The sequence below is a fragment of the Sprattus sprattus genome, assembly GCF_963457725.1.
Source record: "Sprattus sprattus genome assembly, chromosome: 14".
NCBI classification, from domain to species: Eukaryota; Metazoa; Chordata; class Actinopteri; order Clupeiformes; family Clupeidae; genus Sprattus; species Sprattus sprattus.
The window spans coordinates 27,631,557-27,703,645 of NC_137912.1; the positions used below are offsets into that span (position 1 = coordinate 27,631,557).

A 72,089-nucleotide genomic window follows, 5' to 3' on the forward strand; every position below is an offset into this window, starting at 1 on the left:
TAAAAGGCTTGCAGTCAAACAATACAAATCTCTTTGAAGAACACACTGATGGTACAATATATTTAAAGATTTATTTTTTGGCTTTTTGGCCTTTAATCGATAGTTGTAGTGAAGAGTGGAACAGGAAATGAGAGGGAGCAGAGGTGGGGAGTGGCCTCCATGGGCATCAAGCCCAAATGTGGTCGGGGCTGATGGTACGATATTGAAGTAACTGTTGAACCATAGTGAATGTAATACCTTAACAACTTTTACACTTCACTAATTTTCATCAACCTTCAACATTTTCATAGATGTTACCAGTGCGTAACATCAGTCTTTAATTAACCTTCAACATTTTCATAGATGTTACCAGTGCATTACATCAGTCTTTAATTAACCAAATCATTTTTGACCTTGAGAGCTTTCTAATGTCATGAACAACTTTTGTTTAGCTGCTGATATTGTATTAGCCAAAACAGACAATTGTGGGCCTTTTAAACTTTAATACATTATCAAGGCTAAACTAAAAAGGCCTAAATGGTTAGAAAACTCTACCTGTCAAAACGTCTAACAGTTACACATAGATTGCAGCATGGTTAGACCTGACTAATGTCTTGAATTTGGATACGTGGCAACTCCTGACCAATCAGACGTCTCAGAATGAGACAACATTTATTTAAGACATTGGACGCAACTCCAAAATCGTTTACATGCATCAACCTATTCCGATTGGTTAAAGAAAACAGCGCATAGTTAGACAAACCAATGAAAGCAGTTGCGTTGGTTCATCGCTTAATAAAAACATAGGCTGCAATTGCATACCCTCGCCGACTTGCTGAAGTGGACCAATGAAAAAGCAATACAGTTCAGTCTGCAATATCATTGGATACTAGTTTCCACTCTCAAGGAAATAGAGCGATTTAGGGGTGTGCATGTATTGGGTGCTCATCTAGCCGAAGCATCGTTCTTTGAACCGAAAACAGTCACCCCGGTAAGTAAAATTATCATATTACCTACGAGAAACGCTTGATATTGCCTGGCATTTTTGCGTGTCTGGTCTCTTGTCCCGATTGGGTGGCGATGACTGGGTCATTTACAGGTCCGGCACGTTAAAATGCCCTAATATTCTGCCACATTCAAGTAGAGAACCTTGTGATGTGCAATAGGCCTAACGTCACCCTTTCATTCACAGCTGTTTGAGTTGCTAAAAGTGACCCCGGCCGGCCCATTGACTGCTGGCAGCGACGCCGACAGCTTTACTGTGTACTTTGTTGCATCACTATCGCTTTCCGGCCTCTTGCTTTGGATCGGTTGACTGTCTCATTACTTGTGGATTTAATGCGTTGTGCCTCTTTTGTTTAGAACAACCATTCTGTTAAAAAAAAAAATCGCCATGCAGCTCATGTAGCAAACCTGACGTTGGTCGAAAAAAACTCTTGGTGTTACCGTGGGATCACTTACAAGACTAATTTTCAACGTATCTCAACCTACATGACCATTTACAATGCGAAAGGTTTGTCCTCCGTGTGTGACTGGGATATTGAAACCCCAAATAAAGATGGTCCGTTGTCTGCAGAAGCATACCGTCAGCAAGCTTTAACACCTGTGTTAACTTAAGGGCACACAGGCTACAAAAATAGTCTGTGTAAAGCCAGAAGAAGCTGTGTAAAGAAAACAACCCCAACAGCACCACCACCCAGAGGGGCTCTAGAGTGCAGTCTGTGAAAAGACAATTGGCTGGTTGTAGGTTGCAACATTAAACATAGTCTATGGTGGTATTTATGAGAGCAACCGGAGGTGTATTTGATAAGCCTACAGTACAAACCAAACTCACAGTTGCAATTTTACTGTTGAAAGTTGTTAACCTTAGTTATTATACGGCTGTGTTCCAAAAAGTTCTTCTGGATCCTCTGTGAGTTTAGAATATGTTTAAACCAACAAACTAAACACCAGGAAACGGTCTCACATTTTTGATAAAGTAAAATGTGAGGACTCGTTAGACTGGAACAACTAGAACAACAAAAGTACTCCGCTGTGCGTCTGTGTACATAGATTACCCCATACTTAACAAAGATAGGATCCAAACTTGGCTCGTCAACTGGTGCAATGTCAGACCCTTATTTCCTGTACCAGCACTGAGGATTTTATGGTTTCCTGTTACATTACTGAAAATAACATTTTCCTTCCCATGTCCTTTTGTCACATTGTTGTTGTCATGTCTCAGTTGAGAAATTAGGTTGCTGAGGGTGAGAGTTTTTAATGAAAGTTCAATCAAGAGTAACTGTTTGCATTCTTAGGCCTGGGAAATTGTCTACTGGTAAACCATTAATTTAAATGTTTTGACTGGTAGGCTTTTCTAACTTTTTCACAAATGTGCCTGTTTTGATGTTGATGTTTCTGTGTGTCATGTCCAGGTCCTGAGGATGGAGATAAGGCCATTATTGATGTGTTTTGCCCTGTGTGTGGTCTACGCCACCAGCAAACCCACAGAGAAGAAGGATCGCACCCATCATGATCCCATGCTTAGCAGCAAGGAGCATGATGATGCAGATAACTTTGAGTATGACCATGATGCCTTCCTGGGAGAGGCCGAGGCCAAGACATTTGACGACCTCACTCCTGAGGAGAGCAAAGACAGGCTAGGGTAAGAAACGCATCTGTAGGACATGTATGATTTGAGCAGAATGGATGTTCATGTACAAATTCTGTCAGACATCTAAAGATCAAAATATCACTGATACAGAAAGATTTGGGATTAGCAGACCTGCATTTCTACACTTTCTGTTCAGCTTTCAAAGTTAGAGAAAGTTACTATTGCACATTTGAATGGCCTGATTCTGTATGACTAAGAACGTAACACTGAATTCCCAACACTTCTTGACCTGAATTAGTATGAAATAGAATTTTGAAATATAAATAAATTATCGTTTCACAGTGATGATAGAATGACCTAAGTGTTAGCCCAGAGAAGTAGTGCATTGTGTGGACACAAACATAGCCAACTTCCTAAATGATTTATATGCTATTCCACTGCATTTGAATGTGCATACTGCATGTGTAACCACTGTAGTTTGTGTAACACCTTTGTGAGGCATACTGAGCATATAAACTCATAATTGGTCTGGGCTTGTGGTCTTTTTGAAACTGTTGAAAGCTTTGGATGAAAGTAATCTGTGAATGTAGTTTTGTGATTTTAAGAGGTTTTTTTTCTCGTTAATCATCTTTGTTCTGATCTCTTACTCACAGCAAAATTGTGAACAAAATTGATGCTGATCAGGATGGCTTGGTAACAGAGGCAGAGCTCAAAGCCTGGATCAAGAAAGCTCAGAAAAAGTACATTTATGAAAATGTGGACAGGCAGTGGAACGACTTTGATCTCAACAATGATGGCATGATTTCCTGGGATGAGTACAAGAATGTGACTTATGGTACCTACCTAGGTGAGGAGGAGGGTTGCGAAAATATTGTGCTGAAGAGTTCATTTCATCATCATGTCAGGCACTTGACTACAGTTGTTCCAGTCTGACTTGTCCTCACATTTGGCTAATCCCAAGAATGTGGGTCTTTTTGCTGGTGTTAAGTTGGTTGGTTTAAATGTCTTCTGATCCCACAGAGGACCCGGAGCCTGATGATGGTTACGACTACAAGCACATGATGGCCAGGGATGAGAGACGCTTTCAAATGGCTGATAAGAATGGAGACCACATCGCAGATAAGGAGGAGTTCACTGCCTTCCTTCACCCGGAGGAGTATGATCATATGAAGGAGATCGTGGTGATGGTAAGGCAGAATGTTTAGTCAGTACAAATTGTATGGCATATTGCGACAGTGGTACAGGAGGTAGAGAAGTCGTTAAGTAATCAGAAGGTTGTAGTTCGATTCCCTGTCGAAGCGACCCCTTATTGCTCCTGTTGTGCAGTGTGCCATCAGTGTAAAATGTGTATACATCCTTGTAATTCGCTTTGGATAAAAGTGTCTGCTAAATGACAAAATGTAAATCTAAATGACGAAATATTGCAGAAATACTTTCTACAACTAAATGCAGTCACTGTTTTCTTAACACTAGGAAACAATGGAAGACATTGACAAAAATGGCGATGGATTCATTGATTTGGACGAGTATATTGGTAAGTAATGGGGCCAATGAATAAGATGCAGTATTTTAGAATGCAGCAATATGGAGTTCCTTCTTTGTTTGCTTACGCTTATCTGTTTCCTCATACATGAATGTGTATCTGAAACAGTACATTCATCTTACTCTATGCTTGTAAAATTCATTGGACTTCAGTTGTATTGCTGATAAAATGCTGGTGGTAGTAAGAGATGCAACCGAGACATTTGACAGTGCTGCTGTTCCTTTACAGTATTGAATATGCATCAGTGTCATGTGTCATTGTGATTTGCATTCTTGGGTGAGCTATATTCTGGCCATCAGCAAGCAAAACTTCAGCCATGTAGTACCCCTTCAACTCATAATCCTAATGAAAGTCAAACTAAATCAGGGTACTTTGTTTGTGTTGATTTGTGCCTTTTCCATTATGATTTGTGTAGTCTGGAGTATTATAGAGGCATTGTGGACCCCCCCCAAACTATTCAGTTCAATTGTAATTATTATATTATTTTATAAAACAATTGGGTTCTATCGCGTTATTTAGCTGTTTCTGATTGGACGAGAGACGTTCCATGAGTTGGATTATCCGTCAACATACCAACAGTTTGGGACTTTTCACAGCTAATAATAAATCACTCCGCGAAATCACTCCGCGATCAGCCTGCGGCCTCGGTGGCTACGGCCGAACACCACCCGTGGGATTATCCCTTACCTACCCCACTCTCACTCGTGCTATATTGCTTAAATATATAATATAATTATTATATATAGCGCCATCAACAATTGACATTGTCTCAAGGCGTTCCACAGAGCCAACGGCCTGAATCACCCGGCAAAAGTAGCTTAATCTGGAAAGCTATCAGTCTAGAGATTTGCTTTGCAAAAACCAGTACAGTTGGCACTGATAGAGACCAGCTTGCTTGATATGTATAGTGCCGTTGTTCTGTCAGAACTGCTCCTCCATTTTTGTGGGATTCTGACATGGAGCTTAAAATGGAGAACTTAATAGCCTAGATGGCTCGTAGGATTCACAAGTGTGTTTTATTTCTCACATGGCCATAAAAGATCAATAATGAATGAATGATTAAAATAAACTAGCTCCATACTAACTTTAAAAATGGTATAAACCTACATAATGTTAACAGACAGGGTATGTTCATTAGTTATGAGAGGCCATGAGAGGAAGACATGTGAACATGGATATCCAGACACTACTTTTGTCAATGCACAAGTCTGTACTAATCTGATGGGACATCAAAGAGTGCCAGATAGTTACTATATCCACATATTTGGCTAGTGTAGGCTTGTCCGCAGTAATAACTGGAACTGTTGTGAAAGCAACAGCATTTCCTGTCTTTGCCTGGTAGGGTTCACTGAAACAAGGAAGTGACACATCAGATGGGGCAACCAATGAATGAGTCAGGTCATCAGTATCATGAACTCATCAGAGTAATACTGCAATGATACTACATTAAGTATGGCGTGTCATTGTTCAGTGTTCCGAATGAACCTATGTTGATGTTAAAATGCCTTTGAAGTTTATTGCACTTTCTCTTCAGAACGGTGGAAAAGCCAGTCAAAGATGTATTTGCGGTGTGGTAAAATTCAGGCTGCACATTAATAACAACCTATTGTAGACTACAGGCTTTTTATTTTAACTGCAACTAACATCGAACTGGCTTACTTTAGCTGAAATGTGAACTACTATAAATTCTGGTACTGCTTGGTTAATTTAAGAACACCCCGTAATGAGACTGCTGATGTGGTTTTGTTTATTAGATTTCCCATACTTGATCTTTGTCCAAAAAGTGGTTGTCCTATTTAATAGAAGGGTGGGCGTGATGCTTGTCAACTGATTAAAAATGCCCATTTAAGTGGGTATTAACCCATGTTGATTTGGTCTTATTCGAACATACTAATTGTGATAAAAAAATTGCAGACACACCAGTATCAGTGCAGTGTTTCTACTGTGTGATTATTGGAGGTTGGTTGAAAGCTTCTACCAAAAGAGGAGCTTTTTCAGCAGTACTTGTACTTCCTAGTAATCTGTGGTGACGTTTCCTTTCTTTGTCTCCTAGGTGACATGTACAATCATGAGGATGAGATGGATGAGCCAGACTGGGTGGCCACGGAGCGGGAGCAGTTTTCCGAATTCAGGGACAAAAACAAGGATGGAAAGATGGATAGGGAGGAGACAATGGACTGGATCCTTCCAGCCGACTATGACCACGCTGAGGCTGAGGCTAAACACCTTGTATATGAATCGGACTCCAACAAGGTGGGATTTCTATTGTTCTTGTAGGGATGGAAAATGTATCCTTTATTAATTTGTTTAGCTGACATAAAACAATTCTATAGTTAGCCAGTGTGGAGACAAGTTGTATTCCTGTGTGATTCTCATCGCTTTCTTTCTCTTATAGGATGGAAAACTCACCAAAGAAGAGATCCTTAACAAATATGACTTGTTTGTTGGAAGTCAAGCTACAGATTTTGGAGAAGCATTAGTAAGGCATGATGAGTTTTAATTTTTTGTTTTTGGTTTCTGTTTTGTGAATTACAAGCATTTTAAAGGTGTTTTGTTACTGAACATAATTTATTTTATATGAGGTCCTGTTACAACACTTAACAATTTTATTTAGATTGATTGTGATGGCATTTAATGTTTTTGTTGGATTTATTATTATATTACATTATGTTGTGTATTTTGTAACCTGTAACCAAGTTGACAATGGTTTAGCTTACTATTACAGGCAGTGTTACAAATCTTTAAACTCAGTGTTCATTTGAAATGTTCAGTTTTCAGTTTGTATATAGACTCTAAAGACCGTTTGTCATATGCTGAAACTCAGAAACCCTGTTTGTTTTGTTGGACTCTGTTAGGATCCTCCCACCTCCTGTATATTCTTGTGGCACCTCTTTGTTATCTTTTACTACTGTTGACACCCTTGTAAACAGCAACAACTCAATTTGATCTGAACAGTTATCAGTTGAAGTTACCACTACAATGTAGTTAGAACACTTTCCCAATGGAAACACTACACTTGAATTTACCCCGATACACAAGACTCACAATAGATAGAATATTGTATGAAACATAAAATAATCTGTATAAGGATTAAATTGAATTCTTTACAAGAACGTATTGCCAGAACTGTCACATTCTGATTAAAGTTTGTCTTTTGTTTAATGTCTGTGTGAATTTACCCATCAGTGGAGAGTTAAGCAATCATGGCATTTTGGTACTGAGAACACTGTTTTCAATAAAACAACTGCTGAAACATTTGGCTTATCCATTTGATTTGATCCTTTGTATTGAGGATTCATTATTGCAAGCTCATCTCTGTGCATCTCGTTGGTCAGTGATACTGCTGTACAGCCGTTAGATAAAACACTCATGGTCAACATTGACTGTTTATGTGGAAGATACATGCTCAGCATTCAACAAAAAAATGTGGACACTTAAAGAAAAATGTTCCACAAAAAAAATCTATTTTTATTTTATTTTCATATTGTAGTTTTACTAATATCTGTAACGAAATCGGCCTAGAAAAATGACATTGAGAGGTGGTCACGAGAGAAACCATCACTCAACATCTTAAGTCATCAAAGCATTGTATGTAGATGTACAGTATATCCAACATGATCAGGGCACCCGGTGTCTTGCCTGGGGCTTGCTGAGTTTGGGTCTTTGAATAATGTGACATCTTCCAAATCTAAAAATCTTTTATAGAACAGCCAATGCGATACAAGTTCATTGTACAACAAAGAAATCCCACTTTTGAACTTTGTAATTCAACCTCATCGGTTTCAGTGTTGTGCTAAAAGTCGGATTAAATGAACAAAATTGAATTTGCAAATTAGTTTTTTTCCAAGTGAGTGTATCAAGGGAGGTCTGAATTGTATCCTAAGCCACAGAGGAAACCTCCGTTTTGGACACCTCTGAGCCGTCCTCAATCTTCTTTCCAAACACGGTCTCCATAATGCATGCATTGAACTGAAGAAATATGAATACGGTTAAAGAAACTGACAAGATCCACTGCTTGCCCGAGATTATGACAAATGTTTGTTTGTCTGAGTGAGGGATTAACTGCTGTTGTGTATATGAATTTGCGATGGGAGAAGACTTACCTGTTTGTTCATGAAGCAGTAGATAAAGGGGTTGTAAACAGAGGAGCTCTTGGAGAAAAGAGCGGGAATGGAAACCAGACGGTAGTCCTTCTCTGACTCATGATCAAGGGTGTAGTACATTGCAGCTATTGCATAGGGCGTGTAACAAATCAGATAAGACATCACCATCATAATGATCATCTTGGACACCTCTTTCTCTGCCTTCTGGGTCGAAGCTGACTCAGCCTGTTGAGCTGCCACCTAAAATAACACAAACGGATAACCAGAGACATCATTTGAAGTGTACTAGCGATACCCATTTTATGCCTGGAAGATTGTAAAACAGTACATTCATTCATCCATGGGAATATTTCTCTTCTTAGAATATGATCAGGGGAAGAACTTACAGCTCTCAAGGCACCCAGAAGCTGTGAGTAGGAGAAGACGATGCAGAGCAGGGGGGCAAAGAAGCACGTAACCATCAGGAAATATGTGTAGCTCTCCGAGTTGTATTCTGTCCCAGTCATGTACCAGTCTGGTCCACAAGAGCAGCCCAAGCCTTCAGGGATATACCTGCAGATGGTTCGGTGAAAAATGGTGAGGTGAAAAAAGTCGTAAAGCCAGATTTGTATGTATGTAAATAACAGATAACATTTGGCTGCAAAGAGGCCTAAGAAGGATTTGCATGTCAGATGTTGGAGATTGGTATCCTTCACCACAAATGTATCTCATTTCTTTTTTTCTACTCAACCTGCTCCAGCCGAAAAAAGGTGGTGCAGCACACCCGACACCCATCACCCAGGTGAAGCCCACTCCAGCTAGGGCATGGCTCGTCCCAAACTTAAAATTCCCAAGTGGTTTGCAGATAACCAAATACCTCTCAAATGCCAGGACAGCAAGCGACCATGCTGTTACCAATGCTGGAAGGCAACACATTGTTTTTTTTTTTTTATTATTCTATATTCTAAGTTTTTGTTTCCTACCCAAAAGCTCAGTTAGGAGATGGTGATGATAGATAGCTAAATCATATTTTAGCTAGTACAATGCAAGTTAATTACAACATGGAACCAAAAAAAAACATACAAATGAAGCTCTTCTGACATACCTGCTATTGTTCCCATTGAAGATTCGAGAGCACACATCGTATGACCCAGAAAGAAATATCCTCTTAGGCTGGACAAAAACACTTGACTGACGGAGAACACATCGAAGATGAAACCTGCAACAGAGATATTTACCAAGATGAAGTTCAGAGGCGTCCGCAGTTTCTTGTATTTAGCCGTGACGAGCAGTACGGTAGCATTGAGTGGCGTTCCGCAGAAAAACACAAAGCCCATGAACACTGCCTGAAGATAAAACACCCATTTTGGAGCCAAGTGATACTGTGGGCCCTCAAAAGGGCTGACTTTTGAGATGTTCTCATATAGGTAGAAGTCCTTAGACATCTTTACGGCAGTGTGCACTTTTCACCTGCAACCATGAGAAATGCACCCGAGCAGTGGGGGAATTCTCTTTATATAGGACTATAAACCACTTAGAGAGAAATGAGGGAAAGATCTTGTAAATCCTGATCATCTTCCAGGAGCAAATGTTTGGATTAGCGAATGCTTGTAACTCTCTACCCTTAAACACTATAGTACCTGACTAATCCAATAAGTTAAGAAAGGGGAAGGAGGGGATAAGTAGTCTTTTGTCAAGGTCCTTGAGGCTCTCCTTAAAGCCTTGAATATGGTTGATAAATATGGTGTACATGCCTTATGTTTTACAGAACCTTTGTGATCCTGTGAAGCATAAAAATTTATTTGAATGGTTGGACACCTATGTATGATGGTGTACAGAAGTACAATAAAAGTCATTTTTAATCTGTAACGTGATTCCAGTTTATCACCTTTGCTCTCTGTTCGTATTTTGTGTTTAGAAAAAAAATTGAAATAAAATATAGAAAGATAACGAATAGGCTATGTTGTACTCAATGGGGCGCCAAGTGTAGCAGACTTTTTTTCGTAGACAGAATGCATTCTGTGATACGAGCGCATGAATTTATTATGAAACACCGTAATGCCTTTTGTTCACCAAAAACACAAACTCATTAGCAGTCCACCAAAATACCGAAGAGAGGGCCTTATTTTGTGTACAGAAAACAAAACAGATTATTCATGCGGCGCACTGTATTGACTGCTTTTCATTTTGTGGACAAAAGGCCAAATGCACTTGTCACTTTGTGGACAAAACAGAATTACCTCTAGAGACAAAAGTCATTCTGTCCACGTAATAGATACCCTACGCCAACATTCATACTTTTGTGGCACAAAATGCAAAATGCACTTTGACTATGAACATGCCATCCCACATTCATTTTGTTCACATAACAGTTCTGCCACATTTTGCAATGTTGCTCTGTTTCAGGGCCATTTGGCAGTTGTTTACATTTCTCTGGTAAATGCAAAAACAACATGTTGCTCTGCATGACATGAGCATAAAAACAATCCCCTAGTAAATAGACCTTTTTTTCACTCGAATTAAGGGGATGTTGATGTAAGGTTCATTTCTTGGTTTTATAAAAAAAAGAAAACGTTTCATTTTATTTCACAATTACACATATTGTTATATTTAAAGCAACATTATGAAGGACTGTTTTTTTATGGGTAGATTTACTGTATAACATCTCCTTTCACGTGAAGGAAAGGTAAACTCACCTATCATTATATCACCAAATGTATCACTCAAATATCATTTTGTCAAACTCCTAGCTTTAATCAGTGCCATGTATGCTATTGTTATACTGTTAGCTAGATAGTTTGCTACTTTCAGACAAGAATATGTCCCTTAAAGAATATCCTTAAGTGATGACAAGTGCCCCATCATCAGCATCTAGATTTGGGCTTTCAGTAGAAGTTAGTATTTACACGAACTGCAAGTTCTTTAACCACTGTGTCAATGTGATTGTATTGCTGTGTATTGCTGTGCCCTGTGCCAATGTGGTTGTATTGCTGTGTGCACTGTGTCAATGTGATTGTATTGCTGTGTGCACTGTGTCAATGTGATTGTATTGCTGTGTGCACAGTACATTTCTGGCTACCGGCATTACTTTTACATTAAAAATAGACAATTACTGTAATTTATATACAGCAAGACGATGGAATTCCACAGCTACATACTGCCAAATCACAGTAATCCAATGGCATGACAACTGTGAAATTACAATATACTGCTGTAGTTGCATTGCATTTTACTGTGAAATTTTTACAGTTCATTACTGTAAAACATGTACAGTACATTACTGTGAAATATTTACAATTAATTACTGTAAAATTACCGTGAAATCAATGCAATTAGTAGCCAGTAATTTACTGTAAAATTACGGTGAAATATTTTACAGTGCAGCCTATCAACACAGTGCTTTAGGAGCATGTAAGGGTGGGGTGTCATTTGAATGGCTGTTGAGCACAACCTTACGCGAAACTGAATCACAGACTGCATTTTTAAAGAATAACACAGATAGCTGAAACTGAGATGAAAATATTATTAAAATTGATACATTCACCAATTCACCATTCACCATTTTTAGGTGAAATCCATTGTCAGTCGAGTGCAATAGATCTTATCTTCAATCATATTGGCTTTTTAGGTCTTACTTTGACTCACAACTGATGTAATTGATTTTGTCGACAAAAATAGCATGATTCAGAGTGTGAGTAATAGAAATTGCTCTCTATTTTATAGAGTTGCCAATATGAGAGCATACAGATCCCCCTTAAAATGATTAAATCTCAGGCTTTTAATCTTGGCTCTTAAATCTGTGTATGAGCATTCCCTAACTCATCGCAGGTCTGCTCTTTCGAAGGGACTAACCAGAGTCATGTGGTACCTGCAACAGCTTCCCATGAAAACAAACATTAATTTAGACTTCAGACCTATTTTCAGATTGTTGTTGATTTTCATTTAGTTTACTTTAAGTGTCTCATAAAGCATTTGAGTCTGAGCACTCATTTTCAGTCCAATAAAACAGTTGATAGGGCTTTAAAAGCCCATATTCCTTAAATGGTTGAATATGGTAATACTACTGACAATATGGTAAACTCATCAAACTGCTTGTCCTATTGCTCATCTTCCGTGACAAATCTTTGCTTCCGTAGCCTTAGTTTAGTGTGGAGATTCACGGCAAGGGTAAATCTGATTTTTAAATTGCCCTTGGAGCAGGGATCACATATAATCTGACAAGATTTGGCTCCTCAATCCCTCAAATCCTGGAAAGCCCCAGTCGACTTTTGGATGGAGGACGTTCAAACCAGTGGTTAATCTCATTAGCAAATGCGCAGATCGTGAGTCAGATTGGATAATCTGGGTAAGGGATGAAGAAGGGGTTAAGTGTTAAGACGTGAGCCACCTTCCTCCTCCCTCCTCTTATACATGTCAGTTCCCCCTTTCATTCATCAGTCTCTCCTTCCTTTTTTCTCCTGCTTGCCATGGGCTTCTTTCTTTCCCTTTTCCTATTCTGTTTCTCAGGTGGGTTACATTTAAACCATAGAAACCTAATTATGAATTGACAGTAAATATGCAGGTCATTTAATTAGGTGATTGTGTCATTGTCATTCTCTAGCTTTCTTTATACTGTAACACTGTGTATTATATTAGTTGTAGAATTTCTGTAGCAACATTGTATTATTTAGTATCTACAAAGTCTTACATTAATGTATAATTATGTAATTTAATACAGTATGTATTGAATGTGCAGTTAACTGTCTTTCATTTCTTCAAGGTAAAGTAAATAGTGATTACTAAATTATGTTTGAAGCAGTATATGTGTTCTTAATGAATCTAAGGTAGTGAGCTAGTTAGTTATGATTTATTTGAAGATTCGTCAGTGGAGAATGACAAACAGAACAGAAGATTCATCTGTAGAGAATGAGAAACAGAACAGAAGATTCATCTGTAGAGAATGAGAAACAGAACAGAAGATTCATCTGTAGAGAATGAGAAACAGAACAGAAGATTCATCTGTAGAGAATGAGAAACAGAACAGAAGATTCATCTGTAGAGAATGAGAAACAGAACAGAAGATTCATCTGTAGAGAATGAGAAACAGAACAGAAGATTCATCTGTAGAGAATGAGAAACAGAACAGAAGATTCATCTGTAGAGAATGAGAAACAGAACAGAAGATTCATCTGTAGAGAATGAGAAACAGAACAGAAGATTCATCAGTGGAGAATGAGAAACAGAACAGAAGATTCATCAGTGGAGAATGAGAAAGAGAACAGAGGATTCATGTGAGTGCATTGCCTCTGTGATGCTTCTGTGATCCAGCTTCCAAAGACTCAGGGTTGTATCATACCCAAGCTGTGTGCTATAGTGCATGGGTATGATACGACCTGGGTTTAGGGGAGTTTAACATGTCCTGCAAGCAAAAGAAAATAAAGATCGTCTGCACTTTTGAACTGTTCTACAGCCAATTTTGAGCAAATTTAGAAAGTTTCAAAAATTAAGTTTTGGCTGGACAATCATGTTTACCCTTGCAATAACATTTTGCACAATATTTTACACCTTATCTGACATCTGACATCTGACATTTGACATCAGTAATCATTTGCTATTGTTGTTGATAATGAATTACACTAGACTGCAACATGACAGAATGATTTATGAATCAGATTATGATAGAAAGGAGGAAAAATACTTTTTAAAGTATTGTCATTTGTCATTTTCAGGTCTATTCCAAACTTATTCTTGTACAAAAATTGCTAAAGTAGTTGTTCAAAAAGAGTCAAAGTCTTTAGAACCAAAGACCTGAAAATCATGCTAACAATATGGTTGATTCATAGTGATGCAGATTGGGTAAATATTGAAGACAAGTATTGGTGCATGTAGTAATAGATAACATCGAGAGCTCTAGTAAACAAATATTATATCTCGTAAATGACATTACTTGTTCATTGTTTGAAACATTTTAAAGTTGCTGAAGTTCACAAACTTTAAAGTTGCTGAAGTTCACCAACTGCGCATGGAATTTTGTTGTGCTGGTGATTTGTAATCGCTCTATATTTCAGATGTTAGTTTCGAATAGAGCTTTAAAACAGACAACAAATAGAGTGGTTTTGATATTTAGATGCTAATTACATTAGAAAATTTGTGCTGACAAAATAAAATACCCCAACTTATTCCTGTCCATGTCATGAAAATGTCAAAACAAACAGATTTTAAGACTTTCATTAGATGGCTCAATAGTGTCCCTGAATGAAGAATCACCATCAAAATATGCATATATATTCTTTCATATACCTTGGACCATGGGACACATTTTTAATTGATCTAGCCTAGCACCCCATCTGATACATTACGCCTGCCTCATAGAAAGAAAACAATCTGAAATGCAATGGATACAATCCGTTCTCTCCCTTTACTGTCTGTTCCCTCTGACAAAAGCAGGCAGTATATGACATGTGGGGCCACTGATGGATAAGAAAATGTGTTACACTTTTGATCTTTAAAGGTAGGTAGGGCCTGGGCCCTACAAGGTCCATATAAATGTACACACACACACACACACACACACACACACACACACACACACACACACACACACACACACACACACACACACACTCACACTCACACTCACACTCACACTCACACTCACATACACACACACACACACACACACACACACAAACATACATACATACACACACACACATACATACACACACACCCACAAGCTACTTGGAAGTTTCTACTTTGCAAGCTACCAATTACCACACACTGGAACTGAATTACAGAGCAACCCTATGGAGAAATCTAGTTTGGTTAACTAAATCTTTTTTCAAACTTAGCCAGTTTCATGCCACTTGACCAAAGGATGTCAGTGTAAGAAATTGTATATCCTGTGAGTGAACATGAGATTTATGATCAAGCAGCTGCTATCCATAATGGTAATCGTATCATGGTAATAAAGGAAAGGTACCCACACTGGATTTGCTCAGACACCTGGGGTCAGGAAGCAAACTGAGGTGTGAGTGACTGTATTATAGCATGTGAATCGGATAGGCCATTTGAGAACCATCTCAGCAGCAGTCAGAGAAACCTGATTATCATACAGAACAACAAAATGTTGCCAGACCTGTTTGCATTAGAAGAGCTAATTTACATTTAAAGCCTAGGAGGTGTCTTTAACAGTATACAGTGGGGAAAATAAGTATTTGAACCCCTGCCAATTTCGCAAGTTTTGCCACTTGCAAAGAGATGTGTGATCTAATTGTAATGGTAGGTGTACTTTAACAGTGAGAAGAGAGTCGGATAGCCCCTTGACTGTGATTGGCCAGCTTACGGCATCATTTCCAAACAACATCATTTCCGGAATCACACATGTCAGGACCTCACATTTCCTGTTTTCTGTCAAAATGTTTTAGTACGAGTGGTAAACTACAAAGCCGCACCGCGCTGCTACCGTATTTTATATAAACCCTCGAAAAACCAGCTTGAACTGACATCTAACGTAATTTGCTACGGAGTAATGCTGGCAGCATTACTTTGCATCCATTAAATAGGATATGTATTTCATGTATGTGTAGAACCTATTTAGAATGCCTGACTTTACATAAAACGGCATGTGAAAGACATTTGAGGCAAACATTACTTTTGCCTCAATGAGGGTGGCGTGTGAGGGCATATCAGCACGATAACATTGTACTTGTTAGCATTATGTGTTTCAATGGGTTTTTGGTCTAAGCATTAGCAGCACACTTTTGAGAGTTATTGTGAATACGCTAACGCTTGATTTAGCGGAAAATCTAGTAAACGTACATACCACCTGCGCCTCTGTCTCCTGTTCTTGTTGTAGTTGTCGCCCCAAAAAAATTGCTACAAGCACGTCCTCTGCTATACTCAAACTAGTCCAGCTCTACCATCAACCATTGTCTGTTAGTTTCCATCGTTCGCTGTATGTGAGGAATGCCGGGAGGAGGTATTTATACAATAAACGACTACCACACACACAACGATTTCTCTAAGATCGTCTTCTTGAAAATTGGGCATTAAAGGTGTCCAGGCAGAGGATCTGTGAGTGTGCTCCTGTATGTGTTTCATCATATTCATGGTAGAAAAGGCAGTCTCACAACTGTATGTTGAGGTCAGAATCAGAATCATGTTTATTGGCATGTATGTGTATGCATGCTCTTGTTGTGTGGCTGATATAACTATAACACTGCATGTTGATTGGTTTGATGATTGCAGTGGGTTTATTTTTCTGGCCCTTTCCTCAGAGTTTGGGGGGTAATTTTGTTCGAAGTGTGCATGCTTTGCTTCATAGTGACACATTCACTTCACATTCATTGACAAGGGCAACCACCTCGTGGCCGACAATGAGTGAGTGCGTTGTCATAGTGATGTAGTGATATAAAGGGGAAAATCACGCACCATAGGCTACATATTAGGTTACCCAAAAATCATTGCAAATCTAAATGTGACAAAAATACCAAAGAAAATAAGAACGTATTCATTTATTGGATCGTTTTATAATAGTTTCTATAAGCATATCGTTTTGTTATAGATCTCTACCATGTTTTTCACAAAAAAAATTACCACCACGATGGAGATACATTTGCCTTCTCAAGTGAATATATAGCATTAGACATGCTAATTGTGACTAAGCCACATGTCCCCAAGGCCCATGTGACGACACCTGCTTGACACTTTCGGAGGTAGCCTACATGTCAGGTCAGTCACAGCTGGGAGGGGGGAGGAAAAACAATCCATGACTTCTATCAAAGAGGTATGGGGTATCTCCGGCCTCGTCAAACAGTCGTTACCCCACCCAGTGGTCCGGCGCTGAATAGGTTTCAGCACGGATAGCCGTCGGAGTAGTATGTAGGGCCGACGGGGACGTTCAAATTTTTCTGAATCCACCGCCCACCCATTTTTTTTCGAGGACGGAGAGGGATGCAGAAGTATATTGAGGCCTTTAGTACTTGGTGGAATAACCCTTGTTGGCAAGCACAGATATCAGACGTTTCTTGTAGTTGGTGACCAGGTTTACACTTCAGGAGGATTTTGGTCCACTCCTCTTTGCAGATCCTCTCCAAATCCTTAAGGTTGCGTTTTTAATGGGAGGGAATGAGGTACAAGCCCAATATTCCACGTTACATGGCCCCATCATAGTCCCCTTGATGCACAGCCCCAAATCAAAATGTTTCCACCGCCATGCTTGACGGTGGATATGGTGTTCTTGGGGTCATATTCAGCATTCTTCCCCCTTTCAAACACGGTCGAAGTTGATGCCAAAGAGCTTGATTTTGGTCTCATCTGACCACATCCTGTCTCCTCATTCAAGTGTGCATTGGCAAACTTCAGATGGCCCTGTACATGTGCTTCCTTGAGCTGGGGGACCTTCAAAAAATTACGGCATAGTGTGTTGCCAATGGTTTTCTTGGTGACTGTGGTCCCAGCTGCCTTGAGATCATTCACAAGCTCTCCCTAGCTGAGTAGTTCTGGGGTTATTCTGCACCTTTCGGATGATCACTGATACCGCACAAGGGGATATCTTGCACAGAGCCCCAGACCTAGAGCGGTTGACAGTTGTTTGGTGTTGCTTCCATTTACGAATAATCGCACATATAGTTGTTTGCTTCTCACCAAGCTGCTTGCCAATGGTTTTGTAACCCATTCCAGCCTTGTGCAGGTCTACGATCTTATCTCTGACGTCCTTGAACAACTCTTTGGTCTTGCCCATGGTGGTGAGGTTTAAGGTGTGAAATATGATTCTTTGGACAGGTTTCTTTTATAAACGTCACCAGTTGAGATCAGGTGTACCTTGTTAGACCTAATGAGAACTAATCTATGTGCTTCTTGGGCACATAACTGGTCATTGTGAGCCAGCATTCTTGCTGTTTGGTTGGGGGTTCAAATACTTATTTTCTGCATCAAATGCAAATAAAGTCATAAATGTTGTAAAATGCAGTTTTCTGGATTTTTTTGTTGATATTCTGTTTCTCACTGATAAAATTCACCTACCATTACCATTTTAGATCACACATTTCTTTGCAAGTGGCAAAACTTGTGAAATCGGCAGGGGTTCAAATATTTATTTTCCCTACTGTATATGGCTAGAGTTGGAGATGCTTGTTGTTCAGATCTGCACAGCTGAATCTGGAGTAGGTTCCACGTGCTTCGTTAATGCACTTTACTAGAATAAAGAAAGATTGCTGTTTCAACAACAAAAGAAGCTTCCTTTTTTCTTAGAGCAGAGTGAACTCACTTCCTGTTTGGCCCTTTGCCGTTGAATTCAAAAGGCTGTAATGGACGAATGGTTTTAAAAATAAAAAATCTGTCCAATAACTTTCGAGAGGCTTTGTCTGAAGATGATGTGTGCCAAATTTAGTGAAAATTCGACTTGTAGCAAGGCGCAGGACAGCGGTTCTCTAACTCCAATGACCCACAGACATTCTGGCGCACATTGGCAGACAACACACACTCTAGTATTTAAATATGAATCAGTCAAAGTTCAAAATGAGTTGGTGGTCTCCATTCATTGTGTGCAATGCCCCTTAGCGAGATTTGGGAAGAACTCAACCAGTTTATTCCTCTGAGATAGGAAGTCATGATGCTGACTATTAAAACACTGTTGATTAGTAGCCTAAAACTGCTCCACAGACATATGGAGCTGCACAATGCTAGAGACGCAACTGGCACGATTTGGTAGGCTTGGGTAGCCAATAAGCTAAAAACATGTCTACTCACAGGTTACTTGGTGTTGGGAAGTATCAATAGCCTATCATGATACAAGTACAATCTGATTTCTGCAATGTCAGATAGCAATCAAACTGTATGTAAGAATATTCTCTCAAACTAAAAATCAACGATTTCTTAGCTACCCTACATACTGTTCGGCTAGTCAACGTGTTCATACCGACAAATACAAAGACGGAGCTGTCAAAACATTGTCAGCAAAAGGCTTCCGGGAAAAAAACTTGACAGATGTCATCAGTCTTGGAATATTTTGTTACAAACAAAAAGGCAATGGAATTCAGTGGTTAGCACTGTCGCCTCACAGCAAGAAGGCCCTGAGGCATGGGTTTGTATCCCGGTCCTTCCAGGTCCTTTATGTGTGGAGTTTGCATGTTCTCCCCGTGCCTGCGTAGGTTTACTCCGGTTTCCCCCACCATCATACCATGCATCACATTGAGGACCCCCTCGAAAACGAGATGGTACATCTCAAGGGGTTAATCCAGAATTTCCCCCCAAACAAATAAATAAATACATAAATCTGCAGTGGAAGTTTATTTAGAGGAGGCACAAAGTCCCAGACTTTATATACGAACAACTTAAACATCTTAAAAGCCCCATCGTGGAGATTTCTGTGTAGATCTAGTATTAAAGGGATGCAGCCTATAATTATGGGATAGTTGTGGCATGGTTTTGTTCTTGATTTGTGTATGGGGGGGATGGTTAGGATAGCATTTCATTGTGGTTCCAAATTGGTACATTTCCTAGATGGCCTGTGAATACTGTGTGGCAATTTGAATGGCTGTAGTCCCAGGTCCCTAAATGTTGTTAATCCGGCCCTGGTTGTTGACCACTTTTCTCACCTGCCTGAAACGCCTCGTTGGAATTCAAGCCCTTTTACTTTGTTACGAGATGACACAAACTCATAACACAATTCTTAATGCCCAGATAGATGACCAATCAGAGCACAATGGGCTCATTAGAAGGGCTTAAAGACACTTACTAGACAGAGGGTGAATAGAGATGTACAGTATTAGAAAGCATTTACATTTATTGGAGTAGACCCCAAAGATAGTCATATGAAAGGTCCTCTTAAAGACATCCCTTCACAGTCTCAGTTTGCTGATAGATTTGATTGACAAGGTATCAGTACATCATTTTTTTGTAAAGGTACCATTTCCGTGTTTTTAACAACAAAATAATGTTCACATCTCCTTCATCTGTAACAAACTAGTTATACTAGTTCACCAGGTGATAAAAATGGTTGTTTGTGTGAAGTCAAACTTTTTTTAAGCATGCAGTCGGTTGAATGTGAATCAACACAACAGCGATAGGCAAATACAATTTCATAACTGACTTGTGTTGTTATCAAAATATGAAAAAGTAGAAGCACAATGGGTATATAAAATTGACCCTAAAATATAAGTCAACAACAAATGCGGCATGTGAGCTTTTTGCAAAAATGGGCCTTCTTGTACATACAATTGTACATAAACGGGGGGGAAAAAATACCCCTCTATTTATGGGAGAGTGCAAGGGCTGTAAACTGTGCTTTTGTATCTAAGGTCCATCAGTCTACCACCTGCCTTCTAAACATTTTAGTCCAGGTGGGGGTATTGGACCAAGCAGGATAACTCAGTTAGCCAGGTTACTTCTGAAATGCCAATGCCCACCCTTTTGCACATGCACTACATGCATCGCTTGGGCAGACTTCACAGTGGTCAGGATGAAGAAAAAGGGGGCGGGGCTGGCCGAAGGGTGTTCAATTACAGAGGCAATGGTAAAATCAAATGATTTTGTTTCTTTTATGGCCCAAAAAGTGTTGGTAGAATTAGTAGTGAACTACACAAAAAAATGTGTAACCACTTGAATCACTATGCAAATATGAATGTAGCTGAACTACCAACATGCTATATTTATAAAATGTGTAAGAATCACCAGTAGATGATAGGCTTAAAAATTATCAGAATACGTTATCCGTATAGGGCCATGTATTCGCTATGTCTATTTATTTAGTAACCTACATTTAGATTTTTTTTTTCTAAGGTTCAAGAAAAAAGATCATAGTTCCGCCATCCTTATTTCCACACGGTGACTTTTGCGCGACACACGGAAAGCTATGTGAGATGGCGGTCAGAGCGGACAACACACGAAGCGAATAAATATCAACCCACCTCAATTCCTCCTGTGGGACACAGCGTATGATTAACCATTAAACCCACATACTGTAATCAGTTGTAGCGAGGATAAAGATATGGATGGTAGCAAACCGTCCCTTCCAATTGTATACCAGGCCGTACAGGCTCTTTACCATGATCCAGACCCTACCGGTAAAGAGAGAGCCTCGGTATGGCTCGAGGAGCTGCAAAGATCGGTAAGTTATGGGAAGTGTATGGGGATATTTGAATGGCCTCTATGTAGCATAACTTGCTATTGTAGAATTTAATATTTCATCCACAAACGTGTTTATTCACATCACCAAGACCTGCTTCGGCAATAAGCAACACCATGAGAAACACCCATCGCGGTGCGTTTGAGAGCTAGCATGCTAACATTGGCTTGTATGAGATAACTTAGCTAGCTAGCTCTAAAACGATTGCTATCCATGCACGTTTTCGCACGAGAATTTGTCAAGACATAGTTAACAAGACATTGAGAGAACTATGTGTATCTTAATGCGAAGCCGACAATTACTTGAGTAGAAACAAGCTAGGGAAAAGCAGCTAACGTCAGCATGCTGAAACCAGTTACGCTAGCTAGCCAGCTATCACAGTAAATAATCCATGGGCATTGTGTGTTGTTTAAAATCATGACTAGTGGCGTATCGGTCGTGTTAATTAACGTAGGCAAAATTCCTTAACTTGTTCGAGGTACTGTTTTGATGGATGGCAAGTTAGAAATGACCTTTATTCCCAAATGACAGCATTTTCTACCTTGTAGTGTACTATGTCAGAAGGATTGCCTGTTAGCTAACTATGTAATTTTTAGGGATGGCTAGTAAGAGAACTGTTAGCTAACGCTAGCTTTCTTCTAAATGGTGTGAGGGGCGTGTAGCATTAACGTGTTGGGCCCAGTATTTGGAAAGTTCAAAATTAAAACGACTCAAGCTATGCATGGTTTGAATTAGTCACCAAGACATTATGCTGATGATTTCAGTCAGTCTTTCCGATAGCAGTAAGTGTTTATGCACTTTCCCTCATTTTGATTTCCGCATCGCACAGAAGTAGTTGGTAGGAGAGCAGGAGTGAACATGAAGCGCATGGGTGCCACCTCAGGCTGACAGTATAATTTCCGTCATGATTTTTAGATTTCGCCTGAAATAAAAAAAAAAAATGTATCTGAAGTTATAGAACAAAGAATGATATTGTCACAGTTTCAATACTAAAAAAACATATATAGAAGACGGTTATGTGTGGTTAAATTTAGGGGGTAAGTTGGAGAGACTGCGTAAATCCCTGACTGTCGGAATGCTTCAACTTGCTGTCTCAAACGAAAGGGACCCAAGCCTGAACACCCACTAATATCTATTTTTATCCAGTCCCTCCAGGATTTCGGGATCGATTTTTTTTGCGATCAGAATTACAACCGTTGATCTCTTAAATTTCATATATACAAGAAGACCAATTAATAAGGGGGAAAAAGTATACACCAGGCATCTTATCTAAATTACCATTTGTATTTTTTTATATTTTGTCATAGTATTTTCATGTTTTTTAATTCATATACAATTTCATGCACATAATTGCACACATTTCTGAGAACAGCCTTACTTTTATAAGGTAATTTCATCCATAGTAGAATTCATTTTTTAGTATTAAAATGTAGTTGAAATAAAATGTCATGTGTTGCTTTGTACCTTTTCTCTATTCCAAAATCCCAAGTGCTTATCAATAAACAGAACAATAAGCATTAGTAATCCTGTGCTATTGTTCAAAGGAAAATGAACAGATAACATGAATGAATGCTTGAATTTGCAAACAGCCTTTTATGTTTTTTAAATGTCATGTCCGTGCAAAATGAATGGCTGAATTAACAGTTGGGCATAACAATATGACTTAAGATTTAAGGCATATTGTTATGCCCAACTGTTTATTCAGCCATTCATTAAGGCTTAAGTAATCATGTTCGAACTTTTTTTTTTAATTTTACAACTGAATCCAAGGCATAACATAATGTGTAAATAGTTATGGACCCAGCTAGGTTGTGAACGTCAAGCGGATGTCAATACCAACTAACTTCACAGCTGTTCTAAACCATTGCACACCTGACGCAAAGCAAGAGGGACATTAAAGGAATTTTTCAATCTGGGTCTTAGTTTTAGATCTTTTTGGGTCCAAATTTTGGACAATTAACGTTTGAAAAATGGTCAAGTATTGAGTTAGAACACTAAAACGGGCCCCCGCAAAACAGCTATATATGGAGTCCTATGAAGTAAGCAAACACATCAAACTGAAACCGATTTACCTCAATGTAAAGAAACTGTAGAAATTGTTTGTACAGTCAGTGTTTTACCTACCTTCTGGTCTCTGACGTATGATCCCATTCAGTGCCTGTAGTCCATTGGCCAACTGTGTGGTGCTGGAGTGGGCACTCAAAGGATTGCGCCTCCTTAGTTTATCTGTAGTCGATAATCGATTTCGTTAATGGAACCAAAAAAAGGACCCAGTCCCGAAGTTTCCATGTAAGCAGTGCCAGTGGTTGAGACAGACTGCACATAACCTTATACCACCGTCAGGATGCCAAAAGCGGAAATAAGATGCAATTTAACACCAAGGCCGATTTTTCTTACGTTTTGTTTGCCATTTATGCGATAAAGAAAACAAGCGGCATCGCGGAAAAAATGCTGTAAATTCCCGATTTAGCGTTGAATTTACAAATCGCGGTATTACAAAAAGCTAGAGGAACAGTTTATTGTTAGTTACTTTTAGTAAGAGACATCGTTTCCTCTTCTCCTTCTTGAACTAAACATTTTTCATGATGCATATTTACCCAACTGAGCATCTTATTTTCTAAGTGTCTATGATGACATACCTTTGCAAACACTGTGTTAAAACACGTCTACTCCGGTAGTTAATGAATACACTTTGGCATTCCATGAATAAAGATATCTAGCATTGCAGCGCATGTATGGGTATATAGCTTGTCTTTCCAGTCTGGGCAGTGTTCCCAGCACAAAGTGTGGCAGCATCAGTGGATGCACTTTGCACTTCAGGTTTGATCAAGGGTGTCTTTATACAGTATTGTCTGTGAAGGGCATTAAGTGTTGATTGCTTTAGGGTTCTTTTATATTCTGTATTCGCACACACACACACACACACACACACACACACACATTCTCCCTAATTTAAAATTGTATGCCAGAGGTACAACTAATTTCACTATCGTTTGTTTGTGAAATCCCACAGATGTACGCCTGGGAAGTGGCCGATCAGCTGCTGCAGATGAAGCAGGATGTGGAGTCCTGTTACTTTGCTGCCCAGACGATGAAGATGAAGATCCAGACCTCATTCTATGAGCTTCCTCCAGAGACCCACGTAGCCCTGCGGGATTCGCTGCTCGCTCACATACAGAACCTCAAAGATCTCTCCCCTATTATAATCACCCAGGTAGACAACTCCTCCAGACATCCAGCCTCCATGGTGGTGATGTCTTTAAAAGTCTTTCTTTCGACAGTTAAAAGCAGGTTTCTCGGTTAGAGGACACTTGAAATGGGTTTAGCACTTATATATATTGGGTTTCTAATCCCAGTTGAGTTTAACTGGTATTAATATGTCCTTCAGTCTTATATTCATTCTGTGTCTCGGTCAGCTTGCCCTAGCAATAGCTGACCTGGCTCTCCAGATGGCCTCGTGGAAGGGTTGCGTTCATACTCTCATTGAAAAGTAAGATTTTACTCATTTGAATGTAGGATTGATGTTGTTGATATTATATCAGATGGTTTCATTCTTCAGTTGCACAGTGCTGACACATGAACTGTTCATTATCTCAGGTACAGTAACGACACCACCTCCATGCCCTTCCTGATTGAGATACTCACCGTTCTACCGGAAGAAGTGCACAGCCGCTCCTTAAGGATCGGAGCCAACCGACGCACAGAAATCATTGAGGATCTAGCATTCTGCTCCAGTACTGTGGTTACCCTATTGGTAAGGAAGATGAGCAAAGTCTCATTTCTGTCTACTGGTGTTTCCGTCTGCAAGTGTTCATTTGCCTCTTATTCTCATCATGTATTTCTTCCTCCTCCTCCCGTGAACTGCGTATACTTATTGTCATCAGTTATTATGGGCCTAATGCGGTTTTGCCAAAGCAAATATATAGTTTTGGTTCTAGAGTCTAAATTCTCTCTGGGTCAAAGTTCACTTTTGACAAACGGTGATACGTGTTGGATGCTAAATGCTTTGATCATGGCTGCGATGGCTCTCAGGTGACGTGCGTGGAGAAGACGGGCAGTGATGAAAAGATGCTGATAAAGGTGTTCCGCTGCCTGGGCAGCTGGTTTAACCTCGGGGTGCTGGACAGCAACTTCATGGCCAGCAACCAGCTCATCATGGTGCTCTTCCAAGTTCTGGTGAGTTCTGTTCTGTTCTGTTCCAGGACATTGCTGTTCCAGAATACAAAAATGTTGTTGGTTGAAGTGATTCCTTCGCCATTTGATGGTGGGTCTTATTATCAAAACTACCTGTTTCAGCAAAGGCACGACACATCCACCAATTTACATGAGGCTGCCTCCGACTGTGTGTGTTCGGCGCTGTATGCCATTGAGACTGTGGACACCCATGTTGCCTTGGCCATGCAGCTGTTCAAGGGTGTATTGACGCTGGAGACTGCCTACCACATGGCTGTGGCCAGAGAGGACCTGGACAAGTAAGAGCACAACAAAAACATCCCCTTGGGCATACCAACCCACATTCTCGCCGCTTGCGTGTTATGTTGGGCTTGTGTCATCTCATGCTCATCTCTTGTCTGTGCTGCAGAGTGCTGAATTACTGCCGGATCTTCACCGAGCTGTGCGAGACCTTCATGGAGATCACAGTCAGGAGCCCAGGTCAGGGCATGGGGGACCTGCGCACTCTGGAACTGCTTCTCATCTGTGCTGGTCATCCACAATATGAGGTACACACACACACACACACTAAAACAGTCACAGTTAATCTGGATTGCCTACTCTTAGTGAGAGATAAACAGTTGCTAACAAACAAACACTATTTACTTTACTAGTTTTTCACACATGTTGTTCTATGTATTGGCACCTGACCATGTTCATTTCCTGTTGACTTCTGCTGGACAGGTGGCAGAGATCTCCTTTAACTTCTGGTACCGTCTGGGAGAGCATCTCTACAAGACCAACAACCCTGCCCTTCACAATGTCTTCAGACCCTACATCCAGAGACTGCTGCATAGCTTGGCTCGCCACTGTCAGCTGGACCCAGACCACGTGAGTCTCTTTGACTGTCTGTCTGAAGCACTGAAGCACTGCTCAACAGCTCTCCACTGAATCTTTCCCAGTGGTATACTCCGCTTCAGTCCATAAACCTTGTTTTTCTCCGGATCCTAACAGGAAGGCATACCCGAGGACACTGATGACTTTGGAGAGTTCAGGATGAGAGTTTCCGACCTGGTGAAGGATGTCATCTTTCTGGTTGGCTCTATGGAATGTTTTTCACAGGTATTTAACATGTTTATACCTGTCTTATAATGTCAATTGAATATTTATCAGACATTGCATCATGAGGTGCTGGGGAACTAGTCCTAACCAAACTAATTTAAAGCGATGATAGCAGTGCAGGTGTGACATCAGTGTTCTCTCTCTCTCTCTCTTTAGCTTTACTCCACTCTGAGGGAGGGCAACCCCCCCTGGGAGGTGACCGAGGCTGTGCTCTTCATCATGGCAGCCATTGCCAAGAGTGTCGACCCGTGAGTCCCGCGTCAACTCCACCTCTCATGTGCCTCAGCTACTGTGTTTTGTCTCCTGCCTTGTTTGATTAGCTGGTCTGACATATGGTTATGCCGTCGCAGTAAACACTTATTTACCTGTGGTTTTAGATTCACAAAAGTCAATGTGTTCCAAATTTAGGGCATATTGAGATTTCTGTGTGCCAGGAGCAGAGGTCATGAGGCATGAAATCTGACATGGTTAACAGTCCAGTGCTCCCCCTCTGTGCAGTGAAAACAATCCCACCCTGACGGAGGTCCTGGAGCAAATAGTGTGTTTGCCGCAGTCCGTGCACATGGCCGTGCGCTTCACCAGCATCGAGCTCGTAGGAGAGATGAGTGAAGTCGTCGACCGCAACCCCCGCTTCTTAGGTGAACATTGACAATTGTGAATTGGCATTCATTCTGCCCTACTCTTTTTCAAGTGTTAGCAATCCTGTTATGGAGTTTAACTTAACTACCATAAATGATTGTCTGCTGTAATGTAATTTTGGTAATGGCACAGAATTCTGTACCAAATGCTTGGTGTCTTGATAGTTCTTAAGGATAATGAGAGTTAGCAGGGTGTTGAATGCCTGCTGGAGGCTAATATTAACATATGTTCTGCTTCTCTGTGCAGATCCTGTGCTGAACTACCTGATGAAGGGTCTGAGGGAAAAGACTCTCGCTTCGGTGGCAGCCAAAGCCATCCACAACATCTGTTCAGTGTGCCGAGACCACATGGCCCAGCACTTTCAGGGTTTGCTAGACATTGCACGTTCACTCGACACCTTTGCCCTGTCATCAGATGCTGCTGTTGGCCTACTTAAAGGTATAGCTCTACCTCACACACACACACAAGCCCATAGCCCATTAGTTACCTCACCCGATTCAAGTGGATGACCATTATGAACTTCTTCTCCTTTCAGGTACCGCCTTAGTCTTAGCCCGACTCCCTCTAGAGAAAATTGCTGAGTGTCTGAGTGACCTCTGTGCTGTACAGGTCATGGCGCTTAAGAAGGTGAGGTCATCTGACTTTGTGTGTGTGTGTGTGTGTGTGTGTGTGCGCTTTTTGATGTTCGAAAATGACACTTGGTTGTTTTTCTCTTTTGCCAGCTGCTGGCTCATGATTCCAGCAATGGTAAAGCTGCAGATCCCACTGTGTGGCTGGACAGACTAGCAGTGATCTTCCGGTACGTTCCCTGCAACCCAACTACTCTAGAAGCTAAACAGAATGAGTTATCAGGGTTTAAGAGTTATTTATTTGCTGTTTCCTTGACTATTTATTTTTTCTAGACACACAAACCCGATGGTAGAGAATGGCCAGACACACCCATGCCAGAAGGTCATACAGGAGGTAAGGCTCGGGTCTTCCTTTCCGGGTTTCTTTTGAAGAAATGTTTTGTGACCAATCATCATTGATGGTCCTGTAGTTGTAGGAATTCATTTCACTATAGAAACCAAATGTACAGCCCTCAGTATTATGTTAAATATGTTGAATATATTTGAATGTATATAGATGTTTTCTGTCCAGATCTGGCCGGTCCTGTCCGAGACTCTAAATGCACACCAGGCTGATAACCGGATTGTGGAGCGTTGCTGTCGCTGCCTGCGCTTTGCGGTGCGCTGTGTGGGCAAGGGATCCGCCTCCCTGCTTCAGCCACTGGTCACACAGGTGGGTACATGTGTTGGAGGTGGAGTGGGAGCAGACCCAGTTTCAGCTTGCTGAAAGGCATAGTGTAAGTGTTCCCTTGCCATCCTGTGTGTCTCGCTCCCTCTAAATCTGTGCCCAACATGTCTCCAGATGGTGAATGTATATCAGGTGTACCCCCACTCGTGTTTCCTGTACCTGGGGAGCATCCTGGTGGACGAGTACGGCATGGAGGAGGGCTGCCGACAAGGCCTTCTAGATATGCTACAGGTGAGAACACAAGGCCTTCTAGATATGCTGCAGGTGAGAACACAAGGCCTTCTAGATATGCTGCAGGTAATAAGAACACAAGGCCTTCTAGATATGCTACAGTTAATAAGAACACAAGGCCTTCTAGCTATGCTACAGGTAGGAACACAAGGCCTTCTAGATATGCTACAGGTAATAACAACACAAGGCCGTCTAGATATGCTACAGGTAATAACAACTCAATGCCTTCTAGATATGCTACAGGTAATAGGAACACAAGGCCTTCTAGATATGCTACAGGTAATAAGAACACAAGGCCTTCTAGCTATGCTACAGGTAGGAACACAAGGCCTTCTAGATATGCTACAGGTAATAACAACACAAAGCCTTCTAGATATGCTACAGGTAATAACAACTCAATGCCTTCTAGATATGCTACAGGTAATAAGAACACAAGGCCTTCTAGATATGCTACAGGTAGGAACACAATGCCTTCTAGATATGCTACAGGTAATAAGAACACAAGGCCTTCTAGATATGCTACAGGTAATAAGAACACAAGGCCTTCTAGATATGCTACAGGTAATAAGAACACAAGGCCTTCTAGATATGCTACAGGTAATAACAACTCAATGCTTTCTAGATATGCTACAGGTAATAAGAACACAAGGCCTTCTAGCTATGCTACAGGTCAGAACACAAGGCCTTCTAGATATGCTACAGGTAATAGGAACACAAGGCCTTCTAGATATGCTACAGGTCAGAACACAAGGCCTTCTAGATATGCTACAGGTAATAGGAACACAAGGCCTTCTAGGTATTCTTGCAAGACTTCACCCTAAATCGGACCTTCAAAACATATTCTACAGTAGCTCCTTAATTCAGCCTTCTTGTTAAGTCTTCTATGTGTGTTCTCTGCCTCCCCTCCTAGGCTCTTTGTATGCCCACCTTCCAGCTTCTGGAGCAGCCCAATGGGTTGCGTAACCACCCTGATACTGTGGACGACCTCTTCAGACTTGCTACAAGGTTCCAGCCTTTTCACCTATCAATATTCTGTCTGGATTGTGTTTTTCTCTAAACAATATTGTGAATGAAAATCTTTTCATTGTTATTGAATGTTTTCTTTCTCTCTGAACATCTTTGCTTGTCCCTCTCTCTGTCTCAGGTTTGTTCAGCGCAGTCCTGTCACTCTTCTCAGCAGTAACATCATTGTCCACATAATCCAGTGTGCCATTGCGGCCACCACCCTTGACCACAGAGATGCCAACTGCAGCGTCATGAAGTTCATTCGCGACCTCGTCCACACTGGAGTCTCCAATGATGTGAGTAGCGTGTGTATTAGCGTTAGGAATTGTTGGAATTTAGGCTCACTAAGTTCAGGAAATAGATGTCAAATTAATTCATGCTGGAAGAGAACATAATTTTCTGTTCCGTTTCAGTTGTTTTTCATTGTTTTATGGATTATCCTGCATTTCGTACCTTCTTTTCTGGAGAGCTCAATTCACAATTCAAACCTAATTTAGTGCAATTCCGGAGCTTCACATTGAACCTTCATGTTTCTCACACGGAGCATGCTACAAAAGAAGTGTTATTGTGCCATGGGGGCTTGTTTGGGCAGTGCATTAACAGACTGATTTGGTTGTTCCTGACAGCATGAGGACGACTTTGAAGTTCGGAAACAGCTGATTGGTCAGGCTATGGGGCAAAATGCCCAACAGCTGGTCACCCAGCTGGTCCACTCCTGTTGCTTCTGCCTGCCACCTTACACACTCCCTGATGTCGCAGAGGTGCTGTGGGAGATCATGGTCTTCGACCGGCCGGTGAGACAGAATTGCATATAAAACGTCCAACCGGATAATCGTTTGCTCTCAGTGACCCTTGACACATCTCTCTTTGCAAGATGCAATCTCTCTGGGTAGTAGTTAAAATTGAACTGTGCCACAGTAAGCTATTCTGTTATTACATGTGTCTACAATGGCTGAGATCAAAGACTAGGTTCTACTAGGTTCTACATTAACAGTGTTTGAGATCATGATCATTGCAATAAGTGAAATTTGGTGTCTAATACGTAGCTTGCAAGCAGCCCACTGTTGATGCCCAGATTTCAAGAGACTGCATTGTCTTTCCCAGTAAACCGGGCTTGCACAGTCATGCTGTTTTTGGTTGTGCTGAGTAATTGTGTACTACCACTAGACAGTCCCTAGAGGGCAGTCATTAGGCGTTCTATGTTGGTCAGAGAGGTATACAGTTTCGATCAGTACTATTTCTGTCACACTGTCGTGCCATTTTGAGGTAATCATTTGTGACTAATCACTAATTTGTTAAAGGCACTGTTAGATTAGATTGGGCTGTTGTGATTGGGGAAAAGTATGTAAAAAGTCAGATTTATTTTTGAAATATGTGATAATGTTGTGTAGACCTTCTGCCGCTGGCTGGAGACCGCATTGAAGGGTCTTCCCAAGGAGACAGCAGGTGGGGCGGTCAGTGTCACTCATAAGCAGCTGACAGACTTCCACAAGCAGGTTACCAGGTGAGTGTTAGCAAAATGTCTGCTCTGTGTAATACTTATGTATGTGTTTTGTGCACACTTGTCTCCACGTTATATGTTCATTTGTATATTCCCCCTACTTCATTTGCTTCCTTTCCTCACTTGATAGTTGCAAAATGCCCGCAATTCTGCTCTCTCACTTCGAAGGAGTGGAATGTTCACGTCATAAAATTCAGCAGTTATGAGTAATGACCTGAGACGCAGAGTGATGACTAGCAGTGAAGAGGTCTCGTTAGGTTGTGCCAGGATATCCTCACTCATAGAGTGTCTCTTGCTCAATCAGAAATTGACACATCGTTTGGCTAGCTCCAACTGTTGTGTAGATTGTCGCCTAACTCTGACATTTGTGCCGGCAACTAGTGTGGTGGTTGATCAAGTATATATACTTGTTATATTGGAAAATCCTAGTCCCATAGAGAGGTGGGGGATATGCATAGTTTTGGCGGCTAGAGGGTGTGTAGAGAGTGGGTGCTAAAGCAGATGTCCGTCCAAAGGCTTGCCCTGCTGAGAGTGCTCAAACAGGCTTGGTGTGGGGTGTGCGTGGGCAGGGAAGGTGTTTCTGGGAAGGGAAACAGAATTGTTGAATACCTGTGCAAGCCAAGACTTGAGGTAGCCAAGGAGCCTATCTACTGCTGGTGCAACCACGTTACTCTGGAAAATACCCATGATGTACGGACACCCTCAGGATTCCACGTTAGGTGTCTGTCTGATAGCTTCACTCATGTTTCAATAGGGGTGGGAATCTCTTGGCACCTCACGATTCAATTCGAAATTGATTCAGAGGTCAACGATTCGATTTTAAATCGATTATCGATTTTAAATCGATTATCGATTTTAAATCGATTTTGTAATAAAAAATGTTTTTGAACACATCCATTTTATGTTGAAATGCAAGCTGCATCGACTATTGCATTGCTCATAGAAAGTCAAAATTGTGACCATTAAAAGTTTTCTTTCTCCAATAAAGCAAATAGAGAAGGTAATTCATCTGTTGATTTTCTTTAATTATCAAACAGAAAGTAGGAAGTGATTTTAGACTCTGAGTTGCAAACTCAAATGATTCAATAGTCGAAATGCATCGATAATCGTTTTATCGGTTTGGAATTGATAATCGATAATTGCATTTCAACATTAAAGTATGTGTTAAAAAAACTATTATCAATTCTAAACCGATACTACGATTTATCAATCCATTTCGACTTTTAAAACATTCGAGTTTGCTACTCAGTCTTTGCTACACTTCCTACTTTGTGTTTGATAATTAAAGAAATCAACAGATGAATTACCTTCTCTATTTTTTATTAGAGAAAAAGCTTTTCCTTGTCACAATTTTGACTTTCTATGAACAATCCAATAATCGATGCAGCTTGCATTTCAACATAAAATGGATGTGTAAAAAAAAAAAAAAAGTTTTTTTTTTTTTTTTTATTGCAAAATCGATTATGAACTTTTCTGAATCGAGAGAGAATCGAGAAATATCGAATAATCTATTTTTTTCCCCCACCCCTATGTTTCAATGCATGCCCATACACAAAACCAGTAACTGCATGTTAAGTTTCTATGCATGCAAGTGCATTTATTCACCAAGTTCATTGTGAACTATCAATTTGGACTAGTGCTCAATTTTGACATTGTCAGGTGTCAGTTAAATGCCTTCAGTGAGTATAAGATGTATGTTTCTCATACTGAGCATCCCTGTATGTGAGTATAAGGTGTATGGTTCTCATATGGACATTTTTGCTCATTTGATCCGGCCTATAAGCCGTCAGTTTTATAGTTCTGTTCTGGTGTTCTGTCATTGCATACTTATGGATTGAAACTGGAATAACTGGAGTTTACTGACAATATGAATAAGGCATCAGATCATTTTAAACAGAAGAAGAGCCACTCACAGGAATGTGACTGGTATTGCTGACTAGGGCCGAACATTTCATTGCATTTGCAATTAAATTGCGATTTTCTAACCGCGACGTCCGTAAATACAACGTGGTCTTAAAGATCTTTTTTAAGATGGTACATTTTTCAGTGTTTTAAAAAATGCATGCATTGTGTTTCTGTAATGAGCAGTTAAATAAAAATGTAAAATGTGAGAGAATATTTTACACTAAATGTATCTAATATTGTGTTGGCCATATTTGAATCCATCATTACGTTTTGTTGGGCAAAAAAGTCGCACATTGTATCGCAATCGCAATATTTGGGGGGGGGGGGGGAAATCGCAGGTAGATTATTTTCCCAAATCGTTCAGCCCTATCGCTGACTGAGAAATGTTGGTCATCAAAAATCACATGATGATTGAAATTGAAAGACATTCCAAAGCAATTTCGAAACAGCTTAGAATTTCAGAAGCTCCACACAGTATTGATGTCTGTTTCGAGTGTCCTGTCACTTAATATGTGTGTACGTGTTGGGGTCGCTTCCTGTAAGTTCACTTCAGAATCTAGGACCATACATATTTTGCCAGCTCAAATTAAGTCTTTCATGGGATGCATGCAAGCTTTATTGTGTAAAATTGTCTCTTCCAGTGCAGAGGAATGTAAGCAGGTGTGCTGGGCTATCAGAGAGTTCACAAGACTGTACCGATAGCATGGCAGCAATGTCATGCCTCCATACCAGGTGAGCCATTTCTAGTGAACTTCCATTTCTGCCCTTACTTTTCAAGCATTGTGTTTTGAGTTATATTACTCTTGGATGCAAATGGTCTTTACGGAAAACTGTGAACAGTAAGATGCTAGACTTGTTGTGTAAATGACAAACATTGTTTCCTTTCATTAGGTCAGATCTTTTGTTTGCAAACATTCAGATGTTGACTGCAGAAGAGAGAAACTTAAAGGGAACTCCTTCATGAAGGACTGGTGGGACTTGGCACTTTGGCACTGTGGAAAGCCAATGGGACGCATCACAGCTTTGGAGTGACAGGGTTTATGGAAATGCGCATTTGCCTTGGTTCTGAAGAACGGAAGAGCCCCCCCCCCCCTCCCTTCGCCTCCCCCACCACACACACAGCCACCCACCGTTGCCACCTTGACCGCAAGATGATGTGTGATGGGAGGGAACTCCTCTATTTTGAGGGTTGTGGTAAAAGTCTGGTGTGGAGAGCACACTGACTCAAGTTGGATTTGATTCAGCGTCAGTTGGATTCCTACAAGATCCACCGTTAAAAAAAATACACACACACACACAACATAAAAAGCAAACAAAGAAAAAAACAAAGATGTGCCTGGTTGCAAATGATAATGCATTATTAAAAAACAGAAAGACTTCTAGGTTTTTAAAAAAAGAAAAAAAATGGAGAAATGATTTATTTTCATGGACGTGTCTTTAGAAAGCAAACCTAGCTTTGCTGTCTGTGCCATAAGAAAGACGAGTACAGAGACAGCATCTGCCTGTGGGACAAGAGATGGAGGAAAGCATTGTCCCGGGAGTTCCGGTGTCACATTTGACCCTTTTAAAGTTGGCTGAAGTTTTAATGTGGGATGCCAGCAGGCTAAGCTGTGTTAGAAAATTGACGGAATCCTGGCAAACAGATTTTTTTTTTTGTTGTTCCACCAGCATCTTTTGGCGTTGCCCATTCTAGACAGAGTGTAATCATCAGGCAATGTGTAGACATCTTGTGAACAATAAAAAAAGAAAGTGAGGAACAAACTAAAAATTGTCTTGGTCAATGTCTGAATTTAATCTTTGACCTTGTCTATCCTCCTTTGTGATCTTCACAAAGAACTTGTTTGACCAGGTCTTTTCCTCCGAGGACCTGTACTCTCACCCGAGTACTCTTCCTCTTCCACTCAAGTGTGTTCAGTCTGTGTCTAGCAGATATAAAGCGTAGACATAAAGCCTTTGGCCATCTATAGCCACCAGCGAGTATGGACCACAGTCTTGTCTGACCCTTGCTGCTCCTTCTAAAGAAATTGGTTCAAATTAATCAGGTGGGCTTGGGAAAACAATCTAGAAGAACATTCTGGGTTCATAGGTGACCCAGAGACTTTGGAAAAACGAAGGGATGTTCCGTACAGTTAACTTGCCATTCTGAGCACATCATATCTGAGGCCAGAGAAACTGATGATATTAATGGTCTTGGATGAGGGCAGGGTTGCTCTGTCTTGATTTGGCATGTATGTATGGGAGACTTTTCCATAAAATAGTGGCATATCTTGTTTGTGGACAGAATGGCAAAGCTTTATACCAAATGTTAGTACTGTTGGACATAGATGCATATCTTATATATGACCCAGACCTTCAGTGCTCAGGTGGGCTATCTCCCGGGCCTTTCTGTGTGGAGTTTGCATGTTCTCCCTGTGTTCACAAGGGGTTTCCTCCAATAATAACCCCGACAGAAAAAACATGCAAAGTAACAGAACACATGTCCATCACTGACCAAAGATGGACAGTTCACTTCACCTGGTCCCCGGGCGCTACAAGCTGCCCACTGCTCCTGGGGGGTCCCTTGAGGAAGGACGGTCCAGGATGGGAAAAAAAAACAGAAAATAAATTCACCGCGACCTCAGGCCTGTCTGCGTGGGTGTGCGTGTGTGTGTGTGTGTCCTGTGTCGCCTCCATATATGCACGTGTGTGTGTGCCATTAGAGGTCTTAATTTTTATTATAAGAGGCTGGTTTAAAAATATATATATTTAGTTAGTGATGGGAGCTCTCAGTTTATTTGATCTTAGCTGACAACATGCTTTTTACACGCAAAGTATAGAACTGGAACCTGAATTAGGTAGAGATAAAAAGCCCCAACTGTCTAACACTGCTATGGTATTTATTGAAATAGAAAACCTGAGTTAAAAAAAAAAGTGAATGGTCACAAAAATTAGGTTAAGAAAATATTTCTGTTCAAGTCTTGATAAACAAGAGTCAAACTACCAAGTCCATGGCTAGTTCATTAAAAACAGCAGCTAGCAATCTAAAGGCCACCATCCCAGTGAAATGTTAGTGAGCTGGCCACATTGAGTAAGGCAGCAATACAAGGGCCTTATAATGCAGGCTTAAGTCCATTGGGCCTCCTGAAGAATGTGGCACCCAGAAGATCGACCCGACACCCACCCAGTCCTATGGGCTGATCGGACCGGAGGCGGAGAGGCTGATCACAAGGGGTTTCCTCCTAGGAGACCGTGGGAGCCCAGTGGCTCTGGCCATGCTGACTCTGCAACAGCCTCTGCAGCTCTTTGAACTGCTCCACAGTCTGGTCTTTGAGATCTGGGTTGGAGATCTGCAGCCGGATGCTATCTAAAGACCAGGACAGCTCGCCGGAGAACATCTCTGTAAGAATCCTTGCCACCACAGGCACCACCTACAAACAAACAAACAAACAAACAAACATGGGATGGTACATGTTGCAAAGTAGATACAGTATCTTGAACAGCAGGGGTCCATTGCAACAGTAATCTTTGCTTTGATACTTCACTGGAGCCATGTGGGTGGATGCATTGCTGACCTGAAAGTAATATCCTCAAAGAATATAAAATGTGGTCATTACGGGTCACTTAATCCCATACCAGTTGTAGCCCATCAAAGGTTTGCCATACTACTGATGATCTCATGTCATTTAAAAACTAACTCTAGCTTGTAGAGTGGCAATACAGGGCAACACCACGGATCCCATTATGAAACTAGTTGTAAGGCTACTGTGGTCCATAGCAATGAGTAATTCATGTAGTCTGACATTCATTGCAGGAACATCATTTGAACAACAACCAGTTCTAAAGATGGCTGAATCTATATTGCTAGACCACCTGCTTCAGTTGAAGAGATATAGCCAGCCGTTTACTGAATTACAGCGCACTTAAGTGGGGGCATACCTTTTTGTTAATGTAGAATAGCAGGTATCAAATATGTTGGGCTACAATGTCTGTGTGGTGAATCAGGAATCTAACACATGGACCATGATTCTAGGTTAAGCAGTTCAGGCTATTGTAAGCTGGCCCCGTTGTTCGTACATACGGTCTTTATGAAAACAGCTCAAAAGATCTGTATAATAATAAGTATAATGTTGATGTGTCAAAGGTCTCGTCAATAGTCCTATAGCACAACATCAACAGAAAATAACACAAACAGGTTTCAGTTCTATACATACACTTATATCACATCATGGTGTATACCATGGGTCGGGAACCTGTGGCTCGCGAGCCACCACTGGCTCTTTTGCTGACGGCCGGGGCTCTCGGACGAAATGGGTTGGAGAAAAATACGGGGAAAAAACGTGTAATCAAGGGATCAGCCGAGGCTAAAAGCACAGTCAATACTACTTATATTAAAATAACAAGGCTTTGTGCCAAATACGTAGGTCTATCTGAGTGATTTAATTTAACTTTCCACCTCACTTAACTCTCGTAACGTAACCATAGCCTGCACAATATTGTTACATTCGCGGCAGGTTGCCATGCCAATATCAAACAAAATCACAGATTTCCGTACAGTTTCGTCAACAAGAAAACTTTCAATGTTGAAGTTGAAAGGCTAGAGAATAATGTCATAAAGGGAAAAAACCTATCGTGCATCCCTGGTGTTTCTATCGGCAATTTCGAAATGGAGGGTGCCAAACTGACCTCATCTGACATAGGTGGGCAAGTTCAAAACACTAAACGATCAGCTGGAAGGAATCGCACGTCAGCGAGCACAGCTTGCAAGCGAACACAAGTGGACTAACATGGGAAAGCTTCCATCCGAAGACGAACTGATTCTAAAAACTTGGAATGAACTGCCCATAACATATCGCACATTGCAAGGTGTTAGTATGTTCGGTTCCACTTATGCATGTGAGAAATCTATCTTTAAATCTTTCTCACATAAATATAAAGACGAACCTGCGCTCGCGTTTAAATGATGAAAGCCTCAATGCTTGCATGAAGCTTCACCTCACTGAATATGAGCCAGACTACAAGCCCATCAGCAAGTCTTTGCAGCACCCGAGGTCGCATTAATCTCTGGGTAGGCCTAATTTTCAATTTCGAGTGTTGTGTTGTTAACATTGTTAATTTCATGTCGTTGTTACATTGTAACGTTGTTAACTTCTGTAATTTCCCATTGCCATTTACATTTCAAGTTACTAGTACCATAACTTTTAAAACAAGTAGAAAATGTATTAAAAACAACTGTGTTGAATAAAAGTAACGGTTAGTTAAATATCCAAACTTTTTCTTGTAACCGTCTTTTTGTGGCTCTTCTAAAATAAAAAAAAAATAAAAAATGGTAAAAGTGGCTCTTCAGGCAAAAAAGGTTCCCGACCCCTGGTGTATACCAAACAACTCACCAAATAACTTATTATGATGCTATGAGAAAACAACCCAGGCTCAGTTTTAGAAATCTGTAAGCGGCATCCATTTTGCATACCTGAACAAGGATGAGTTTTTTCTCTTTAGGTTTCTTGTCAGGCCAATCCTCCCCAAAACAGAAATAGATTTCAAAGGGAGGCAGGGAAGGAGCTTGGTTTTTTTGGTACAAGATGAGTCCTGGACACACACAGGAGAAATCATGTTCAAATCCACCAAGACACCAATTTGCTAGTCAACAGTAACAGTTCAAGCCAAGCGAAACTTACCATGCAGGAACTCATTAAGACTGAACACTCTGATCTTCCTCTCCCTCTCCATAGGATTGGGAGGACCATTTTCTGGTACTCCTGGACCAGACCAGAAGACTTTACACTGACAGAGTCGCACAGCATAGATGTCTTGCCCACGGATCTCCAGAATCAATCCACGATCCATCACATCCAATAAGTGGTTAGTATAGAACTTCTGCTTTTCATTCACAATCTCTGCTGTGCTGGGGAAGAGCACCTGGTTGAGGGTGACGGGGCCAAACAGGTCCACCTGCTCAGGTGTTGGCCCCAGGTGACCATAGTAGAGTCGGCAGCCTTGAGGGTTACTAACAGTAAGTGACCCAGTCACCCGACCACGGTATTGGAACTTGATGTCCAGATCAGTCACTGTGGGGAGAAGTAGACAATCATGCTAAGGAGTCATGTTGACAGCCATAAGAAGTTGCTTTTAAAACTGCAAATAGAGCAGTCTGGGGCTGGGGATTTCTCAAGTCATATACTAGGCTCAGTCAAAACCTTATTCTTATTTTGTTGAACACTTCTCAAATTTCAACACTTGACCCTTAACAAAAAAAATTGTCAGTTTACTAAGTGTTACAGAGAGAAAGTTGAGCATGCCATGGAAGTATGACCTGAGAGACAGATATCAACATAACACATGGTCTAGTGGTGGAGGATTAGCAAGTAAATATATAGAATGGCTGAGATGTGATTTTTGGTTGGCTTGGCTGATACATTAAAATAATTGGTGAGGTCTGTAAAGAAGTTGGATGACGAAATGTTGACTTACAGGGTAGCACATGTGGACTGCTCAGCAGGTCATAAATACAGGGCTGAACTTGGGTTTCTACTACAGTCTGCACCGCTGGCATGGGGCTCTCCCCTATTGGCACAGCAGGGATGGCAGGGGCAGATATGTCCGCAAGTACTGGTCCGGGTATGACCCCTGTATCCATGGCCACTCCGTTCACCCCGCTGTGTGCCAGCATTCCCGTCTCCACCCCGCCCATCATGGGCACGTGGCTGCTGAAGCCTTGGGGAGGCGCTGTGGCGTGAGGGAGGTGTGTGGTCATGTCACTGGGCTGGACCCCGTCCTGCAGGAGGCGCATGGCAGGGATGCTGTGGGTCGGGCCGAACCGCTCATTCATGGAGGAGGGGAAAGGGACGTCGCCTCTGTGAGCCGAAAAGACTTGAAAACTTGAAGGATCATTCATTCTGGAGTCTGTTGTTGGAGGACAAAATACCTTGTTAGGGTTGCTATAGCTTCAAGTGTTCAATCTTTTTTATGATTCAAATATTATATGGGCCATTCTACCGAATTGGTGCAAAGTCAGGTCGGATATATTTTGAATTTTTTTATGTTTTATTCCCAAAACTTTGTCCGTATGTATATTGTACCATATCTAAAGTACACATATCTAGTAAAAGAACAGTCAATTTTTATATTGTATTTTCAGAATGTGTTGGAATGTTTTTCCTCTTCCAAAAATTGTCACTACCGAAACATCACATTTACTATAGTAAAAAAGTATTATTATTGACCTGTTCAGATTGTGTTTCCTTCCCTTCTATGAAGAGTATTTTTACAAATATTTCTTGAAGGTTTTCACAATGAAATCCATAAAATGAAATTTTTACCAAATTTTCAAGTTCAATTTATACAATTCATCAAAATCTAAGTGCAATATTTCTCTGTAAAATGCAAAATACTGATCATATTGATTCCACAGTTGTTGATTGATGAAATTGAACACACATTAATCCAATCAGTATCATAACATTTTAGTTGATTACTCAATATACTTAATTTTTTACAAAACATCCAGTGTTTCGGTAGTGCTGCACTGTTTCGGTAGTGACTGCACTGTTGGATGGATGTTCATTTCTCTCCCAAAATCTTCCAAAAGGTGCTCTGGGCCGCCCTTTAGGCCACACAACACATTTATTTAAAAATTATGGGATTGAACTACTTACCATTTCATATGTTTCGGGAGTGACAATATTTTAAGCATGAATAAAGAATTCTTGCAAGCACACGGCTTGCAAACAAATCTTTGAAGAGGTGTACACACATACAAACATAAGGTTTTGCATGAAACCCCAAAAGGGTTTACTTAATTGAAGAAAACATGGGTTTCGGTAGTGACAATTCTTAAGGTTACACGTCGATTTTCAGACTTTAGAACACATTTATATAAAAACTATGGGATTTAGCTACTTACCATTCAACCATGAGGGACAGGGATGCAGTGTCACTGCATGGTCAAAAATGCATGGTCGTGGCTAAAACACAGGCTCAGCCAATGGACTAAAACTCTTGTGTTTCGGTAGTGACATGAAAACTGGGGACATGATTTTTTGAGTATAGTTTATTTATTAAAAAATTAAACCCACAATAAATCTAAATATTCCAAGTTCTGTTTAAACCCAATCATAAAGATCTTTGAAATTAGATCATTACAAAAAAATCTAAAAAAATTGAAAAGTGTTATTTACAGGCTACAGCTACTGGGGACAGCTACTTCCCATTAGAAAGTACCCTATAAATGATGATTTTGTATATATTTAGCTTATCACTATCTCATTTAATGCATTGGGTTTATATAGACACTAACATTTTCTTAGTAAATATCTATGCCTAAATACCTAATTGTTTTGTAAATAGTTTTTATTGTTGAGGGACTGCATATTACACGAATTCGGTAGAATGGACCATATAAGTCTATAAAATCTAAACTTACCAATGGAGAGGTTTACAATGTTTGGTAGCTGAAAGCGAAAATGGAACAAATGAATTATCATTCATGACCGGAGATTGTCATTACGCTTCAAAACGACAGCATGCTAATTAGTCAAAATGTATTTACTTTTACTCACCTCCTCATCCTCATCATCGCCTTGATCTGTTCCAAACAAACGGTCAAGTAAATATAAATGACAATTTTAATGAAAGAAAACATACTTTGTGAAAATTTAAGGAGAAAATATTTCATCTGATAATAACTGAATGATAATGGTAGTGATACATAAATACATACAGTATTAAAAGTGGTAAAAAAAGAAGACATTTCTCCTCCTCTCTTGAACAATACATACAATATCTGCAAACTGAGCAGCCCACTCACCTCCGTTGCATGGCTGCTCACACACCTCATATATCTTGTATGGTTGGACAGGTGTCTCTTTGGTGCCATCATATTTCAGTTTAAACTCCCGGCTCTTGTTGAGAGCACAGCGTAGATTGGCTTTCCATTTGGCAGGGTCTGGCTCGTCCACTCCCTCCTGGTATTTGCCTGTCTCCAGGGCCCAGGCCTGAACATGCCATTTCAAAAGTTTTGGTGTTAGAAATTCTCTGTTATATCATGTATGAGAGCAATGTACTGGGGAGTGAGGACATGAAGTAGAAGCATGTTGGCTTTGCGCAGTGTTTCAGATTGATTTCACCACTTCAATGTCCTAGCTTTTTTATGTATTAAGCAATCTTTCCAAAAATAATGCCAACCAGAGCACAGATGGACTCATTCTTGGTTAAGTGTCAGACTATGTGACCTAATAGAGATCTCTAGGTATTTCCCCACCCCAGGCCCCTGAAAGTTCCTCTTGAATCAAATCCTTGAGCACGAAGAGAACTGTGAAATGAAACTGAAGCCATTTCCATTTGCAGAAAGAGCACCGAACTGGCGTATGCTGAATGTGTACTGCGGTGTGTAATATTGTAGGCTTTCACTGTTTTCACAATCCTGGTTTCTTTGACATTGGCAGTTCTCACCTTAAATATGGTGTTCTCCTCTTCTGGCGTGGGCATGTGGCGTGTGGCATGGTGCCAGGGGATCTGGAACAGCTTGTGGTCCTTACTAAGCCACTGCAGCCCTGGGTAGCTCCCACTGTTCACCTGAGCGACCAGCCACGGCTTCAGTCGGATCCGCCTTGGCTGGATACTCATCATAGCAGCAGGAGGGAGGTATTGGATTTTGAGTGTCTTTATCTTGATCAGTGTAATCCAAGACTACTTGAGCAAGTGGCAGGAAACTGGACAGGGGAAGGAGAAAACAGGAACTTCATTAATGATGGAAAACAGCACTGGCACTGCAGGGGAAGCCCATCTTAGATGCTTTGTTATGACAGACTTTCACAACTCAAAATAGAATCTCAAGAAAACTGGTCTACTCTTTTAAAGGAATGTTTCTAACTACCAACAAGTTACTGTTACTTCATCTTTTGAGACACAACAATGCAGTTAAGAAGTATATTCCATGAATACTAGTACTATACTTTACTACATTTTACTCTCTTGATTCAGTTGTTTTAGTGGCCCATAGATCTTAGTCTATGCTATGGTATGTGTTGTAATCACAGGGTGGCTGAAAGTGAAGCACTAACAATTCAGTTCATTTTGGACAGTAAACTCTTGTACTGCTTTTCCTAAACAAATGTCTGTATCTGAATCAGTTTGGAGGCTTTACACACTGTATCCCCCCCCCCCCCCCCCCCCCCCTGTTGTGATGCACACTCTTTGGTGAGGTGAGGTCAATAACAAAGAACTGGAATTGTGGAATCTTGCTTAAGGCAACATGGTGTATGAACAATCCTTTTAGGTACTGTCTTGTATCAATCATTTTTAAGGATATCATATGAACGATGAAAGTGTGCTGGGATTTCCATGTAGGTTTATACATGAGCTCACATAACTGGGCACAAACGCTACGATGCATGGAACAATAAACATGGCCAGGTGTATGTGAATATTTTAATTGCTATACAGAAACACTGCATTACGTCTCAATAGACAAACAAAAATCCTTAAACCCTAGGCCTGCTGGATGTGAAGACGGGCATTTTGGTTTAAAACTGACACTAATTAGAAAGTCGATGGCTTTTGTTGTACAATAGTTGTGTGAGTTGTGGCATTTTATAAAGGGCTGCCAAATAGCCTTCATGCAAGCAAATACGGTAGCTGTGCCGAGATGTAATTGTTGCGTTTAACTGCAATTTAACCGACCTTTCTGCCATACCTACACTTAATAGCGCCGAATTAGTCGGTGTTTCAGGTGAGAGATAGGCTATCTACAGTTCCTTCAAATCGATTTTATGTTACACTTACAAAGCCTCTGCAGACGAGGGAAGTCCTCGAAAGTTTCCCCCTCGAAGTCAAAACGAAGCTTCACCTACTTCCCCTTTGTTGCAAATGTTACATATTGTATCGAAATCAGTGTCCTTGGCTATTGTCCCCCTTGTTATTAGGCACTTCAGTGATTATAATTAAAATTCAGCCGTAGGCTAGCTTGTGAAGCAAAAATTGACTGTAAAATGTTTCCTCGATCAGTGTGTACGCCAAACAGAAAGGATAATTTGTTGAAGTCAAGAGTTTCAATCGAAGATACTCACCTTTAACAGCCTATCGTTATCGTTTTTGGTTTTAAGATGTACTCGCCTTTATCGGTTGGCTGGCGAATGTCTTTAGAGTCGAAAGGTGGTACACCTTTCCAGGTAATCCAACGAGACAGTGTGCACAAAATCAATCCGATATGGAGTAGGCCTACTCCAAGTGTCTGGGAAATCTGAAAATCGTCGATGTCGAAAGGTTAAAACTGATGCTTTTACTGTGGCTAACCGTCTTGTTTGCCTACATGAGAACGTTTGACTCCAACACTGTTGCACTTGGAAAGTACCAAGCCTGCAGATTGAAGAACTTGAACAGGTACCACCCTTCCGGGTGATACTAACTTTGCAACATGCTGACGGAAGCTGGGCAAGTGTCATACTTGTCAGCGCGAATATTCAAGACCCAAAAGTGTATATATTAGGTATATATAAAAAGTAATATATTAATGTATAGGCACATCTGTCACGTCAACACTTTTATCAAATGCATCACTATTGAAACGTCATAGGTGAAATTCTTCACAAGCAATTGTTTCCATTCAGAGAGGAACCCTAAAATGTTTGTTAGACCATTGAAGTAACTTCGTACAGCACTCAATAGCACTGTAAATTCGATATAAATAGACAATTTTGGGATTTAGGTGTCTCTTTTTGCTGCCAGGTAGGCTAGCACATTTTGAGTTGGCCGACACTGATTTCTGAACACCAGACACACGACTATTATGACGTTTTTTTAGATGGAATTTCTAGTAGCCCAAAATAACCTGGTGTGAAGTTCTGCGAGGCGACGGATGAAGTTATCACTGTCATGATGACAGACGTCGAAGCTTCAAGGTGAAACTTTTTGAAATTTTTACAGTGCAACAGTTTCCCGAGCCTTCATAGACTGTATAAATTAACAAATGGTGACAGTTCACTACGCGTATATGGAATTCAACCACTGTTTTGTGTTTTCTATGATAGCAACCTTTGTATTTTCTTAGGGCTCCTTAAAGATCATTCACTTTAGCTTAATCCTAAATGTCGCTCAGTTACAGTTAACCCTGTTTCTTTATAGATTCTTGTTTTTGTGTGTATTATAAACAAGCTAGTGCTTTATAATTTCAGAGCCTTGCTTTATCAGTTTTACCACCAAATTACAGGCAGACAATTTATCAGTTTATCATTTACTTTTTTCTGATGCAACCAATACACTTAACCATCTATGCAGCTCCATTTCCATTTCTGGGAGCACAGTCATCTTTAGAGAGCCCCAGTATATTGATCCCACACTGGTCTCCGGAACTCTGGTACCCCCACCCAGGCCCCCAATGCCTCCAGTGGAGCCTGTGCCCACCACAGAAGAGAGTACTGATGGGAGTGAAGATGAGCGGGCCGGTCCCTCACCTGCCCTGCCACTTCTGTGGGGTCAAGGAAACCTGATGAAGATCACAGACCATGCAAGGTCACATCTCCAAGCCCAGAAGAACAAACATGTAAAAGGTGAGAATGCACTAACTCTTGTGATAAAATAGAATGGTGAGTGTAGGCAAGATAAATAAAACTGAATGGTGTGAACGTTTTTCTTTTATTAAAAAGTATTTGGTAATTTACATGACATAATATTTGCTCCAAAATGATCGTGTGTTGAGCATTGTTTACTTTGTCATCTTAGTTCAAATTGAACATTACAGTTTATTTTTTTGTTGAAAGATTTGTCATTGAAAAAAGATAAGCTCCAGAACCTCCTCGAAAAGATGACCAACAGTGCAAGTAACTATGACAATGGATCAGAGTGGCACAATCTAGAGGTACCAGTGTCCAGTCCAGATGTTCGTGTCTGACTCAAAACAAACAGATGTTCACGGTAATGGTCTCATCCAGGGATTTGTTTTGGTTTTTGAATACTGCTCACTGTTGTTAAGGTGCTCGGTGAGTCAAGCATGGTCACATCTCCTGAGGACAAAGAGAGAGAGAGGACACATGAGAGGATTCTTTGCAGTTTGAAAGATGATGTGTGAGCACAGTGTATCATACACCTGAATACCTATGACATTTTTCAATAGTTATACAACCTTATTATAAGATTCTCAAACTGGTGAATACCCAGTGCAATAGGTGATAGACATAGTCTCATCTCTATATGCTGTTCTTTTCACTTTGCTGTCAACTCAGGTCACCAACTAAAGAGGAAAGTGAAGACTGTGTGACACGAATTCAGAAACGGTAACAAAGATATTTCAATATTAAACAAGTCATCTCGTTAGCAATGCATGCTTTTAATAAATGTCTCCATATACAAAGATCACGCCAGGCAGTTAAGTTGTACAGCCGCAAATGTCTCCAGACCATCAACCTCCCACTGATTTTGGCCTGTGTGGTTGTCATGGAGCTTCTGACCTTTATTACTGGCATAGTGAAGGTGAGATATGACTCTGTATTTGTTTAAAACACACCAACACTCTATGTATGTTCGATATAACATACTATTTCAAAATTATTTTCAATGAGTATAATGCACCCAAGGTTTTAATCATTCTGGGCATAACTGTGTTTCACTAATCCTTACAAAGCATGCATTATAGCTATTTAGGCACTGGCAGTTGAAGCTCATCAGTGTCAGGTGAACCAGTAATATGTCTTAGACTGGTCATGTAGTTTCCCCTCAATCCCAATTGTTATCTGAAATGAATATCAGTGGATATTTTGAGTTTAACTCCTGTGTGTAATGCAGTAGTGTGTAATACCAGAAGCATCTCTCATTGTATTCCCCTGGCCTGTCACAATAGGTCTTGGTCATGGGACTGGTGGAAGTGGTGGGTGATGTCATAGCCCCTCTCTGTACGCTGCTCAGCGCCATCTTTGAGCCAGTCATCAGATTTCTTCAAGGCATATCTGTGGGCATCAGAGATGCGCTTCGACCGCTTCAGGCCCTTGTGATGGAAATCGTTGAACACATAGTGCTGATTATTCAAGCTTTTAGACTTGTGGAAATCAACAAGTTTGATTTACCACAGTAGGCAATGGATCTTTGGTCTGATAAGTTCACTTTATTAAAAACGAAGTGTATGATCAAAAACCATAATCAATGTTGTGTTGTTCCTTTACAACTTAAATCACTGAAACACATATCTGAAATGCAAAAATTACAAGATATACTGTATGTATAGTCACAAAATACATGTATTCAAATATCCATTGTACACAGTCACAAGTTGTGAACTGGATTTTCATATTTCTAAATCTTAACCATTCCATCAGTTCTCTGACAAATGATAGTTTTACACATTCTGTTTGAAATGTCATGTGGTTGCATAGGTATCACATGGATTAAGGCCGATTAAACTCATTCCACAGAAGACACAAGTTTCTGTCTTAAGTTTACATTCATCATTCCATCATTTTAAGAAAATCTTTTCCCTTTTCCAGATCGTTCTGTTTAAAAATATGTAGCCTACTCCTATTTAAACACAACACAATTCACATTAGTTTTGGCTTGAACTGTTTTTTTGTAAACACTTAAACTTCTGAAGAGTTGTCTCCAATGCACAGACGTAGTGAGGTATCAGGCTCCTGGTTCACTTGCTCCTGAGAGTCCTCCTCTGATGTTTGGGAGGTGTGATTGGCTTGGGATTCTTCATGTTTAGGTGTTGATGATAGTTCTCTTTCTCTAAGAGCCCTGGGTGGCCTGGGCCTCTTGAATTTAAATGTTATTCTTGGTCTCTCCTCTAGAGTCTCCTCTTCTTCATCAGTGCTGCAGAATGGAAGAAAGGACTTGAACTGGTATGGGTTTGTCTCCTCCTCCACATTCTCCTTGTCACCATCTTCTTCCATCACCGCCTCCTCCTCAATGTCTTCATCACAAGATTCGTAGCTCTCCTCGCATCCAGCTGCCAGGTTATCAGTTACTAGAACTTCCGAGTCTTCACTCTCCTTACTTTGACCTGTCTCATAAGTTCTGGATGGATTGCCAAATTGAGTTAACATTGAACTGTCTCCCCAGCTTTCCATTCTTCCTGCTGAGTGCCGCCTCTCCAGTCTACATATTTCCCCCTCGCCTGTTAGGCTGTCCTCCCTATCCCTTCTGTAAGTCCCTTCACTGAAAGAGGCAGACTTGTCCAGGGCTTTCTCCATGGCTCTTCCATTGGCCAAAATGAATGAGGATGGCTCTGGCATAACTAGTATTGGAAGCATGTCTTTCATTTTCCTGGATTGTTTGTGTTCTCTGGATCTGAACTGCATGATTGAGGGTGGGCGTAGAGAGATTTCATCCCTTATAGTGTAGTTTCCTTCCTTCCCACAAAGGCTGTTAAAGTCCGCCTCATTGTCATGGTACGCTTCATTGTTGTAGGAGAACTCTTCAATAAGGGGCATTGGACGTCCAGAATTCACCTGTCGATCATGAAGAAATGGCATTTAGGAACGTCTAGTACTGTCACATAATATAGAGTTTTTGCAATTGCAAATATCCACTGATGCAGTCCTTGGATGAAAACACTTCAAATTGAACATTCCATGTTTGGAACTGGATGTTGAAATTTGATGTGTTTGATGATGTAGACGTGAACACGACTCCACAGCACGTGACAGAAATGGTGGCGCTATTCAACACACACAAGAGATTATGTACTGACCAGTGTACAGAGTACAGCTTTAGGGATTTTGCTGACGCTCAGGCCTCCTTTACTGGTCAGTTCATAATGGCAACCGCTACGCCACCTACACCACAGACAGGATAACACGAGCACAGGAAACACAGAACACTCAAACGGCACAGACTTACCATCTGGAACCACCTTAAGCTCTATAGGAGCAGGGTTAATAAAGGCATAGAAAGAAGAGAGGAGAAAGAATATGGAGAGGAGAGATGTTGCAGCTGAGTGTAAATAGTCTGGGATATTTGAAGTTTGTTAAAGTGGAAATATGATATTTAGTTGTCTTAACCGGAAAATGTTAGATAGAAACGCTCAGAAGGACTAAGAACTACTAACCACAGTTGTAGACTAATTTAGACAGAAACGTAGTGTTAGAATCCTTTGCAGACTGGTTGTTTTTTTTAAATAAAAAAAAAACAACCAAATGTCCAAGAGTTGGACCAAAATTAGGATGAGAACTAATGTAGGTTGCTTTACATAAGTAAACAGCTCAGTTTCAGCACTTGTAAGATTGAATATAAAGCGTAGAGTAGCTATTTGTGTTGTATTTGCCTTGCAAAATCTGGTTCCATTGTACCTTTCGCACCATAGCTCTCTCACTAATTTTAACCCAACCCAGACTCATTGCAGGTAGATTCTAGCACACTGATGGTTTGACATACCCTTGCTCTCACGAGTGGACCGTCCCTTACCACATTAGGATGCTTCCCTCGGGCCACATGGCTACTGTCTGCAGGGTCGTGCCTCCCACTCCACCTCCTCGTCATCCGTATGAGCAGGCACAGCACCACAGCTGCCAACAGGACAATGACCCCAGCGATGCCACCAGCCAGGCTTGCGTCTATGTCACCAAACAGCCGCTCCTCTCCAAACTGACTCCGGGGGACTACAGGTGAATTTGTGGGTAAAAGTTTGTATGTTTAGTGAATGGTCGTCTCTGCTCTTTGATAGATGCCACTTTTCTGTAGGGAATCCCTTAAATGTGTCTAGAAATGGTCACCAGATCTGAGGAGGTTCTATAGGTAGCTGGGCCCTATCCATATAATGTAGAATTATGTTGGCTAACAGAATCAAATGTGGGTGTAGTGGCCATAAGGTTATTTAGCTCTTTGATTCCTTTCATTAGCCTGGCTAATCTATCAACCAGGGGTTTATTTTCAAATGTACTAGTAAGGGGCTTCTATATCCTTTATTGTGTTCTTAGAATATAAAATGGCCTTGAAATGTTCTGGATGAGTGCAAGTGCTTGTACATGTGGGTGGTGTGTTTACCTGATTGGCCTTTCTGGAGAACCTCTATATCCACTGAAGTCTGAGCGGTCTCGCCCGTCTCCTGGTCAAGGGCTTCTACCTGAGTGGTGTTGAGAAGTGTTGTTTTCAATACAGTTTGAATTCATGAATTGCTTGGAGTGTTAGATTCACTAGTAACAACACATCTCTGGATTCTATAGTTCTATCTTGTAGGACCTCTCACCTTGAGAATGTGTCTATCAGACGGTTGGAGGAGGTCAGTCTTTGCAATGAGGATGCCCCCCTGGGTTATGTGATAGAGGTTAGTGCTAGGGCCTTTTGGTGCGAGGGAATACGTCATCCTAGGATTAACTCCCTGTAATTGTAAACAAAAACTGATTAAGTAAAAAAAAGCATTTCAATTTGCACACACTTTACACACAACTGAGAAGGTAGAATTTTTTTCCAATTCTGAAGTCCTCTACCCTAAATCTGAGTAATCTAGGGTTTAGGCTTTTGGATTTGTTTCTAATGTTTCAATACAATGTCTGAGTATGGATCAAGTTCAACAACAATTTGCTCCACAATATTTGGCAGTCCATCAGAAGAGAGAAGCAAAAAATTGAATACATCTCTGAAATCCCGGTCAATGGCCTGGACGACCAGCACTTCATTGCCATAGGTGGAGACCAGTGTTGCGGGACTGGTGTTTTCTATGACAAAGCCTTTGTAGGTCGTTTTGTTGAAGTGGGGTGGAAAGCGGTTGTCAGCTTGAACATGCACAAGTGCCGTTGCCACTGTGTACTTCTTAGGGTCATTCTCCTGAGCTGCCTGTAGGTAGCCAAGCAATTAGAGTATTAGCCTTCATTTCACCCCCTTTCCCATCTCCGCTACATACCTTCTTGGAAGGAAGTCTCACCATAATGCGTATTGTGTAGGTGGGAGTCAGCAGACGGTTTTCCACACGTCTGGTCAGTGTGATCTGTCCCGTTTCATTGTCAATCATGAATCGCCCATGATCATCACCTGCAGAGGATACAAGGTTCTGTTGGGGTGTTGATTCTGGTTTAAGGCAGATTTTTTGAGGCATTCAAATGTGACATGAGGCTCAGACAGAGAGACAGAGTGCAAGACAGACAGACAGACAGACAGACAGACAGACAGACAGACAGACAGACAGACAGACAGACAGACAGACAGACAGACAGACAGACAGACAGACAGACAGACAGACAGACAGACAGACAGACAGACAGACAGACAGACAGACAGACAGACAGACAGACAGACAGACAGACAGACAGACAGACACCTGAGAGCAGGGAGTAGCTTAAAGGGACTCGAATGTCTTTGTCACCATCTTCAGCATGAATAGGGCCAGGGGAAAAATGTAAGACACTGTCCTGAAACATAAAATGGAGAACGTAGGTTAGTTATGGATTGAAAATAGTGTTAACATATTTCAGCCAGGCCAAGGATGGCATTTATGTGTTGAATTTATAATGACAACCAATGATGAATTTACTGGCAATATGATGGTAACACATTTTCATCAGTTACTCATAATTGTGAAACGAACCTGTTCCTTTTCTGTGATGTTGACCGTGTATAAGGGATTGGTACAGATTGAGCCAGCTTGACCTTGTGATACGGGCGTGCAAGGCAAGAATTGTGGGTACTGGTCATCCCCATCCAGAACATTCACAATTATTGTGGCAGTTGTGTTGTACTTCTCTCCAGTGTTCATCTCCTGTGTTAGCAGACCAGTTATCAGCATACAAAAACAACTACACATGATGTTACTGTTTGAGTGCAAATTGCTCACTGTGTTGTGAAAGTCTATAGTGCCCACCACTGCATAGATGACCACCTCCAGCTGAGTCTTTGTCTCAAAGTCCAGAGGTTTGTCCAGAATGACTTTGCCACTGTTGGGCAGGTCTATTCTGAAGTAGCTGGCATCAGGCTGATCAACAGAGAGCAGGTATTAATTTATTGTGAGCCATAGTGTACAGTTAGGTCCATAAATATTTGGACATTGACACAATTTTCATAATTTTGGCTCTGCACACCACCACTGTGAATTTTAAATGAAACAATCAATATGTGCTTTAAGTGCAGACTTTCAGCTTTAATTTGAGTGTATTTACATCCAAATCAGGTGAACGGTGTAGGAATTATAACAAATTTGATATGAAGCCCCCTTTTTTAAGGGACCAAAAGTAATAGGACAAACTAACATAATCATAAATCTTATTGTCACTTTTAAGTCTTAGTTGCAAATCCTTTGCAGTCAATGACAGCCTGAAGTCTGGAACCCATAGACATCACCAGACGCTGGGTTTTGTCCCTGGTGATGCTCTGCCAGGCCTCTACTGCAACTGTCTTTAGTTCCTGCCTGTTCTTGGGGCATTTTCCCTTCAGTTTTGTCTTCAGCAAGTGAAATGCATGCTCAATTGGATTCAGGTTGGGTGATTGACTTGGCCATTGCAGAACATTCCACTTATTTGCCTTAAAAAACTATTTGGTTGCTTTCGTAGTATGCTTCGGGTCATTGTCCATCTGCACTGTGAAGCGCTGTCCAATGTGTTCTAAAGCATTTGGCTGAATATGAGCAGATAATATTGCCCAAAACACCTCAGAATTCATCCTGCTGCTTTCATCAGCAGTCACATCATCAATAAATACAAGGGAACCAGTTCCATTGGCAGCCATACATGCCCACGCCAAAACACTACCTCCACCATGCTTCACTGATGAGGTGGTATGCTTTGGATCATGAGCAGTTTGTTCCCTTCTCCATACTCTTCTCCTCTCATCATTCTGGTACAAGTTGATCTTTGTATCTGTCTATAGGATCTTGTTCCAGAACTGTACAGGCTCTTTGAGATGTTTTTTGGCAAACTCTAATCTGGTATTCCTGTTTTTGAGGCTCACCAATGGTTTACATCTTGTGGTGAACCCTCTGTATTGACTCTGGTGAAGTCTTCTCTTGATGGTTGACTTTGACACAGATACGCCTACCTCCTGGAGAGTGTTCTTGATCTGGCAAACTGTTGTGAAGGGGTTTTTCTTCACCAGAGAAATAATTCTTCTGTCATCCACCACAGTTGTTTTCCATGGTCTTCCGGGTCTTTTGGTGTTGCTGCGCTCACCAGTGTGTTCTTTCTTATTAAGAATGTACCAAACAGTTGATTTGGCCCCATCTAATATTTTTGCTATCCCTCTGATGGGTTTGTTTCGATTTTTCAGCTGTCACTGATAGTGACAGCTCTTTGGACATCATATTGAGAGTTGACAGCAACAGATTCCAAACGCAAATACCACACTTGAAATTAACTTGACCTTTATTAACTGACCTTTTATCTGCTGCTCCTTGTACAGCCTGGTAAATGCGAAAAAAGCGAGGGAATAACATACACCTGGCCATGGAATAGCGGAGCAGCCAATTGTCCAATTACTTTTGGTCCCTATAAAATGTGTTGTAATTCCTACACCGTTCACCTGATTTGGATGTAAATACCCTCACATTAAAGCTGAAAGTCTGCACTGTACACCACCACAAACCCATTGTGGTGGTGTACAGAGCCAAAATGATGAAAATTGTGTCAATGTCCAAATATTTATGGACCTACCTGTAGCTGTTACTGCATTATTCTAGTCAGGTTTAAGTCATCGTCACCTACCGACATGAGATCAAGGATGTACAAGATGGTGTCTCCATCAGCATCCTTGGCCTTGACTGCAAAAGCTTCCGAATTGATTGCTGTCAGCTTTGAGAAATACATAGATGTTAGTAATGGCTCTTTGCTATTGGCAATGTATTGATTACATTTCCTGTTGTTATTGTTAACCTTAGTTGCCTGGTAATGTATAAACTCTGTTCAAACTTTAAAGTAGTAGTAAAGTAGTCAGTTATGTACCTCACCTACCTCACTTATGTACAGGGGTTGTATTGTTCTCTCCACAAACTTTGGCTTGTTGTCATTTTCATTCAAGATCTCAACCATGATTCTGTATTCGCTCTGCGAGAGAGGATAGGATGAGAAATGTATTGCCAACCTCACCACAGGACTCTTTACATTGTGAGGTAGGCATTTGTACAGTAATCATATGGAATGTAGATTATGTGAATGCCGTACTTGTATTATGTCATCCTCGTAACATGTAAGGGACGCCATTAACACCGATCCCAGGACCTTTTGACAAAGATTATGATGAGGAATACACAAAGGTACTCAAGGAAAAAATAGCTTTTCTTTCTGAGGCCATATGATTCTCACCTCCCGATCCAGACCCCTAGTGTAAGAGGAGTTCAGTCTGATACTCTGCCCCTCCAGGAAGAACCAATTAGCATTCTCTCCAGTGAGGCACAGTCGAATAGTAGTGGTTCCAGGGTTACCTCCCATGTTGATGTTCGCAACAAATTCTCCTGTTGGGCTGTTCTCTCGAACAGCGCCAAAAATATCGTGCCCACCAAGGCATAGGCTGGCTATCAATAAAACAGGAGATTTTTGTCATTATTATCACATGATTATATTATCACATTATTATATTATCACATTATGTCTCATGAAAAGTTGTCAAGTCTACCTTTTACGACGTGGTAGAATATATTTATTGCCACTTGGCAAAGCAGAAGCTTCCAGGGCTTCAGCATGTTTTTAAATCCGTTCCCACTGTCTGTCAAAGGAGAAGCAATAACGGGAAATGTGGTGTCAAGTAAAACTAAGGCAAGGTATTAGTTTAGGACAGTTCAGCTACAAAATGAAATGAACTCTGTCTTTGTATCTCATTTTCATTCACCTTGTTGCCCTAGATATATTGTGTGTGTGATTTTGCTTCTGTTTCTCACACAGATATACATAATGATTTTGGATAGAACATGACCTTCACTTTTTAATGTCTGCAGCCTTAGAATTGTCCAGAATTCAGTGAGCAAGTTTTGTTTTCTGTAAAGGTAAGTATTTTACAGACCTGGATAGGTCATATATGTTTGTATAATACCTCATTTGTAAGTCATTTTAGATCAAATTGTATACTAAATGAACCAATGAATCCATTGATCTAAATGGCAGTTACTCAGCCAGCACATTCAGCCAAGGAAGTTAGTAAAGTGGGTGTAGCCATCTACACCAAAACAAACTCTCTCTTGAGCTATATGTCGAATGAACTCTCTCTTCAACTATATGTCGAAATGAACTCTCTCTTCAGCTATATGTCGAAATTAACTCACTCTTCAGCTATATGTTGGATTAACTCTCTCTTCAACTATATGTTGGATGAACTCTCTCTTCAGCTATATATCGAATGATCTCTTTCTTCAGCTATATGTTGAATTAACTCTCTCTTCAGCTATATGTCGAATGATCTCTCTCTTCAGCTATATGTCGGATGAACTCTCTCTTCAGCTATTTGTCGAATTAACTCTCTTCAACTATATGATGAATGATCTCTCTCTCTTGAGCTATATGTTGAATGAACTCTCTCTTCAACTATATGATGAATGATCTCTCTCTTGAGCTATATGTTGAATTAACTCTCTCTAGCTATATGTCGGATTAACTCTCTCTTCAACTATATGTCGAATGATCTCTCTCTTCAACTATATGTCGAATGATCTCTCTCTTCAGCTATATGTCGGATTAACTCTCTCTTGAGTTACATGTCATATGAAATGAGTTGTGAAAGTAGATACGGGACAGAAGCAATTTGACCCGAGTGAGTGTGGGGTTGGAAGAAGAGTCGTTGTTTTTCAGTGGTAGGCATTGGCATTTTAGTTTCTAGCTGGCTAAAGCTAATGAGGTTTCCCTAACTTCACTACTACAGGAACCTTTTATCCTCACATAATGCATGTAAATCCAATGTTTAGATCTCTCAGTTTCCTGTCTCCCTCTTCACTTTTTTCATTGAACACAGTGCATACATACAAGAAATACTATCTCATTATCTCCTACAATGGTTACATGTTCAGGGTCTTTAAAAGCAGTAGCAATTAACACAATTTCTGTATTTCCAAATTTCTGTGCATGTCCAACTGAAATAACCCTAGTGTTCCACTGGGTGTCTCTCTTCTCTCAGAGGCTTCCCTCACATAGAGGTAGCAGGTGTGAGATAATGAATAGCAATCTTACTTCAGCCATTTATTCGTATTAAAAGCCTCATAAGGACTGCAGTGCAGCGATGGGAATCAAGGGGGTTGAGGGCCTTCAAAGCCAAGTTTAGAGTTCTTATTGTAGAGTAAACACACACATGGATGATTTGAAAAACATATAAATATGACCCTACTATCTATTTCAAAAGGGGTCAAGAGGATCACAAAACATCCAAACTGTGAAACTGTGGTCAAAAGTGGGTTACACCTTAAATGTAGAAATTAAACGGGCAATTAGTTTGGATCTACTCATCAAATAAATCAGGTCTTGGATGTTGTTGTCGTCAGAATTAGGAAAAGGTGCAATCTAAAGATTCCATTCTCAACTAAATGAATATAATGACTGACAAAATAAATGAATGGACTTAACTAGGTATTCAACATCAAAAATGTAAGTTCATATTTAATTTTATAGTAATTAATACCTAAGAATGCCATTATCTGTTATAGACCAGTTCAGTTAGAGTAGAACATGTATGTGTCATACAATTGGTCGTTGATTGAAAGGTTAATGATGCTTATCAGGATTAGTGGTTTAATTGCAACGAAATATGCTACATGAAGTAGGTCTGTGTCACACTGTATGCTTATCGGATTACAGGGAAATGTAATTTGATATCCTTCACCACATCACTGCACATTGGCTATGTTTACACATTAAACTCTCTTTCCATCTGTGTATTGTGCATGTGTAATCTGTATGATAGCTGAAATGGGTTGTCACATATTTAATTTCTGTAATACATTAATGAGAATTACTGAATTACTGTGCTTTCCCAAAGAATGAAACAACATGCGAGAGAAGTGTCAGGTCAGATTACTGTGTCGTTTATTTTGTGATTATGAAGCACATATTTAAAAGCTCTGTCAGGCCTCTTTGCTTCCATTCTCCCAGCACTACAGCCTCATTAGCCTAATGGGATGACTGGACAAAACATCTTCAAAGCAATTAGGAGAGCGAATGCTGTCAGTCTCCATAGCAATACTACACCATTTTGTTCCAAACTTCAAGCTAATAGCCAAAGCGAAACACAACATTAAATACCTTGTGATTTTTGTAAGCAATTTGTCTGTCATGTGTTCCATTCAGTCACAGAGCTTATGGTTTACCACACCTGTATATTAGGTCCCTCTGGGTCTGTGAGCCCTTGACCTCGACCCATAAGCTTAACTCAACCACCAGCCTATGTCCTCTTATTCATAACAAACCCAAATAGATAAAGCAAAACAATTGGCCGTCAAGCAGACATACATAGACAAACGACAGCCCTGGATTGCTAAAAGACTACAATAAGGCTTAAGTTCTTACTGTTCCACACACACATACAGAGAGAGAGAAACCACAAGATGAAATCCCATACAGGACTATAACATGGGGAACACATGGGGACATACGGACACACGCACAAGATATCCCAGTTAAATGATTCATACTCACTTACACACGAAGGCATGGGCTCTTGCGCTGGTGACCAGGAGGTGTTAGTCCTGGGTGTGTGGGAACTCAGGGGATCCTGCCGCCTCCCCCTCCTGACCTCCTCCCCGTCGCCCACGGGACATCTCTCTTTCTAGGGGCAAGTATCCACAGCAGGCCGGCACACAGCCACGTCCCCTAGGCCTGGATGAAGCAGATCTCCCTCACCAGTAAGATAAGAAGGGGGCAAAAGGGAGAGTGGGAGAACTGTGTGTGTTTAAAGAGAATTAAAAGCTTTTGCCCAGCACAGCACAGACCGGCGTGGGCGTGGAGGTGGGGGGGACTTAGAAGGCGTTTCCAGGGCAGGATAGCTCAGTGGCGGCTGAGCGAGGTGACATGGAGAACGTGGACATGGCCGTGGGTTGAGTGCTAAAGAGGCTATTGTGTGCCAAGCTCATGCTGCCTGAGCTGCTGCCCAATGCCTGCCTTCTCCTGCTGCACACCGCACTGAAACCTGACGCACGTGTGCTCCTGACTGGGGTGTGCTGTGTTATAATCGAACAACAAGTTTATTTTACAGGTGGAACTATGTCATTCAAACTCATTGCTAGGACCCAGTTAATCTTCCTCCCTGGAGTGGTATCCCATTTACATTGCTTGACTTTGCTATGTCTATCCCACCTCTTAAAAGCCCTCGGTGAAACTGCTGTTCATTAATTACATTTGACAAGGGATTATGTGGCTCAGCTCCCGCCCCCCCCCTCCTTCTCTCACCTTCTAACTCGTCATATCTTCGTCATGTGCTTCCTAACTCCCTCCACAGCATTAGACTTTGGACTAAATATCAGAACTTTCCAAAATCTGTTGTGTTGTGATTCTTTCCTGTCACGTATTGCGCTCGTACAGATATATTCCGTCTACTCTCTCAGCACACAGCAACGACAGTAACAGGAGGTAATTGGTTTAGTCCTCTTACCGCTGAGCTATGATTAACTGCAATTACGGATTAAGCACATTTCAATTCATTTCCCATGGCTGTATGCACAGACACAATGGTGGGACGGTCTCTTGTGTTCCCCATTCACTGGCATCTGCCTCGCAGTACCAGACGATGAAAGAATATTAGACTAACAGCTCGGCTCAAATTGACGTAATCATCAGACGCAGCACTTCTCAATCCCTCCAGCCCTTCCAGTTCTCCCTCCTCTGCTCTGCCAAGGATGCCCAGTTCCAGAGGCCTCTCTCCAACGTTACCAGAGAAACTGATCAGACTTAGACCCAGTTCACCTTAAGATCCTGTAGCCCTGTTAAGAGACTGATGCCCTTATCCTGCAAATGAAAACTCAATGACACATCAAAGCTCTTGTGCATACATCCACTCACACTCACACACATGTGCACATGCAAATGCAAAGTACTTTTGAAATCTATTTTAATAATGCCTTGCCTTGTCTCTTTTTTAATCTTGCTTCTGAATGGTGCTTGAGGCTTTTGCCACATGAAACACAAAAAGCTACTTGAATCACTACTATGTTTCTTGTTGGAACAGCTGCTTATCACTCATACACTGGTTTGCCAGCATCTTAAAATCCAAAATGTCTAAAGTTCACTCACAAAGAACTGTTTATTCTTATTGAATAGCTTAATTATCCTTTCATGATTTATTTGAAATAATATCAAAATCTGGGTGACGGGAAATGCGATTGGTAAACTTATCCCCTTGTGCTGTGAATGAAACTGAATTCCTGTATTACGTTCAGTGGATCAAATAAAAGTGTCCTTAATTCTCTGCCTGAATACCTGTTGCATAATTGTGCTACAGAATGTATTGGTCTACAAAACTGATTGATTTCATTTCTGACAGTAGGTGGCACTTTGGGCTTTGCAGTAAGTCAAAGTGCCCCGAGATCTTGGGAAATCCAGATTCATTTGAGTAATTTGAGACTATAGATAAAGAACATCTAGGTCATCTACTCCATGTCCGTGTCAATGTTATCCACACAACCTGGCAGACATCACACTAAGAGGGAGAACAGATGCTCAAACAGAACACACTCCCCATAGAGAAGAACAGGCACCACTTGATTACACATGAGAGGTAGCCTGGATACCGAGTCCCGCCCACAAAATGTTTGGTCAGGGAGATTCGGTCTGGCTTTGTGCATATTGGGGAGACAATATCAGTTTTCAGCAAAACGATCTGACCAATGAAATTGTCAGAGCGGGCTTTATACGATGATGGACAGATGATCAACCAACGCTTGAGTTGAATTAACCGGTAGATTTGAAATAGTACCAAGATGGCGGCGTCTCGGCCTGTTAGTGGGAAATATTTTATGTGAATTAAGCTATCTACACAACTTTTTTAATGTTTACATTGACTCGGTTAGTTGTGTATGTGCAACACGAATGTTGCAGAGTATTGTTTGTCTTAACTAAAGCTCTCTAGACCATTATTGTAAGGTTATTGCTAAAGCTTAGACCAAAAATCCATTGAAACACATAGTAGCTAGCTAGCCTCACTGCTAATAAGTATAACGGGAGCAAGCATATCTCACAGATATTGACGGCGCATTCATTTTGAAAGAGGAACAGAGAAACGCGATTTAAGGCATTTGTCGATTGAAAAGATGTTTTTGCCGTCCTTCCTACGGGATCAGGTAAAAGTTTAATGTATCAGATGGTAATACTACGTTGCTCTGATTGGGTATCCAATTCAGCGAAGAGGCATTTTCTTTCCTGGTTCGTTGAAACACGCCCCATAATCACAACCCAATGGGTCAGGATCAAACTCATATTCTGACTAGGATTATGAGTATGACATCGTCAGGCTACATGAGAGGGGTTCCATTTGGGAAATACCTCCATTTTGAGCGGATCAGCAGAAATGGCATTTTCTATATTGGCAAAACCTGGCCTCAGAAGGAAAACAATCAGAAACGTGTGGCCTTAAAAGGGGTTGGCTGATTGGACATAGAATTTCTGCAAGGTTAAATTGGTCTTAAACACTTTCTCGATCTCACCTTATACCTGTGAAGATGATGAGCAACTAGTCATATGACTCATGAAACCAGTTTTCTTTGTACAATATTCAATGGTGTAATTTGTTGAACAAAAAAATTGTCTTTTTTCTCTTTAAGCCAATACAATGTGAGACAACCATAAAGCAATAAAATAAGTTTACAACCAGGAAACAAATTATCACTGAGGGGGACCCAGGCCCCATGGGTATAAAGGACTGCTCCAGCCAAAACATTATTTGGCTCTCATTTTCCTGTAGTTTTGAGTTGAAAAATTCAGCTGTATGTTTTTTATAAAGACATTTTCTGTCTATGACACTCAGATGCTAGCAAGCTAACATGCAAGCACTGAACCCAATAACATATGGACAAAAATTTGAAATGCATTGTGAAAGACAAAATAAACTTTGATCTGATAAATAGTGAAGCACGTATTTGTCTTGGTTGCAAGCTCTTTATGTGCACCAGCATCCCTGGTTTTACACGCTCTCATTAAAAGAATGAAACTCACCTCTGCCAAGAACCTTCTGGGCATCACTTTGCTAACTCAATGACGTGTTAGGCTCTACCACCCTCTTTTTTTGCGTTTTTTTTGTGTGTGTGTGTTTAAAACATTTCAACATTATTTCAATTTACTTTCATGTACTTACATTTCACTTCTGCCAGTTCCACTTCAGGTCCACTACTGCCTTTAATACTACTAATGTAAATGTGTATGCAGTGTGCGTATTTTGCGTACAGGTGGGGCACCACTGCTAATCAGTCTTTGCAAGAACGTTAAAACAGTCAAACTTAGTTATTAGTGTTGCCAAAAGTTTTTATATTATTTTATATTATATATACTTAAGGATGTACCAACATACTCTGACATACCAACATACTCTGAAGGTTTCTCTTTGGCATCTTGCCATTTATGGAAGAACCACACACAGCAAGCAACCATTCAGGGACTGATACAGAAGGCAGGGAAGGCAGGTTTATACACAGACACAACTACCAGTCACTAGTCAGGGATGGGCAAATATGCTAACGACAGAGAATCACATTCACTCAATTCTACATTAGCACCACTAAACACACTAACATTAGCACCAGTTAAAAGCACAACTACATTTAAAAATGGAACATTAGGTTCAAAGTTTAACATTGACACTCTCATGGCACATACGCATAGCATTGTGGGGTAAACTATTACACACACAACATTACTGAAGCACGTGACCCCCCTTGCACGTTACATAGCCCCCACATCATTGGTCAATTGTCTCAAGTTGTGATGGTTGGCAACATGGAGCTTGCTGGCTGCCCCACCTTGCTGTCTCCGTTCTTCGGTCTCAGATAGTGTTCTGGGGCGCACTAGAGAGATGGTGGACCCAGTATTCACCAGGGCTCAGTAGCAGGTGGCCTCCAGGTCATAGTCAATGTAAATTCCATGGGCATGGCCCAGCCGGTCGAGCCACAGCAGTGGCTGAGTTGCTGGGTTGCGAGGCGCTGGGCAATACTGGGTGACGTGCCCTGGTTCTCCACATGGACAGCACCCCTCAGACTGCCCTGCCCTGCCGCTCTCTAGGGCCCCGCTTTGGTTGCTTGAGAGCTGCAGCCATGACCTGACAAACCGTCTCCTCTTCCTCCTTACTTTCTTCATACTCCTCTTTTCCACGTTGGTCTGGTGCTCGATGTGTCAAGCTTGGGAACCACAACACTTGCTCCACTCACTCGTCCAAGGCCAATGTCCTTTAAAGCGGGGTAGCCCCGGTGAGCATGCAGGTGTAGAGCAGCATCATAGGCCCCCAGGCTCTCACTCTCACTCTGGTGGTGGGTGGCCAGATCGTCACAGGCATCATCAGAGAACACTTTTTGGCTGTAGCGATGTTGGAGCGCCGCTTTGATGTCTGGGCAGCTAGCCTCGTCCACTGGCAGCAAGTCCACCAATGCTTGAAGCAGCTTGTCCCCCAAGGCGAGCCCCTGTCTTTTCAGATGGACCCCTGTCTCTTCAGATGAACCCCTGTCTCTTCAGTTGACCAGCCGTTGAAGCTGGCTGCCAGCAGAACTTGTCTGAGTTAGGCCTCTAGTGGCTCTTCTCCTTTGAAGCAGGGTAGCACTGTGGTGCACTCCTGCATGGTGCCTCTGTGGTTGTAGAGGCCGTCAAAGTGGCAGCTGGTCCCAGGAGTCCCGGTGCAGCAGCTTCCTCCACCTTCTGTGGACTCACTGGTATGCCCGGTCCCCAGGTCTGAGCAAAGCACTTAGGCAGTTTGCTCCTCTCCAACTGCCCAGGGCGAGGAACGCTGGTGGCATCCGTGGCTTCTTCCTGACAGCTCAAGGGTGGGATCACAGCCAGGTCTAGCCTCGTTAAGTCTGTTCGAATACTCTTTGGCTGTGCACCAAGTATGAAAATGTAACATTAAGCAGAAAATGTAATATATACAGAACTCACACATTACGGAAGCACACAACCCCCCTTGCGCAATCAAATATGAATTTGTTGATTTTTGGTTGTTCTTGCCTATTTGAATTTGGGACATGTGCTGTACCTTATCCCCACCAAGAGTGTGTGAGCTACTGCTAACATGGATAACATGAGATCAGTGGTACCACTGTTCTACTGCTCAAGAAATGCTTTTAGATATTTCTGCAAGTTTTAGTCAAAAGTGACATTGCAACTGACATTAATCTTGTAGCAGTGACATTACAATATTTAGAGCACAACCAGTGTTTCACATGTTATTAACTGAAAAATAAATGCTGTGTTAATTTGAATCATGGAACCAACCTCCATATTACAATTAAGTAATTTAATTGAAGTATTTGTAAGTTGGTTTGGGGGCTCCAGTGGTACATGAGGTAGCGAAGTCGAGAAGATTGCTAGTTCGATTCCCTGTCGAAGCGTCCTTGAGCAAGACACTGAACCCCTAATTGCTCCTGATGTGCAGTTGCCATCAGTGTTAATGTAAAATGTATATACATCGTTGTAAGTCCCTTTGGATAAAAGCGTCTGCTAAATGACGAAATGTAAATGTATATGCTTTCATCTCAAACTGTCCTGGAACAATTTTCCACACTGAGATTATCTTCTGACATTGGCTGGTCCGAATCCTCATGACAGTCGACTACCATCAGTGAGACTAACTGCACTAACACTTCTCCTTTTGTGATATATCAAACACTGCAAAAGAATCATGCCTTACATAGCAACTGGAGAGCATAGTAACAGTGTGTGCTCTGTAGGTGTTAAAGGTCATGCTGTTGGACTATTAGATATATTCATGAACTCCTCATCAGCAGCAGTGGCTACCCTAGAAAAAGCTTCAAATTATACCCTTGACTAAGAGGGTCAATGGAATAATGGTAGATGGAATACTGTAGCAGGCAGCTAATAGGGCAAGATATATGCCACCTACATCACAGAGACAAATGTCATGTAAGGCACTCAAGTTTGCATGGCAAATTTGCATGTAGTTAGTGGCCATGGGAATAAGGTGAATTTGCTGTTAACACTTAAAGGACAGAGTTAGGATTTCAGATTTAGAATGGCCATTGTAAAGGGATATATCCTTTTCATACTCTTTGATTTCACACACACACACACACACACGCCACAGTTTGCGTTTTATGCCTTCAAAAAACTTGATTTATTTGTATTTGTCATAGTTTCTTTACTCATCTTTAAAGGCCAATTTCTCCACTTGGTTTAGTTTTGATTTGTGACCCCTTTTCCAATGTTCTTTGTCTCTGACCTTTTCCTTCGCATCATTTAGAGAGCTCTCTTCTGGACCCACAAGTCAGAAGCATTTACTTTTAGTGAATCTGCCTTCTTTTAAACTAACACAAGTGCTATGTGTACTGCTTGGATGATGTAGGTGTCTTTTGTCCTGCTTCCCCTCTTAATTGCTAAGGTGCAAATGTATGTGTGTAAAAATAGAATGGCATGACCTTTTTGCTGATTACACTTATTAACACTTGATCTGGAACACACAAAAATGTGTTAGAACTGTATATTAAGACAGCACTAATCATCTGCTGGTGCACTGATTTATCCATTCTCTCTGTGAGTCTGTCTGTAGTTCTCATTGTTTTCATATCTCACCATCTTTAGATCCTGGCTCCTTTCGTATACTTGACACACACTGTTTGCTTGACACCTCCGTTTCATGGCTGTGGAACCTCATTAGCACTCCTCAAATAGCTTACTGAAAGGTGCCATTTGAAAATTAAAAAAATCCAGTTCTCTGCACATTGAAGCATGCGGTTGGCTACCGTTAACATGGTGAAAGAATCAGAGCCAGTTCTTTCAGACATATCACACTTTCATGTGTTTCATGATTTGTATATGAATATGAGATGAATATTGGAGATCTGATGAGTAATATCCTGAACCCAGAAAGACACAATAAAATGATTGATTTTCGAATGAAAGGTGGAATGATTTCTAAGATCTTGATATAGGTACAGTTCTTTAATTGCATAATTTGCATTGAGGTCAGAAAGAGAGGTAAGGTCAAATGTGTCCTAGGTAATGGGAGTCCAGAATTAATCCATATCTGCAGCCAAATCCACTACATTGCAATATGTCAATCTCTTAAGAATGCTGATATGAAATTACATTACAATATGGATGGAATTAGTGATTTTTTGTCAAGTCTATGTCAATTCAGGTTAAGCAAGTCTAGCCTTTGTATCAAAAATGAGTAACTCACACACCTGGCCCTTTCCACTCTGGTGTCTTTTATATCATTTTAATATGACTCATGGCACTCATTTTCAGTCATAAGTATGCTGTAACTATGCCCAATGACTGCATTTGGGTTTCATTTTGCAAAACGCCCAAACTCCTGCCTCACCCCACTGACTTCTCTTGTCACATAAACCACAGTTAAAACTCGTAAATTGGTGACAGCCAGGTAATGATACTGCGGCCTAAGCCTTGTTGTTTGTCACTGTTGTGAAATTCAAACACTATTAAAATATCTCGATGGAACCTGCAATGGGCGAAAGTAGCCTAACTTCGACAATAACCCACCATTAAGCTTAAAGCTACAGTAGGGAACCAATCGAAAATTACTTCTTTTTTTTTTTTGCTAAAATTCTCAATATGTCCTTAAGAAATCTGTGAAAAAATCTGGCTTTTGCGCTCCAAATGCCATTTGACAAAGCAGGTAAAGCTACGGGATTCGGCGGCAGGGAAAAACATTTCCAACCTGTACAGATAATTGCTACTGCTTCAACAGCAATCTGCCGAATATGGTAAAAAATAACAGCAATCTGTGAGCCAGCCCAGAAAGAAATGGTCTTTGTAATTTTGTAGTTAAGACCCTGTCGAATTAGCCTGGATAGCAGACCAAACTTAGCCCCGCCCACAACATTTGAGGTCTGGAAGCTTGGTCTGGCATTGCTCCGTTGGGAAGAAATTATGCCCGACCAATCAAATTGTCAGGGCGGGCTTTATACGATGATGGACAGATGATCAACTGTAACATAATCAACTACGTCACCAACGCTTGAGTTGAATTAGTTTTCAACAAACATGGCGGCCGCTGGAGAGCTGAAACGTGGGGATTCAAGTCTGTTTTCGAAGCGCAGAAAGAGAAACGCGATCAATGCATTTGTCAGTCGGAAAGATGTTTTTGCCGTCCTTCCTACGGGATCCGGTAAAAGTCTAATGTTTTAGCTGGCCCCGATGGTCATACTACGTTGCTCTGATTGGTTCTAGGTATCCAATTGAGCGAGGAGGCATTTTTTTCCCTGGTTCGGTTGAAACACGCCCCATAATCACAGCCCAATGGAGCAGTATCAGACTCATATTCTGACTACAATTATGAGTAAGACATCGTCAGGCTACCGTGGAATGAGACCATGTCGCCAAGTATTGAGCAGTAGTCCTGACGTGTAGGTTGTTTAAGAGGACCTGGAAGGATTCAAATCCAATGCCAAGTTAGCCACACTTAGCTAATCTAACTAATTAGACAGGCATGCAAACAACTTACAAACACCAAGAACAGCACAGCTGGCACTGATTAAAGGCTTGCTAGCATGCTAACGCATATCTTTTGGCAATATAGTTGGCGAAGGTGTGCTATGAAAGCTTTTTTTTTTTTTTACATTTTCGCAGGACCACTAAATTGCATAGTACATTTCAATATGGGCAGGACCTAACATGAAACTCTGGTTTTGGCCCTCGGCCCTCCACTCCGATTAATATTTGGCCCCTGACAAGAAAGAATTTGGGCACCCCTGGTCTTTGCAGTCATATTTGGATATTCATTTGTTAGCCTATTGGTCAGCCCTTTGTCTAAAGGGCTGTGGCCATGGACTGAGAGTAATCAGCGATGGTTAGCTTGATCAATATCTTTATAGCACAGAGGCTAAGAGTTACACCTATTATTAAAGGTACTAGTGCAGTGCCCGTAGGAATTATGCATTCTGTAGTGTTAGCAGACGTAGGTGTAGCTGTTGGGTAGAGTAATAGCAAGACATATTTGCACTCCACATAGGTACAGGTTACACTGAAGTATTATTGTGATGCATGTTTCCTTTTCATTAAGAAATGTTTTGATGTTAGCCTTTTTGGAGATATACCAACAAATAAAGTTTGATATTATGTAGTGGATGCAGTTGAATATAGATGTCAACGTTGCTGTCTAAACTATAAACTAAATGTCATATGTCACTAATGCTTTAAGATTAAGAATGTGTACAACTTGTACTGTACTTGTACAACTTGTACTGTACTATCAGCTTTGAGCATTGTGTATCGTGGTTTTTCATTTTAAACGCATTGGCACGTTTATGAGAACTGTTTAGACGCATTTTAAAAGTTTCACCGTTTTACTAATCGTCGTTTATTTTCCCTTGCTGTCTCGTAGATAGATTAAGCATATGTCCGTTGACGGGGTGCGGTTGGACTTTGATCAACGATGTCATATTATTTTCAAAGTCTGTATTGAATTATCAGAATAATACGGGGCACTTTTTAAATATCATTATTTTGAGATCCGGGGCTAGAATCTCTGAGAACACTTTAATGTAAGACCCTTGGTAACCAATAACAGTTTACCATTCATTATACTCTGAAAGGTATGATGGTCCCATATGGTTTCCATTCAGACCATGTTTGATCTATAGGAAACTCACCTTGTTTCACTGCCGTATGTAGTCTGTGTTTTCTTGTTCCAGTATGTGTAAATAATAAGCCACTTAATTGTCTTGTTGCAAAAACTGACAATCGAGTTTGACCATCCGATTTTATAGGTTCTGAGCGTGACGTAGCTTGTTTGATTGTGACGTAAGTGGGACTTGCAGTGGGACTTGCAGTGGGACTTGCTGCGGGAAACGATAACCCATAGTGCCTACGGGAAACGGTAAAATACAAATATCTCGCGATCTATGAATTCAAAAATCTTCAAAATCAAGGATGCACAGGTTCATGACATGCGTAAGCTACATGCGAAATCTCATAACTAACGTAACTAATGTCAGGGAGATACGCCCTAGACAGACTGACACACACACACAGATTTCTGGATTTATAGATAGATGTTAGGCTATAGCTCACAGGCCTACTTGAAATATTCAATTCATTAATTTTGGGGAGGGGGGGGGGGGGGGTGTTGGGTCTGTGTAGAGTGTCTTAACGCTGCATAGAACATCCTTAGGTCATATATATCGGACATGCAATACAGAGCTTGAAGTGTGGTAAATTGATAGTGTCAAGTGCCTGGCCTGGAAATTATGATGGCCAGTGCACTAAGGATGGAGAGTGCCCCTCACATTGATTCATTCTGGCCTGTTTCCGTGGTTACTTAGAGGTCCAAAGTGAGTCTTTCATCCCTTTTGGAGCTCTAAAAGCTCAGACACCTTCTGCACGCTTCAGCTCACACAGGCAGATAGCACACCTCTTCCCTGCTGGGCTTCCTTTTAAATGAAGTCTAACACCGAAAAACTAAATAAAACCCACTACAAAGCACATTTACAATGGCAGAATGACTCGAGTGAGATTAAAGTGGCATGGTGTGATTTATAATGATTCACAGCAAAGTGGTTTGTGAATTCTCAATTCTACCAGCCACTGATATGTTATTTTTACCACCCACCATTTTGTAGTTGCACTTTTGTGTGTAACTAACCTTTGTGTAATGTTTATCTTGATTAAAATACATAAATAAATGCAGATCACCTCTTTTGGCATGTTTGTTGCCCACTATAAAGCTGTTGCTAGTCTAGCTTTCGGCTGCAGCGTGTTGTCGACAGTGGGAACAAAACATTGACTGACTAGCTTACTAGTCGTAGAGAAGCCAGTCACGTAACTTACCACTGTCAGCTATTCTCACTGAAAAATCCCCTTTTCACTTTGGTTTGTGAAATCGAGTTGCCTTCTTATATCAGTCGCTCTCTTTATATGTGCGATGTATCGAGGTTAATTTAATATTATTCCTGTTTTTCCTTGATTCATCAGATCAGCACCAGACAATAGTGGGTCAGTGGACAGTGCTGTGTGTATCACATCCCCTTCTGTTTGATGGACTCAGGTTTCAATCTGAGCATCACAGGAGGAACAGGAAAAGCAGCTGTCTGGTAGTGAGCATACATCATCAAAATAGATGACAGGCATGGGTGTCACGCATGAACTAAAATGGCATGATTGCCTTGTGCTACCTCATGATTACCTGTGCTCGCCAAACCAACCACCTGACCCAAGTAAATAACATGATTACCTGTGCTTTCCAAACCAACCATGTGACCCAAAGGGGCTAAATGCATTTATAATGGGCTCATTCTCTCTGTGTTTTCAGTCTCTCTGTTGAGAATTACACATCTTGCTTTTTATTTATATCAAACCTCCATCTGTCATTTAATCTCATTCAATTAATTAAAATAAATTGCTCCAAAACGAATGCAATTCCTTACATTTTTATGATATACCACAGCATCAATATGAAATACAGCTGAAATGAACACAGCAGTCTCCTTGTAGAACATTTGAAGCACTTACATAGACTTTGGATGTAAGAAATACGATATGTTTAATATCCGCAGAATGATAATTACCCCTGAAATATAGCACACCATTCAATATTCTCTACTATCACATTTTAATATCAGTACATTTTATAGACGCTTTTATCCAAAGCAACTCAAAAGGAAGTATTCACATTTTACACTGATAGCACACTGCACATCAGGAGCAATTAGGGGTTCAGTGTCCTGCTCAAGGACGCTTCGACAGTGAATCGAACCTTCTGTTTACTAAACGTCTTCTCTACCTCCTGTACCACTGTCCACTGTATCAGTACAATAAACACATTTACTGCAAAGGAGTCATTTGGGTTAACATACTTATTTACAGCACACCATTGGCCATCAGTATAGGGTTGGAAAAACAGAGTCGTCAAACAATACCAAACATTTCTGATTTTTTGGCGTTTCCTATGTTTGAATAATTAACATTGAAAAGTATTTTAGCTAGACACCATCACTGGATCGTGCCTATGACTGTGTTCATTGCCAGACATAAGTGTATGCGTATTCAATGGCAATGATTGTGTTAGTAAACGCATAAACAAGGTAATGTTTAATCAGACAATAAAAGAATATATTCACGTTGAGATGGAAGGGTTGGAAACTCAATGAATTGTCATAAAATGGAGTGAGTTTATCTGTACATTACATGCGCATCAAGTACAGTCAAGACTCTTCTGAAGACATGTTCACATATTTTATGCCTCTGGGCCAAGATACTAACAGTATTCTGCAGTGTACCTCAAACAATCATTGAAAAAGGATTGCGAATATATTACAAGGCAAGCAGCAGCATCTTTTTTTGTGTTCAGTCATATTGACTAAGGCTTCGTTAACATCTTGTCATTCCACAGTGACCCCATATATCTGAGGGTCTTCAGTATGTCTTTTTTTTACCCCTTGGTGGAGAAATGTAGGCTTCAGGTCCGACAGCAGAGGAGCTTGTGAAAGACGTTCCTGAACTCTGCATTGAAGGCGGTGTAGATGATGGGGTTTACTGCACTGTTGACGTAGCCCAGCCATGTCACAACACTGATGAGTTGCGGCTGGATTTTGCAGGTGACACAGAGGACATTGGTGACATGAACTACAAAGAAAGGGGTCCAGCAAGCCAAGAACACACCTGTGAGATGAGAGGAGAGATCAGGTTACAGAGAAGGGAGTCCACACTGGAATCAGGAAAGGCTGGAACGGAAAAGGACAGGCTTAGTACTCGTCCCCAATAAATGAAAATGAAAATGAAGTGCTACATATCTATCCATGCAACTCAGACACACGCACACGCACACGCACACGCACACGCACACGCACACACACACACACGCAGTAATGTGGTGATGACTTTAAAAAGTATGTACTGATAACATTTTAGAAGCCAACAGTGCAGGGGAGAGCAGGAAACATGCTTAATGGGTATTAGCCAGACCCAGCAGGACAGAGAAAGCTGCAATTTTCTGAAATGCATCTCTGTGTTGATGGGCTGTGTCCTTTACTGAGCTATTTGTTTAACAGCTTCAGGGTTGTTTTCACAAACACAGGCCCTCCCTTACAATAAAGGCCATCATTAATCTCCCTACTCACAGTGAATTGTCAAATAACAAATATCGTTCTGATTTACTTATTGCTTATAGATAGTTAATTTGATGCTCATCTTCAGTTATTCCTAACAGTTCTTTCCTCAATCGAAGATCGATTCTGGTGAAAGGTTGTTGATGTTAGAGCTCAATAGCCAATGAAACTACAACCTTCCTTTCTGTGCTCATGAAGCAGAGCATTGATTGGCTACAATAGTGTATGGCCCGGGCCAAGGTTTCCCATTTGCACAGAGCGCGCACACACTGAATGGACAGCTAGATGAACGTTAGAAGAATTTAGCTCAGTAAGCGAAATTTAGCTCAGTTTTTTAGGCAATAGAAACTGAGCTACTATTCTGTAGATTCCATTAACTGATATTTTCTTTATTATTTTTTTTATTTTTGATTTTTTTACAAATTCACAAAACTTTGACTCTACGGCATTGTGTCAACATACCTACAACCACAGGCAGCACCTTCATGGCCTTGCGCTCCCGCCCACTCACACGGCTGCTTTTACTGTGGCGCCGCGACCTTCGGGATCCATGGTTCTTAGCAAGCCCATTCTCCTTTGGTCCACTTGCATTACGCGGTCTGTCCGTGGGCTCAGCATCCGACGCACTGTCCAGTTGAGTGGTCATGGGGTCACTCTCTGTCCCCAACGGTAGCTGAACCTCGTCTGTTGTCAGGGTTACCGGGCTGATGGGACTCAGTGGGTTGTTTGGTGTTGTGGTGTCGGGGGAGACTGGAATTCCAGGTGTAGCAGAGATTATGGGTGTAGCGGGTGTGGCGGGTAATGAGTTGGGCCGGTGGCCTCCTGGCACAAGGGACACAACCTTTCCCCTTTCCTGGCCCTTCTC

General features: G+C 41.0%; 5 protein-coding genes across 6 annotated transcripts in view; 2 read left to right on the top strand and 3 right to left on the bottom strand.

Moving 5' to 3' along the window:
* The first annotated feature begins 932 nt into the window (after positions 1–932).
* On the top strand, positions 933–7,351 carry calua (calumenin a). The gene is made up of 7 exons (XM_080850919.1): positions 933–970; positions 2,394–2,623; positions 3,226–3,419; positions 3,593–3,759; positions 4,046–4,106; positions 6,169–6,368; positions 6,511–7,351. The coding sequence occupies exons 2-7, from the start codon at positions 2,403–2,405 to the stop codon at positions 6,613–6,615; spliced, it is 948 nt and encodes a 315-aa protein (XP_080707045.1). The 5' UTR covers positions 933–970; positions 2,394–2,402; the 3' UTR covers positions 6,616–7,351.
* A 643-nt stretch (positions 7,352–7,994) lies between these two features.
* opn1sw1 (opsin 1 (cone pigments), short-wave-sensitive 1) lies at positions 7,995–9,642 on the bottom strand (the record flags this gene model as incomplete). Its single annotated transcript, XM_080851187.1, has 5 exons — positions 7,995–8,084; positions 8,219–8,458; positions 8,605–8,770; positions 8,949–9,117; positions 9,303–9,642. 5 exons carry the CDS (start codon positions 9,640–9,642, stop codon positions 7,995–7,997), a joined length of 1,005 nt encoding a protein of 334 aa, XP_080707313.1.
* Positions 9,643–21,029: 11,387 nt separating this feature from the next.
* On the top strand, positions 21,030–35,331 carry tnpo3 (transportin 3). 2 transcript variants are annotated; one of them, XM_080851841.1, is made up of 23 exons: positions 21,030–21,287; positions 24,319–24,519; positions 24,722–24,795; positions 24,903–25,059; positions 25,338–25,481; positions 25,602–25,777; positions 25,888–26,026; positions 26,202–26,348; positions 26,472–26,579; positions 26,736–26,827; positions 27,078–27,217; positions 27,465–27,656; positions 27,754–27,845; positions 27,941–28,017; positions 28,121–28,181; positions 28,344–28,499; positions 28,629–28,745; positions 29,656–29,750; positions 29,890–30,046; positions 30,377–30,544; positions 31,142–31,254; positions 33,798–33,888; positions 34,048–35,331. In XM_080851841.1, exons 1-22 carry the CDS (start codon positions 21,168–21,170, stop codon positions 33,856–33,858), a joined length of 2,787 nt encoding a protein of 928 aa, XP_080707967.1. In that variant the 5' UTR covers positions 21,030–21,167; the 3' UTR covers positions 33,859–33,888; positions 34,048–35,331. The 2 variants fall into 2 exon arrangements, with proteins under 2 accessions (XP_080707967.1, XP_080707968.1); XM_080851842.1 differs by having other exon boundaries at positions 28,359–28,499.
* Positions 35,332–36,374: 1,043 nt separating this feature from the next.
* On the bottom strand, positions 36,375–42,759 carry irf5 (interferon regulatory factor 5; the record flags this gene model as incomplete). The annotated part of the gene is made up of 8 exons (XM_080851795.1): positions 36,375–36,563; positions 38,603–38,721; positions 38,811–39,200; positions 39,604–40,035; positions 41,555–41,582; positions 41,691–41,716; positions 41,939–42,125; positions 42,583–42,759. 8 exons carry the CDS (start codon positions 42,757–42,759, stop codon positions 36,375–36,377), a joined length of 1,548 nt encoding a protein of 515 aa, XP_080707921.1.
* A 27,816-nt stretch (positions 42,760–70,575) lies between these two features.
* drd4-rs (dopamine receptor D4 related sequence) overlaps positions 70,576–72,089 on the bottom strand; it is a gene marked incomplete at both ends in the record, with an annotated part of 3,493 nt that continues 1,979 nt past the window's right edge. The window contains 2 exons of the mRNA XM_080851128.1: positions 70,576–70,778; positions 71,687–72,089. The exon at positions 71,687–72,089 is cut by the window's right edge and continues 355 nt beyond it. Of these exons, the coding sequence (XP_080707254.1) occupies positions 70,576–70,778; positions 71,687–72,089 (606 nt within the window). The remainder of the gene's footprint in view (positions 70,779–71,686) is intronic.

Excerpts from the sequence above, each read along its gene's own strand:
- calua (XM_080850919.1), top strand. The coding sequence starts at position 2,403 with ATGGAGATAAGGCCATTATTGATGTGTTTTGCCCTGTGTGTGGTCTAC. Across the intron at positions 2,624-3,225 it reads GAGAGCAAAGACAGGCTAGG|CAAAATTGTGAACAAAATTG; the intron begins GTAAGAAACGCA and ends TCTTACTCACAG. Across the intron at positions 4,107-6,168 it reads TGATTTGGACGAGTATATTG|GTGACATGTACAATCATGAG; the intron begins GTAAGTAATGGG and ends TTTGTCTCCTAG.
- tnpo3 (XM_080851841.1), top strand. The coding sequence starts at position 21,168 with ATGGATGGTAGCAAACCGTCCCTTCCAATTGTATACCAGGCCGTACAG. Across the intron at positions 25,482-25,601 it reads TGGTGCTCTTCCAAGTTCTG|CAAAGGCACGACACATCCAC; the intron begins GTGAGTTCTGTT and ends TACCTGTTTCAG. Across the intron at positions 29,751-29,889 it reads CTCTTCAGACTTGCTACAAG|GTTTGTTCAGCGCAGTCCTG; the intron begins GTTCCAGCCTTT and ends TCTCTGTCTCAG.